Genomic DNA, 72,089 nt, shown 5'->3' on the forward strand with positions numbered 1-72,089 from the left:
TTCAAATAAGCATGAACCACTAATTTGACAGGGAAGTGATACTTATAATGCAGCAAGCTGTTCTAATTGCTGTTGTGGTAGAGTTTTTCTATTTTCCTGTCAAATGCATTTATTGGTCCACTGAAAAATGAAAATAATGTTCCCTGTAACTTAGACTCTTATTGATCAAGGCATTTTAAAAATCATGGGTGTTAACTCCCCTCAAGTTATGACCCGTTGTCCCCTACAGAATAATGGTTGCATCTAATATTAAAATAAAGATGGCGGAGTATAGCGTTGATTCATCTCGTTCTACTCTGGATTACTTGGAGTCAATAAAGATCCTAGAAAGTTAGTATTTATATGCCTGTGTGTTTTTTGTTTGTTTGTTTTTTCACTGTCTTTGACTTTCCCAGTATGTTTGTTGCTGTTGACAACAATTCAGTCCTCTGCCAGGCTTCAGTCAATGTTTTTCTTCACTACCTACCCAACTCCTCGTCGGGCACTATGTAGCTGGTGTGGTATATTTATCACAGACAGTAGGGCAATTGTCACATTTAGTGCTCCAAGAAAATATTCTCTGTCCATGTGTATTTATATAAATAGATGCACTTTCTTTGGCTTGAATAACGATCACTGGCTTCGTACATACAGGTATACTGGTTTACCTGTTTCTAGTTGAAATATAGCCAATCTTATTAACCAAGACAGTTGGACATTTGCCACATGTCACAACACTCATTTCCAAGTGCCATAGCTTGAAACAAGTAGTCAAATCTGATATTGGCTGGAGCTTTAGTTTATATGGACATGGTAAATGGCAAACTAGATGGTCAGAAAGTAATAAAAATAATCACAGCTTTACTCCACCCACCCCACTATGAAGTAAAAGGCTGTTTATAAGGCCATGTATGATGGTTTCATTTTTCTTATGGAAAACAATTTTAATTAAAAACTTCTATGCTCCTGTACCCAACCGTGGGGGTTCATCACACTAAACAACAGGTGTCACTATTACTAAGATAAATGTACTTTTTTTTCATTAAAATTACTGAATGCTTATACATATGTACTAAAACGTTAGTTAACATTTAATATCAGGCAATGCATTGGTTCATTACCCTGGCTACGTGTTAAAATGGTTATGAATTCATTTTGGATAAGTACGTACGTAACCGACCAATCTTGGACTTTATTTCAATATGTTGGTCAGGGTTCTGACCCTGTGTATTTTTCGGTGGGTACCGTTTAATTTCATTACCCTGGCTACGTGTTAAAATGGGTCTGAAGTCACTCTGGATAAGTACGTACGTAACCGACCAATCTTGGACTTTAATTCAATGTGTTGGTCAGGGTTCTGACCCTGTGTATTTTTCGGTGGGTACCGTTTAATTTCACTACCCTGGCTACGTGTTAAAATGGTTATGAATTCATTTTGGATAAGTACGTACATAACCGACCAATCTTGGACTTTATTTCAATATGTTGGTCAGGGTTCAGACCCTGTGTATTTTTCGGTGGGTACCGTTTAATTTCATTACCCTGGCTACGTGTTAAAATGGTTATGAATTCATTTTGGATAAGTACGTACATAACCGACCAATCTTGGACTTTATTTCAATATGTTGGTCAGGGTTCAGACCCTGTGTATTTTTCGGTGGGTACCGTTTAATTTCATTACCCTGGCTACGTGTTAAAATGGGTCTGAAGTCACTCTGGATAAGTACGTACGTAACCGACCAATCTTGGACTTTATTTCAATATGTTGGTCAGGGTTCTGACCCTGTGTATTTTTCGGTGGGTACCGTTTAATTTCATTACCCTGGCTACGTGTTAAAATGGTTATGAATTCACTCTGGATAAGTACGTACATAACCGACCAATCTTGGACTTTATTTCAATATGTTGGTCAGGGTTCTGACCCTGTGTATTTTTCGGTGGGTACCGTTTAATTTCATTACCCTGGCTACGTGTTAAAATGGTTATGAATTCACTCTGGATAAGTACGTACATAACCGACCAATCTTGGACTTTATTTCAATATGTTGGTCAGGGTTCTGACCCTGTGTATTTTTCGGTGGGTACTGTTTAATTTCATTACCCTGGCTACGTGTTAAAATGGTTATGAATTCACTCTGGATAAGTACGTACATAACCGACCAATCTTGGACTTTATTTCAATATGTTGGTCAGGGTTCAGACCCTGTGTATTTTTCGGTGGGTACCGTTTAATTTCATTACCCTGGCTACGTGTTAAAATGGTTATGAATTCATTTTGGATAAGTTACGTACATAACCGACCAATCTTGGACTTTATTTCAATATGTTGGTCAGGGTTCTGACCCTGTGTATTTTTCGGTGGGTACCGTTTAATTTCATTACCCTGGCTACGTGTTAAAATGGTTATGAATTCATTTTGGATAAGTTACGTACATAACCGACCAATCTTGGACTTTATTTTGCATGCAGGTAAGGTACACCTACAGACATAACTGTGGACATTCAGTTCTTTTTATTTAGATCATGGCAATTTTTTGGTCAGAGCGCCCTCTAGTTTTGTGGAGAATCATGTTCATTTGGAATGCTCTGATTGGATGGAAGTTCAAGCCTAGCAAGGTGTGATAGAATTGGCCTGTTATGTTCAGATTCAAATAAGCATGAACCACTAATTTGACAGGGAAGTGATACTTATAATGCAGCAAGCTGTTCTAATTGCTGTTGTGGTAGAGTTTTTCTATTTTCCTGTCAAATGCATTTATTGGTCCACTGAAAAATGAAAATAATGTTCCCTGTAACTTAGACTCTTATTGATCAAGGCATTTTAAAAATCATGGGTGTTAACTCCCCTCAAGTTATGACCCGTTGTCCCCTACAGAATAATGGTTGCATCTAATATTAAAATAAAGATGGCGGAGTATAGCGTTGATTCATCTCGTTCTACTCTGGATTACTTGGAGTCAATAAAGATCCTAGAAAGTTAGTATTTATATGCCTGTGTGTTTTTTGTTTGTTTGTTTTTTCACTGTCTTTGACTTTCCCAGTATGTTTGTTGCTGTTGACAACAATTCAGTCCTCTGCCAGGCTTCAGTCAATGTTTTTCTTCACTACCTACCCAACTCCTCGTCGGGCACTATGTAGCTGGTGTGGTATATTTATCACAGACAGTAGGGCAATTGTCACATTTAGTGCTCCAAGAAAATATTCTCTGTCCATGTGTATTTATATAAATAGATGCACTTTCTTTGGCTTGAATAACGATCACTGGCTTCGTACATACAGGTATACTGGTTTACCTGTTTCTAGTTGAAATATAGCCAATCTTATTAACCAAGACAGTTGGACATTTGCCACATGTCACAACACTCATTTCCAAGTGCCATAGCTTGAAACAAGTAGTCAAATCTGATATTGGCTGGAGCTTTAGTTTATATGGACATGGTAAATGGCAAACTAGATGGTCAGAAAGTAATAAAAATAATCACAGCTTTACTCCACCCACCCCACTATGAAGTAAAAGGCTGTTTATAAGGCCATGTATGATGGTTTCATTTTTCTTATGGAAAACAATTTTAATTAAAAACTTCTATGCTCCTGTACCCAACCGTGGGGGTTCATCACACTAAACAACAGGTGTCACTATTACTAAGATAAATGTACTTTTTTTTCATTAAAATTACTGAATGCTTATACATATGTACTAAAACGTTAGTTAACATTTAATATCAGGCAATGCATTGGTTCATTACCCTGGCTACGTGTTAAAATGGTTATGAATTCATTTTGGATAAGTACGTACGTAACCGACCAATCTTGGACTTTATTTCAATATGTTGGTCAGGGTTCTGACCCTGTGTATTTTTCGGTGGGTACCGTTTAATTTCATTACCCTGGCTACGTGTTAAAATGGGTCTGAAGTCACTCTGGATAAGTACGTACGTAACCGACCAATCTTGGACTTTAATTCAATGTGTTGGTCAGGGTTCTGACCCTGTGTATTTTTCGGTGGGTACCGTTTAATTTCACTACCCTGGCTACGTGTTAAAATGGTTATGAATTCATTTTGGATAAGTACGTACATAACCGACCAATCTTGGACTTTATTTCAATATGTTGGTCAGGGTTCAGACCCTGTGTATTTTTCGGTGGGTACCGTTTAATTTCATTACCCTGGCTACGTGTTAAAATGGTTATGAATTCATTTTGGATAAGTACGTACATAACCGACCAATCTTGGACTTTATTTCAATATGTTGGTCAGGGTTCAGACCCTGTGTATTTTTCGGTGGGTACCGTTTAATTTCATTACCCTGGCTACGTGTTAAAATGGGTCTGAAGTCACTCTGGATAAGTACGTACGTAACCGACCAATCTTGGACTTTATTTCAATATGTTGGTCAGGGTTCTGACCCTGTGTATTTTTCGGTGGGTACCGTTTAATTTCATTACCCTGGCTACGTGTTAAAATGGTTATGAATTCACTCTGGATAAGTACGTACATAACCGACCAATCTTGGACTTTATTTCAATATGTTGGTCAGGGTTCTGACCCTGTGTATTTTTCGGTGGGTACCGTTTAATTTCATTACCCTGGCTACGTGTTAAAATGGTTATGAATTCACTCTGGATAAGTACGTACATAACCGACCAATCTTGGACTTTATTTCAATATGTTGGTCAGGGTTCAGACCCTGTGTATTTTTCGGTGGGTACCGTTTAATTTCATTACCCTGGCTACGTGTTAAAATGGTTATGAATTCATTTTGGATAAGTTACGTACATAACCGACCAATCTTGGACTTTATTTCAATATGTTGGTCAGGGTTCTGACCCTGTGTATTTTTCGGTGGGTACCGTTTAATTTCATTACCCTGGCTACGTGTTAAAATGGTTATGAATTCATTTTGGATAAGTTACGTACATAACCGACCAATCTTGGACTTTATTTTGCATGCAGGTAAGGTACACCTACAGACATAACTGTGGACATTCAGTTCTTTTTATTTAGATCATGGCAATTTTTTGGTCAGAGCGCCCTCTAGTTTTGTGGAGAATCATGTTCATTTGGAATGCTCTGATTGGATGGAAGTTCAAGCCTAGCAAGGTGTGATAGAATTGGCCTGTTATGTTCAGATTCAAATAAGCATGAACCACTAATTTGACAGGGAAGTGATACTTATAATGCAGCAAGCTGTTCTAATTGCTGTTGTGGTAGAGTTTTTCTATTTTCCTGTCAAATGCATTTATTGGTCCACTGAAAAATGAAAATAATGTTCCCTGTAACTTAGACTCTTATTGATCAAGGCATTTTAAAAATCATGGGTGTTAACTCCCCTCAAGTTATGACCCGTTGTCCCCTACAGAATAATGGTTGCATCTAATATTAAAATAAAGATGGCGGAGTATAGCGTTGATTCATCTCGTTCTACTCTGGATTACTTGGAGTCAATAAAGATCCTAGAAAGTTAGTATTTATATGCCTGTGTGTTTTTTGTTTGTTTGTTTTTTCACTGTCTTTGACTTTCCCAGTATGTTTGTTGCTGTTGACAACAATTCAGTCCTCTGCCAGGCTTCAGTCAATGTTTTTCTTCACTACCTACCCAACTCCTCGTCGGGCACTATGTAGCTGGTGTGGTATATTTATCACAGACAGTAGGGCAATTGTCACATTTAGTGCTCCAAGAAAATATTCTCTGTCCATGTGTATTTATATAAATAGATGCACTTTCTTTGGCTTGAATAACGATCACTGGCTTCGTACATACAGGTATACTGGTTTACCTGTTTCTAGTTGAAATATAGCCAATCTTATTAACCAAGACAGTTGGACATTTGCCACATGTCACAACACTCATTTCCAAGTGCCATAGCTTGAAACAAGTAGTCAAATCTGATATTGGCTGGAGCTTTAGTTTATATGGACATGGTAAATGGCAAACTAGATGGTCAGAAAGTAATAAAAATAATCACAGCTTTACTCCACCCACCCCACTATGAAGTAAAAGGCTGTTTATAAGGCCATGTATGATGGTTTCATTTTTCTTATGGAAAACAATTTTAATTAAAAACTTCTATGCTCCTGTACCCAACCGTGGGGGTTCATCACACTAAACAACAGGTGTCACTATTACTAAGATAAATGTACTTTTTTTTCATTAAAATTACTGAATGCTTATACATATGTACTAAAACGTTAGTTAACATTTAATATCAGGCAATGCATTGGTTCATTACCCTGGCTACGTGTTAAAATGGTTATGAATTCATTTTGGATAAGTACGTACGTAACCGACCAATCTTGGACTTTATTTCAATATGTTGGTCAGGGTTCTGACCCTGTGTATTTTTCGGTGGGTACCGTTTAATTTCATTACCCTGGCTACGTGTTAAAATGGGTCTGAAGTCACTCTGGATAAGTACGTACGTAACCGACCAATCTTGGACTTTAATTCAATGTGTTGGTCAGGGTTCTGACCCTGTGTATTTTTCGGTGGGTACCGTTTAATTTCACTACCCTGGCTACGTGTTAAAATGGTTATGAATTCATTTTGGATAAGTACGTACATAACCGACCAATCTTGGACTTTATTTCAATATGTTGGTCAGGGTTCAGACCCTGTGTATTTTTCGGTGGGTACCGTTTAATTTCATTACCCTGGCTACGTGTTAAAATGGTTATGAATTCATTTTGGATAAGTACGTACATAACCGACCAATCTTGGACTTTATTTCAATATGTTGGTCAGGGTTCAGACCCTGTGTATTTTTCGGTGGGTACCGTTTAATTTCATTACCCTGGCTACGTGTTAAAATGGGTCTGAAGTCACTCTGGATAAGTACGTACGTAACCGACCAATCTTGGACTTTATTTCAATATGTTGGTCAGGGTTCTGACCCTGTGTATTTTTCGGTGGGTACCGTTTAATTTCATTACCCTGGCTACGTGTTAAAATGGTTATGAATTCACTCTGGATAAGTACGTACATAACCGACCAATCTTGGACTTTATTTCAATATGTTGGTCAGGGTTCTGACCCTGTGTATTTTTCGGTGGGTACCGTTTAATTTCATTACCCTGGCTACGTGTTAAAATGGTTATGAATTCACTCTGGATAAGTACGTACATAACCGACCAATCTTGGACTTTATTTCAATATGTTGGTCAGGGTTCAGACCCTGTGTATTTTTCGGTGGGTACCGTTTAATTTCATTACCCTGGCTACGTGTTAAAATGGTTATGAATTCATTTTGGATAAGTTACGTACATAACCGACCAATCTTGGACTTTATTTCAATATGTTGGTCAGGGTTCTGACCCTGTGTATTTTTCGGTGGGTACCGTTTAATTTCATTACCCTGGCTACGTGTTAAAATGGTTATGAATTCATTTTGGATAAGTTACGTACATAACCGACCAATCTTGGACTTTATTTTGCATGCAGGTAAGGTACACCTACAGACATAACTGTGGACATTCAGTTCTTTTTATTTAGATCATGGCAATTTTTTGGTCAGAGCGCCCTCTAGTTTTGTGGAGAATCATGTTCATTTGGAATGCTCTGATTGGATGGAAGTTCAAGCCTAGCAAGGTGTGATAGAATTGGCCTGTTATGTTCAGATTCAAATAAGCATGAACCACTAATTTGACAGGGAAGTGATACTTATAATGCAGCAAGCTGTTCTAATTGCTGTTGTGGTAGAGTTTTTCTATTTTCCTGTCAAATGCATTTATTGGTCCACTGAAAAATGAAAATAATGTTCCCTGTAACTTAGACTCTTATTGATCAAGGCATTTTAAAAATCATGGGTGTTAACTCCCCTCAAGTTATGACCCGTTGTCCCCTACAGAATAATGGTTGCATCTAATATTAAAATAAAGATGGCGGAGTATAGCGTTGATTCATCTCGTTCTACTCTGGATTACTTGGAGTCAATAAAGATCCTAGAAAGTTAGTATTTATATGCCTGTGTGTTTTTTGTTTGTTTGTTTTTTCACTGTCTTTGACTTTCCCAGTATGTTTGTTGCTGTTGACAACAATTCAGTCCTCTGCCAGGCTTCAGTCAATGTTTTTCTTCACTACCTACCCAACTCCTCGTCGGGCACTATGTAGCTGGTGTGGTATATTTATCACAGACAGTAGGGCAATTGTCACATTTAGTGCTCCAAGAAAATATTCTCTGTCCATGTGTATTTATATAAATAGATGCACTTTCTTTGGCTTGAATAACGATCACTGGCTTCGTACATACAGGTATACTGGTTTACCTGTTTCTAGTTGAAATATAGCCAATCTTATTAACCAAGACAGTTGGACATTTGCCACATGTCACAACACTCATTTCCAAGTGCCATAGCTTGAAACAAGTAGTCAAATCTGATATTGGCTGGAGCTTTAGTTTATATGGACATGGTAAATGGCAAACTAGATGGTCAGAAAGTAATAAAAATAATCACAGCTTTACTCCACCCACCCCACTATGAAGTAAAAGGCTGTTTATAAGGCCATGTATGATGGTTTCATTTTTCTTATGGAAAACAATTTTAATTAAAAACTTCTATGCTCCTGTACCCAACCGTGGGGGTTCATCACACTAAACAACAGGTGTCACTATTACTAAGATAAATGTACTTTTTTTTCATTAAAATTACTGAATGCTTATACATATGTACTAAAACGTTAGTTAACATTTAATATCAGGCAATGCATTGGTTCATTACCCTGGCTACGTGTTAAAATGGTTATGAATTCATTTTGGATAAGTACGTACGTAACCGACCAATCTTGGACTTTATTTCAATATGTTGGTCAGGGTTCTGACCCTGTGTATTTTTCGGTGGGTACCGTTTAATTTCATTACCCTGGCTACGTGTTAAAATGGGTCTGAAGTCACTCTGGATAAGTACGTACGTAACCGACCAATCTTGGACTTTAATTCAATGTGTTGGTCAGGGTTCTGACCCTGTGTATTTTTCGGTGGGTACCGTTTAATTTCACTACCCTGGCTACGTGTTAAAATGGTTATGAATTCATTTTGGATAAGTACGTACATAACCGACCAATCTTGGACTTTATTTCAATATGTTGGTCAGGGTTCAGACCCTGTGTATTTTTCGGTGGGTACCGTTTAATTTCATTACCCTGGCTACGTGTTAAAATGGTTATGAATTCATTTTGGATAAGTACGTACATAACCGACCAATCTTGGACTTTATTTCAATATGTTGGTCAGGGTTCAGACCCTGTGTATTTTTCGGTGGGTACCGTTTAATTTCATTACCCTGGCTACGTGTTAAAATGGGTCTGAAGTCACTCTGGATAAGTACGTACGTAACCGACCAATCTTGGACTTTATTTCAATATGTTGGTCAGGGTTCTGACCCTGTGTATTTTTCGGTGGGTACCGTTTAATTTCATTACCCTGGCTACGTGTTAAAATGGTTATGAATTCACTCTGGATAAGTACGTACATAACCGACCAATCTTGGACTTTATTTCAATATGTTGGTCAGGGTTCTGACCCTGTGTATTTTTCGGTGGGTACCGTTTAATTTCATTACCCTGGCTACGTGTTAAAATGGTTATGAATTCACTCTGGATAAGTACGTACATAACCGACCAATCTTGGACTTTATTTCAATATGTTGGTCAGGGTTCAGACCCTGTGTATTTTTCGGTGGGTACCGTTTAATTTCATTACCCTGGCTACGTGTTAAAATGGTTATGAATTCATTTTGGATAAGTTACGTACATAACCGACCAATCTTGGACTTTATTTCAATATGTTGGTCAGGGTTCTGACCCTGTGTATTTTTCGGTGGGTACCGTTTAATTTCATTACCCTGGCTACGTGTTAAAATGGTTATGAATTCATTTTGGATAAGTTACGTACATAACCGACCAATCTTGGACTTTATTTTGCATGCAGGTAAGGTACACCTACAGACATAACTGTGGACATTCAGTTCTTTTTATTTAGATCATGGCAATTTTTTGGTCAGAGCGCCCTCTAGTTTTGTGGAGAATCATGTTCATTTGGAATGCTCTGATTGGATGGAAGTTCAAGCCTAGCAAGGTGTGATAGAATTGGCCTGTTATGTTCAGATTCAAATAAGCATGAACCACTAATTTGACAGGGAAGTGATACTTATAATGCAGCAAGCTGTTCTAATTGCTGTTGTGGTAGAGTTTTTCTATTTTCCTGTCAAATGCATTTATTGGTCCACTGAAAAATGAAAATAATGTTCCCTGTAACTTAGACTCTTATTGATCAAGGCATTTTAAAAATCATGGGTGTTAACTCCCCTCAAGTTATGACCCGTTGTCCCCTACAGAATAATGGTTGCATCTAATATTAAAATAAAGATGGCGGAGTATAGCGTTGATTCATCTCGTTCTACTCTGGATTACTTGGAGTCAATAAAGATCCTAGAAAGTTAGTATTTATATGCCTGTGTGTTTTTTGTTTGTTTGTTTTTTCACTGTCTTTGACTTTCCCAGTATGTTTGTTGCTGTTGACAACAATTCAGTCCTCTGCCAGGCTTCAGTCAATGTTTTTCTTCACTACCTACCCAACTCCTCGTCGGGCACTATGTAGCTGGTGTGGTATATTTATCACAGACAGTAGGGCAATTGTCACATTTAGTGCTCCAAGAAAATATTCTCTGTCCATGTGTATTTATATAAATAGATGCACTTTCTTTGGCTTGAATAACGATCACTGGCTTCGTACATACAGGTATACTGGTTTACCTGTTTCTAGTTGAAATATAGCCAATCTTATTAACCAAGACAGTTGGACATTTGCCACATGTCACAACACTCATTTCCAAGTGCCATAGCTTGAAACAAGTAGTCAAATCTGATATTGGCTGGAGCTTTAGTTTATATGGACATGGTAAATGGCAAACTAGATGGTCAGAAAGTAATAAAAATAATCACAGCTTTACTCCACCCACCCCACTATGAAGTAAAAGGCTGTTTATAAGGCCATGTATGATGGTTTCATTTTTCTTATGGAAAACAATTTTAATTAAAAACTTCTATGCTCCTGTACCCAACCGTGGGGGTTCATCACACTAAACAACAGGTGTCACTATTACTAAGATAAATGTACTTTTTTTTCATTAAAATTACTGAATGCTTATACATATGTACTAAAACGTTAGTTAACATTTAATATCAGGCAATGCATTGGTTCATTACCCTGGCTACGTGTTAAAATGGTTATGAATTCATTTTGGATAAGTACGTACGTAACCGACCAATCTTGGACTTTATTTCAATATGTTGGTCAGGGTTCTGACCCTGTGTATTTTTCGGTGGGTACCGTTTAATTTCATTACCCTGGCTACGTGTTAAAATGGTTATGAATTCACTCTGGATAAGTACGTACATAACCGACCAATCTTGGACTTTATTTCAATATGTTGGTCAGGGTTCAGACCCTGTGTATTTTTCGGTGGGTACCGTTTAATTTCATTACCCTGGCTACGTGTTAAAATGGTTATGAATTCATTTTGGATAAGTTACGTACATAACCGACCAATCTTGGACTTTATTTCAATATGTTGGTCAGGGTTCTGACCCTGTGTATTTTTCGGTGGGTACCGTTTAATTTCATTACCCTGGCTACGTGTTAAAATGGTTATGAATTCATTTTGGATAAGTTACGTACATAACCGACCAATCTTGGACTTTATTTTGCATGCAGGTAAGGTACACCTACAGACATAACTGTGGACATTCAGTTCTTTTTATTTAGATCATGGCAATTTTTTGGTCAGAGCGCCCTCTAGTTTTGTGGAGAATCATGTTCATTTGGAATGCTCTGATTGGATGGAAGTTCAAGCCTAGCAAGGTGTGATAGAATTGGCCTGTTATGTTCAGATTCAAATAAGCATGAACCACTAATTTGACAGGGAAGTGATACTTATAATGCAGCAAGCTGTTCTAATTGCTGTTGTGGTAGAGTTTTTCTATTTTCCTGTCAAATGCATTTATTGGTCCACTGAAAAATGAAAATAATGTTCCCTGTAACTTAGACTCTTATTGATCAAGGCATTTTAAAAATCATGGGTGTTAACTCCCCTCAAGTTATGACCCGTTGTCCCCTACAGAATAATGGTTGCATCTAATATTAAAATAAAGATGGCGGAGTATAGCGTTGATTCATCTCGTTCTACTCTGGATTACTTGGAGTCAATAAAGATCCTAGAAAGTTAGTATTTATATGCCTGTGTGTTTTTTGTTTGTTTGTTTTTTCACTGTCTTTGACTTTCCCAGTATGTTTGTTGCTGTTGACAACAATTCAGTCCTCTGCCAGGCTTCAGTCAATGTTTTTCTTCACTACCTACCCAACTCCTCGTCGGGCACTATGTAGCTGGTGTGGTATATTTATCACAGACAGTAGGGCAATTGTCACATTTAGTGCTCCAAGAAAATATTCTCTGTCCATGTGTATTTATATAAATAGATGCACTTTCTTTGGCTTGAATAACGATCACTGGCTTCGTACATACAGGTATACTGGTTTACCTGTTTCTAGTTGAAATATAGCCAATCTTATTAACCAAGACAGTTGGACATTTGCCACATGTCACAACACTCATTTCCAAGTGCCATAGCTTGAAACAAGTAGTCAAATCTGATATTGGCTGGAGCTTTAGTTTATATGGACATGGTAAATGGCAAACTAGATGGTCAGAAAGTAATAAAAATAATCACAGCTTTACTCCACCCACCCCACTATGAAGTAAAAGGCTGTTTATAAGGCCATGTATGATGGTTTCATTTTTCTTATGGAAAACAATTTTAATTAAAAACTTCTATGCTCCTGTACCCAACCGTGGGGGTTCATCACACTAAACAACAGGTGTCACTATTACTAAGATAAATGTACTTTTTTTTCATTAAAATTACTGAATGCTTATACATATGTACTAAAACGTTAGTTAACATTTAATATCAGGCAATGCATTGGTTCATTACCCTGGCTACGTGTTAAAATGGTTATGAATTCATTTTGGATAAGTACGTACGTAACCGACCAATCTTGGACTTTATTTCAATATGTTGGTCAGGGTTCTGACCCTGTGTATTTTTCGGTGGGTACCGTTTAATTTCATTACCCTGGCTACGTGTTAAAATGGGTCTGAAGTCACTCTGGATAAGTACGTACGTAACCGACCAATCTTGGACTTTAATTCAATGTGTTGGTCAGGGTTCTGACCCTGTGTATTTTTCGGTGGGTACCGTTTAATTTCACTACCCTGGCTACGTGTTAAAATGGTTATGAATTCATTTTGGATAAGTACGTACATAACCGACCAATCTTGGACTTTATTTCAATATGTTGGTCAGGGTTCAGACCCTGTGTATTTTTCGGTGGGTACCGTTTAATTTCATTACCCTGGCTACGTGTTAAAATGGTTATGAATTCATTTTGGATAAGTACGTACATAACCGACCAATCTTGGACTTTATTTCAATATGTTGGTCAGGGTTCAGACCCTGTGTATTTTTCGGTGGGTACCGTTTAATTTCATTACCCTGGCTACGTGTTAAAATGGGTCTGAAGTCACTCTGGATAAGTACGTACGTAACCGACCAATCTTGGACTTTATTTCAATATGTTGGTCAGGGTTCTGACCCTGTGTATTTTTCGGTGGGTACCGTTTAATTTCATTACCCTGGCTACGTGTTAAAATGGTTATGAATTCACTCTGGATAAGTACGTACATAACCGACCAATCTTGGACTTTATTTCAATATGTTGGTCAGGGTTCTGACCCTGTGTATTTTTCGGTGGGTACCGTTTAATTTCATTACCCTGGCTACGTGTTAAAATGGTTATGAATTCACTCTGGATAAGTACGTACATAACCGACCAATCTTGGACTTTATTTCAATATGTTGGTCAGGGTTCAGACCCTGTGTATTTTTCGGTGGGTACCGTTTAATTTCATTACCCTGGCTACGTGTTAAAATGGTTATGAATTCATTTTGGATAAGTTACGTACATAACCGACCAATCTTGGACTTTATTTCAATATGTTGGTCAGGGTTCTGACCCTGTGTATTTTTCGGTGGGTACCGTTTAATTTCATTACCCTGGCTACGTGTTAAAATGGTTATGAATTCATTTTGGATAAGTTACGTACATAACCGACCAATCTTGGACTTTATTTTGCATGCAGGTAAGGTACACCTACAGACATAACTGTGGACATTCAGTTCTTTTTATTTAGATCATGGCAATTTTTTGGTCAGAGCGCCCTCTAGTTTTGTGGAGAATCATGTTCATTTGGAATGCTCTGATTGGATGGAAGTTCAAGCCTAGCAAGGTGTGATAGAATTGGCCTGTTATGTTCAGATTCAAATAAGCATGAACCACTAATTTGACAGGGAAGTGATACTTATAATGCAGCAAGCTGTTCTAATTGCTGTTGTGGTAGAGTTTTTCTATTTTCCTGTCAAATGCATTTATTGGTCCACTGAAAAATGAAAATAATGTTCCCTGTAACTTAGACTCTTATTGATCAAGGCATTTTAAAAATCATGGGTGTTAACTCCCCTCAAGTTATGACCCGTTGTCCCCTACAGAATAATGGTTGCATCTAATATTAAAATAAAGATGGCGGAGTATAGCGTTGATTCATCTCGTTCTACTCTGGATTACTTGGAGTCAATAAAGATCCTAGAAAGTTAGTATTTATATGCCTGTGTGTTTTTTGTTTGTTTGTTTTTTCACTGTCTTTGACTTTCCCAGTATGTTTGTTGCTGTTGACAACAATTCAGTCCTCTGCCAGGCTTCAGTCAATGTTTTTCTTCACTACCTACCCAACTCCTCGTCGGGCACTATGTAGCTGGTGTGGTATATTTATCACAGACAGTAGGGCAATTGTCACATTTAGTGCTCCAAGAAAATATTCTCTGTCCATGTGTATTTATATAAATAGATGCACTTTCTTTGGCTTGAATAACGATCACTGGCTTCGTACATACAGGTATACTGGTTTACCTGTTTCTAGTTGAAATATAGCCAATCTTATTAACCAAGACAGTTGGACATTTGCCACATGTCACAACACTCATTTCCAAGTGCCATAGCTTGAAACAAGTAGTCAAATCTGATATTGGCTGGAGCTTTAGTTTATATGGACATGGTAAATGGCAAACTAGATGGTCAGAAAGTAATAAAAATAATCACAGCTTTACTCCACCCACCCCACTATGAAGTAAAAGGCTGTTTATAAGGCCATGTATGATGGTTTCATTTTTCTTATGGAAAACAATTTTAATTAAAAACTTCTATGCTCCTGTACCCAACCGTGGGGGTTCATCACACTAAACAACAGGTGTCACTATTACTAAGATAAATGTACTTTTTTTTCATTAAAATTACTGAATGCTTATACATATGTACTAAAACGTTAGTTAACATTTAATATCAGGCAATGCATTGGTTCATTACCCTGGCTACGTGTTAAAATGGTTATGAATTCATTTTGGATAAGTACGTACGTAACCGACCAATCTTGGACTTTATTTCAATATGTTGGTCAGGGTTCTGACCCTGTGTATTTTTCGGTGGGTACCGTTTAATTTCATTACCCTGGCTACGTGTTAAAATGGGTCTGAAGTCACTCTGGATAAGTACGTACGTAACCGACCAATCTTGGACTTTAATTCAATGTGTTGGTCAGGGTTCTGACCCTGTGTATTTTTCGGTGGGTACCGTTTAATTTCACTACCCTGGCTACGTGTTAAAATGGTTATGAATTCATTTTGGATAAGTACGTACATAACCGACCAATCTTGGACTTTATTTCAATATGTTGGTCAGGGTTCAGACCCTGTGTATTTTTCGGTGGGTACCGTTTAATTTCATTACCCTGGCTACGTGTTAAAATGGTTATGAATTCATTTTGGATAAGTACGTACATAACCGACCAATCTTGGACTTTATTTCAATATGTTGGTCAGGGTTCAGACCCTGTGTATTTTTCGGTGGGTACCGTTTAATTTCATTACCCTGGCTACGTGTTAAAATGGGTCTGAAGTCACTCTGGATAAGTACGTACGTAACCGACCAATCTTGGACTTTATTTCAATATGTTGGTCAGGGTTCTGACCCTGTGTATTTTTCGGTGGGTACCGTTTAATTTCATTACCCTGGCTACGTGTTAAAATGGTTATGAATTCACTCTGGATAAGTACGTACATAACCGACCAATCTTGGACTTTATTTCAATATGTTGGTCAGGGTTCTGACCCTGTGTATTTTTCGGTGGGTACCGTTTAATTTCATTACCCTGGCTACGTGTTAAAATGGTTATGAATTCACTCTGGATAAGTACGTACATAACCGACCAATCTTGGACTTTATTTCAATATGTTGGTCAGGGTTCAGACCCTGTGTATTTTTCGGTGGGTACCGTTTAATTTCATTACCCTGGCTACGTGTTAAAATGGTTATGAATTCATTTTGGATAAGTTACGTACATAACCGACCAATCTTGGACTTTATTTCAATATGTTGGTCAGGGTTCTGACCCTGTGTATTTTTCGGTGGGTACCGTTTAATTTCATTACCCTGGCTACGTGTTAAAATGGTTATGAATTCATTTTGGATAAGTTACGTACATAACCGACCAATCTTGGACTTTATTTTGCATGCAGGTAAGGTACACCTACAGACATAACTGTGGACATTCAGTTCTTTTTATTTAGATCATGGCAATTTTTTGGTCAGAGCGCCCTCTAGTTTTGTGGAGAATCATGTTCATTTGGAATGCTCTGATTGGATGGAAGTTCAAGCCTAGCAAGGTGTGATAGAATTGGCCTGTTATGTTCAGATTCAAATAAGCATGAACCACTAATTTGACAGGGAAGTGATACTTATAATGCAGCAAGCTGTTCTAATTGCTGTTGTGGTAGAGTTTTTCTATTTTCCTGTCAAATGCATTTATTGGTCCACTGAAAAATGAAAATAATGTTCCCTGTAACTTAGACTCTTATTGATCAAGGCATTTTAAAAATCATGGGTGTTAACTCCCCTCAAGTTATGACCCGTTGTCCCCTACAGAATAATGGTTGCATCTAATATTAAAATAAAGATGGCGGAGTATAGCGTTGATTCATCTCGTTCTACTCTGGATTACTTGGAGTCAATAAAGATCCTAGAAAGTTAGTATTTATATGCCTGTGTGTTTTTTGTTTGTTTGTTTTTTCACTGTCTTTGACTTTCCCAGTATGTTTGTTGCTGTTGACAACAATTCAGTCCTCTGCCAGGCTTCAGTCAATGTTTTTCTTCACTACCTACCCAACTCCTCGTCGGGCACTATGTAGCTGGTGTGGTATATTTATCACAGACAGTAGGGCAATTGTCACATTTAGTGCTCCAAGAAAATATTCTCTGTCCATGTGTATTTATATAAATAGATGCACTTTCTTTGGCTTGAATAACGATCACTGGCTTCGTACATACAGGTATACTGGTTTACCTGTTTCTAGTTGAAATATAGCCAATCTTATTAACCAAGACAGTTGGACATTTGCCACATGTCACAACACTCATTTCCAAGTGCCATAGCTTGAAACAAGTAGTCAAATCTGATATTGGCTGGAGCTTTAGTTTATATGGACATGGTAAATGGCAAACTAGATGGTCAGAAAGTAATAAAAATAATCACAGCTTTACTCCACCCACCCCACTATGAAGTAAAAGGCTGTTTATAAGGCCATGTATGATGGTTTCATTTTTCTTATGGAAAACAATTTTAATTAAAAACTTCTATGCTCCTGTACCCAACCGTGGGGGTTCATCACACTAAACAACAGGTGTCACTATTACTAAGATAAATGTACTTTTTTTTCATTAAAATTACTGAATGCTTATACATATGTACTAAAACGTTAGTTAACATTTAATATCAGGCAATGCATTGGTTCATTACCCTGGCTACGTGTTAAAATGGTTATGAATTCATTTTGGATAAGTACGTACGTAACCGACCAATCTTGGACTTTATTTCAATATGTTGGTCAGGGTTCTGACCCTGTGTATTTTTCGGTGGGTACCGTTTAATTTCATTACCCTGGCTACGTGTTAAAATGGGTCTGAAGTCACTCTGGATAAGTACGTACGTAACCGACCAATCTTGGACTTTAATTCAATGTGTTGGTCAGGGTTCTGACCCTGTGTATTTTTCGGTGGGTACCGTTTAATTTCACTACCCTGGCTACGTGTTAAAATGGTTATGAATTCATTTTGGATAAGTACGTACATAACCGACCAATCTTGGACTTTATTTCAATATGTTGGTCAGGGTTCAGACCCTGTGTATTTTTCGGTGGGTACCGTTTAATTTCATTACCCTGGCTACGTGTTAAAATGGTTATGAATTCATTTTGGATAAGTACGTACATAACCGACCAATCTTGGACTTTATTTCAATATGTTGGTCAGGGTTCAGACCCTGTGTATTTTTCGGTGGGTACCGTTTAATTTCATTACCCTGGCTACGTGTTAAAATGGGTCTGAAGTCACTCTGGATAAGTACGTACGTAACCGACCAATCTTGGACTTTATTTCAATATGTTGGTCAGGGTTCTGACCCTGTGTATTTTTCGGTGGGTACCGTTTAATTTCATTACCCTGGCTACGTGTTAAAATGGTTATGAATTCACTCTGGATAAGTACGTACATAACCGACCAATCTTGGACTTTATTTCAATATGTTGGTCAGGGTTCTGACCCTGTGTATTTTTCGGTGGGTACCGTTTAATTTCATTACCCTGGCTACGTGTTAAAATGGTTATGAATTCACTCTGGATAAGTACGTACATAACCGACCAATCTTGGACTTTATTTCAATATGTTGGTCAGGGTTCAGACCCTGTGTATTTTTCGGTGGGTACCGTTTAATTTCATTACCCTGGCTACGTGTTAAAATGGTTATGAATTCATTTTGGATAAGTTACGTACATAACCGACCAATCTTGGACTTTATTTCAATATGTTGGTCAGGGTTCTGACCCTGTGTATTTTTCGGTGGGTACCGTTTAATTTCATTACCCTGGCTACGTGTTAAAATGGTTATGAATTCATTTTGGATAAGTTACGTACATAACCGACCAATCTTGGACTTTATTTTGCATGCAGGTAAGGTACACCTACAGACATAACTGTGGACATTCAGTTCTTTTTATTTAGATCATGGCAATTTTTTGGTCAGAGCGCCCTCTAGTTTTGTGGAGAATCATGTTCATTTGGAATGCTCTGATTGGATGGAAGTTCAAGCCTAGCAAGGTGTGATAGAATTGGCCTGTTATGTTCAGATTCAAATAAGCATGAACCACTAATTTGACAGGGAAGTGATACTTATAATGCAGCAAGCTGTTCTAATTGCTGTTGTGGTAGAGTTTTTCTATTTTCCTGTCAAATGCATTTATTGGTCCACTGAAAAATGAAAATAATGTTCCCTGTAACTTAGACTCTTATTGATCAAGGCATTTTAAAAATCATGGGTGTTAACTCCCCTCAAGTTATGACCCGTTGTCCCCTACAGAATAATGGTTGCATCTAATATTAAAATAAAGATGGCGGAGTATAGCGTTGATTCATCTCGTTCTACTCTGGATTACTTGGAGTCAATAAAGATCCTAGAAAGTTAGTATTTATATGCCTGTGTGTTTTTTGTTTGTTTGTTTTTTCACTGTCTTTGACTTTCCCAGTATGTTTGTTGCTGTTGACAACAATTCAGTCCTCTGCCAGGCTTCAGTCAATGTTTTTCTTCACTACCTACCCAACTCCTCGTCGGGCACTATGTAGCTGGTGTGGTATATTTATCACAGACAGTAGGGCAATTGTCACATTTAGTGCTCCAAGAAAATATTCTCTGTCCATGTGTATTTATATAAATAGATGCACTTTCTTTGGCTTGAATAACGATCACTGGCTTCGTACATACAGGTATACTGGTTTACCTGTTTCTAGTTGAAATATAGCCAATCTTATTAACCAAGACAGTTGGACATTTGCCACATGTCACAACACTCATTTCCAAGTGCCATAGCTTGAAACAAGTAGTCAAATCTGATATTGGCTGGAGCTTTAGTTTATATGGACATGGTAAATGGCAAACTAGATGGTCAGAAAGTAATAAAAATAATCACAGCTTTACTCCACCCACCCCACTATGAAGTAAAAGGCTGTTTATAAGGCCATGTATGATGGTTTCATTTTTCTTATGGAAAACAATTTTAATTAAAAACTTCTATGCTCCTGTACCCAACCGTGGGGGTTCATCACACTAAACAACAGGTGTCACTATTACTAAGATAAATGTACTTTTTTTTCATTAAAATTACTGAATGCTTATACATATGTACTAAAACGTTAGTTAACATTTAATATCAGGCAATGCATTGGTTCATTACCCTGGCTACGTGTTAAAATGGTTATGAATTCATTTTGGATAAGTACGTACGTAACCGACCAATCTTGGACTTTATTTCAATATGTTGGTCAGGGTTCTGACCCTGTGTATTTTTCGGTGGGTACCGTTTAATTTCATTACCCTGGCTACGTGTTAAAATGGGTCTGAAGTCACTCTGGATAAGTACGTACGTAACCGACCAATCTTGGACTTTAATTCAATGTGTTGGTCAGGGTTCTGACCCTGTGTATTTTTCGGTGGGTACCGTTTAATTTCACTACCCTGGCTACGTGTTAAAATGGTTATGAATTCATTTTGGATAAGTACGTACATAACCGACCAATCTTGGACTTTATTTCAATATGTTGGTCAGGGTTCAGACCCTGTGTATTTTTCGGTGGGTACCGTTTAATTTCATTACCCTGGCTACGTGTTAAAATGGTTATGAATTCATTTTGGATAAGTACGTACATAACCGACCAATCTTGGACTTTATTTCAATATGTTGGTCAGGGTTCAGACCCTGTGTATTTTTCGGTGGGTACCGTTTAATTTCATTACCCTGGCTACGTGTTAAAATGGGTCTGAAGTCACTCTGGATAAGTACGTACGTAACCGACCAATCTTGGACTTTATTTCAATATGTTGGTCAGGGTTCTGACCCTGTGTATTTTTCGGTGGGTACCGTTTAATTTCATTACCCTGGCTACGTGTTAAAATGGTTATGAATTCACTCTGGATAAGTACGTACATAACCGACCAATCTTGGACTTTATTTCAATATGTTGGTCAGGGTTCTGACCCTGTGTATTTTTCGGTGGGTACCGTTTAATTTCATTACCCTGGCTACGTGTTAAAATGGTTATGAATTCACTCTGGATAAGTACGTACATAACCGACCAATCTTGGACTTTATTTCAATATGTTGGTCAGGGTTCAGACCCTGTGTATTTTTCGGTGGGTACCGTTTAATTTCATTACCCTGGCTACGTGTTAAAATGGTTATGAATTCATTTTGGATAAGTTACGTACATAACCGACCAATCTTGGACTTTATTTCAATATGTTGGTCAGGGTTCTGACCCTGTGTATTTTTCGGTGGGTACCGTTTAATTTCATTACCCTGGCTACGTGTTAAAATGGTTATGAATTCATTTTGGATAAGTACGTACATAACCGACCAATCTTGGACTTTATTTCAATATGTTGGTCAGGGTTCAGACCCTGTGTATTTTTCGGTGGGTACCGTTTAATTTCATTACCCTGGCTACGTGTTAAAATGGTTATGAATTCATTTTGGATAAGTACGTACATAACCGACCAATCTTGGACTTTATTTCAATATGTTGGTCAGGGTTCAGACCCTGTGTATTTTTCGGTGGGTACCGTTTAATTTCATTACCCTGGCTACGTGTTAAAATGGGTCTGAAGTCACTCTGGATAAGTACGTACATAACCGACCAATCTTGGACTTTATTTCAATATGTTGGTCAGGGTTCTGACCCTGTGTATTTTTCGGTGGGTACCGTTTAATTTCATTACCCTGGCTACGTGTTAAAATGGTTATGAATTCACTCTGGATAAGTACGTACATAACCGACCAATCTTGGACTTTATTTCAATATGTTGGTCAGGGTTCTGACCCTGTGTATTTTTCGGTGGGTACCGTTTAATTTCATTACCCTGGCTACGTGTTAAAATGGTTATGAATTCACTCTGGATAAGTACGTACATAACCGACCAATCTTGGACTTTATTTCAATATGTTGGTCAGGGTTCTGACCCTGTGTATTTTTCGGTGGGTACCGTTTAATTTCATTACCCTGGCTACGTGTTAAAATGGTTATGAATTCATTTTGGATAAGTACGTACATAACCGACCAATCTTGGACTTTATATTTCAATGTGTTGGTCAGGGTTCTGACCCTGTGTATTTTTCGGTGGGTACCGTTTAATTTCATTACCCTGGCTACGTGTTAAAATGGTTATGAATTCATTTTGGATAAGTACGTACATAACCGACCAATCTTGGACTTTATTTCAATATGTTGGTCAGGGTTCAGACCCTGTGTATTTTTCGGTGGGTACCGTTTAATTTCATTACCCTGGCTACGTGTTAAAATGGTTATGAATTCATTTTGGATAAGTACGTACATAACCGACCAATCTTGGACTTTATTTCAATATGTTGGTCAGGGTTCAGACCCTGTGTATTTTTCGGTGGGTACCGTTTAATTTCATTACCCTGGCTACGTGTTAAAATGGGTCTGAAGTCACTCTGGATAAGTACGTACGTAACCGACCAATCTTGGACTTTATTTCAATATGTTGGTCAGGGTTCTGACCCTGTGTATTTTTCGGTGGGTACCGTTTAATTTCATTACCCTGGCTACGTGTTAAAATGGTTATGAATTCATTTTGGATAAGTACGTACATAACCGACCAATCTTGGACTTTATATTTCAATGTGTTGGTCAGGGTTCTGACCCTGTGTATTTTTCGGTGGGTACTGTTTAATTTCATTACCCTGGCTACGTGTTAAAATGGTTATGAATTCACTCTGGATAAGTACGTACATAACCGACCAATCTTGGACTTTATTTCAATATGTTGGTCAGGGTTCAGACCCTGTGTATTTTTCGGTGGGTACCGTTTAATTTCATTACCCTGGCTACGTGTTAAAATGGTTATGAATTCATTTTGGATAAGTTACGTACATAACCGACCAATCTTGGACTTTATTTCAATATGTTGGTCAGGGTTCTGACCCTGTGTATTTTTCGGTGGGTACCGTTTAATTTCATTACCCTGGCTACGTGTTAAAATGGTTATGAATTCATTTTGGATAAGTTACGTACATAACCGACCAATCTTGGACTTTATTTTGCATGCAGGTAAGGTACACCTACAGACATAACTGTGGACATTCAGTTCTTTTTATTTAGATCATGGCAATTTTTTGGTCAGAGCGCCCTCTAGTTTTGTGGAGAATCATGTTCATTTGGAATGCTCTGATTGGATGGAAGTTCAAGCCTAGCAAGGTGTGATAGAATTGGCCTGTTATGTTCAGATTCAAATAAGCATGAACCACTAATTTGACAGGGAAGTGATACTTATAATGCAGCAAGCTGTTCTAATTGCTGTTGTGGTAGAGTTTTTCTATTTTCCTGTCAAATGCATTTATTGGTCCACTGAAAAATGAAAATAATGTTCCCTGTAACTTAGACTCTTATTGATCAAGGCATTTTAAAAATCATGGGTGTTAACTCCCCTCAAGTTATGACCCGTTGTCCCCTACAGAATAATGGTTGCATCTAATATTAAAATAAAGATGGCGGAGTATAGCGTTGATTCATCTCGTTCTACTCTGGATTACTTGGAGTCAATAAAGATCCTAGAAAGTTAGTATTTATATGCCTGTGTGTTTTTTGTTTGTTTGTTTTTTCACTGTCTTTGACTTTCCCAGTATGTTTGTTGCTGTTGACAACAATTCAGTCCTCTGCCAGGCTTCAGTCAATGTTTTTCTTCACTACCTACCCAACTCCTCGTCGGGCACTATGTAGCTGGTGTGGTATATTTATCACAGACAGTAGGGCAATTGTCACATTTAGTGCTCCAAGAAAATATTCTCTGTCCATGTGTATTTATATAAATAGATGCACTTTCTTTGGCTTGAATAACGATCACTGGCTTCGTACATACAGGTATACTGGTTTACCTGTTTCTAGTTGAAATATAGCCAATCTTATTAACCAAGACAGTTGGACATTTGCCACATGTCACAACACTCATTTCCAAGTGCCATAGCTTGAAACAAGTAGTCAAATCTGATATTGGCTGGAGCTTTAGTTTATATGGACATGGTAAATGGCAAACTAGATGGTCAGAAAGTAATAAAAATAATCACAGCTTTACTCCACCCACCCCACTATGAAGTAAAAGGCTGTTTATAAGGCCATGTATGATGGTTTCATTTTTCTTATGGAAAACAATTTTAATTAAAAACTTCTATGCTCCTGTACCCAACCGTGGGGGTTCATCACACTAAACAACAGGTGTCACTATTACTAAGATAAATGTACTTTTTTTTCATTAAAATTACTGAATGCTTATACATATGTACTAAAACGTTAGTTAACATTTAATATCAGGCAATGCATTGGTTCATTACCCTGGCTACGTGTTAAAATGGTTATGAATTCATTTTGGATAAGTACGTACGTAACCGACCAATCTTGGACTTTATTTCAATATGTTGGTCAGGGTTCTGACCCTGTGTATTTTTCGGTGGGTACCGTTTAATTTCATTACCCTGGCTACGTGTTAAAATGGGTCTGAAGTCACTCTGGATAAGTACGTACGTAACCGACCAATCTTGGACTTTAATTCAATGTGTTGGTCAGGGTTCTGACCCTGTGTATTTTTCGGTGGGTACCGTTTAATTTCACTACCCTGGCTACGTGTTAAAATGGTTATGAATTCATTTTGGATAAGTACGTACATAACCGACCAATCTTGGACTTTATTTCAATATGTTGGTCAGGGTTCAGACCCTGTGTATTTTTCGGTGGGTACCGTTTAATTTCATTACCCTGGCTACGTGTTAAAATGGTTATGAATTCATTTTGGATAAGTACGTACATAACCGACCAATCTTGGACTTTATTTCAATATGTTGGTCAGGGTTCAGACCCTGTGTATTTTTCGGTGGGTACCGTTTAATTTCATTACCCTGGCTACGTGTTAAAATGGGTCTGAAGTCACTCTGGATAAGTACGTACGTAACCGACCAATCTTGGACTTTATTTCAATATGTTGGTCAGGGTTCTGACCCTGTGTATTTTTCGGTGGGTACCGTTTAATTTCATTACCCTGGCTACGTGTTAAAATGGTTATGAATTCACTCTGGATAAGTACGTACATAACCGACCAATCTTGGACTTTATTTCAATATGTTGGTCAGGGTTCTGACCCTGTGTATTTTTCGGTGGGTACCGTTTAATTTCATTACCCTGGCTACGTGTTAAAATGGTTATGAATTCACTCTGGATAAGTACGTACATAACCGACCAATCTTGGACTTTATTTCAATATGTTGGTCAGGGTTCAGACCCTGTGTATTTTTCGGTGGGTACCGTTTAATTTCATTACCCTGGCTACGTGTTAAAATGGTTATGAATTCATTTTGGATAAGTTACGTACATAACCGACCAATCTTGGACTTTATTTCAATATGTTGGTCAGGGTTCTGACCCTGTGTATTTTTCGGTGGGTACCGTTTAATTTCATTACCCTGGCTACGTGTTAAAATGGTTATGAATTCATTTTGGATAAGTACGTACATAACCGACCAATCTTGGACTTTATTTCAATATGTTGGTCAGGGTTCAGACCCTGTGTATTTTTCGGTGGGTACCGTTTAATTTCATTACCCTGGCTACGTGTTAAAATGGTTATGAATTCATTTTGGATAAGTACGTACATAACCGACCAATCTTGGACTTTATTTCAATATGTTGGTCAGGGTTCAGACCCTGTGTATTTTTCGGTGGGTACCGTTTAATTTCATTACCCTGGCTACGTGTTAAAATGGGTCTGAAGTCACTCTGGATAAGTACGTACATAACCGACCAATCTTGGACTTTATTTCAATATGTTGGTCAGGGTTCTGACCCTGTGTATTTTTCGGTGGGTACCGTTTAATTTCATTACCCTGGCTACGTGTTAAAATGGTTATGAATTCACTCTGGATAAGTACGTACATAACCGACCAATCTTGGACTTTATTTCAATATGTTGGTCAGGGTTCTGACCCTGTGTATTTTTCGGTGGGTACCGTTTAATTTCATTACCCTGGCTACGTGTTAAAATGGTTATGAATTCACTCTGGATAAGTACGTACATAACCGACCAATCTTGGACTTTATTTCAATATGTTGGTCAGGGTTCTGACCCTGTGTATTTTTCGGTGGGTACCGTTTAATTTCATTACCCTGGCTACGTGTTAAAATGGTTATGAATTCATTTTGGATAAGTACGTACATAACCGACCAATCTTGGACTTTATATTTCAATGTGTTGGTCAGGGTTCTGACCCTGTGTATTTTTCGGTGGGTACCGTTTAATTTCATTACCCTGGCTACGTGTTAAAATGGTTATGAATTCATTTTGGATAAGTACGTACATAACCGACCAATCTTGGACTTTATTTCAATATGTTGGTCAGGGTTCAGACCCTGTGTATTTTTCGGTGGGTACCGTTTAATTTCATTACCCTGGCTACGTGTTAAAATGGTTATGAATTCATTTTGGATAAGTACGTACATAACCGACCAATCTTGGACTTTATTTCAATATGTTGGTCAGGGTTCAGACCCTGTGTATTTTTCGGTGGGTACCGTTTAATTTCATTACCCTGGCTACGTGTTAAAATGGGTCTGAAGTCACTCTGGATAAGTACGTACGTAACCGACCAATCTTGGACTTTATTTCAATATGTTGGTCAGGGTTCTGACCCTGTGTATTTTTCGGTGGGTACCGTTTAATTTCATTACCCTGGCTACGTGTTAAAATGGTTATGAATTCATTTTGGATAAGTACGTACATAACCGACCAATCTTGGACTTTATATTTCAATGTGTTGGTCAGGGTTCTGACCCTGTGTATTTTTCGGTGGGTACTGTTTAATTTCATTACCCTGGCTACGTGTTAAAATGGTTATGAATTCACTCTGGATAAGTACGTACATAACCGACCAATCTTGGACTTTATTTCAATATGTTGGTCAGGGTTCAGACCCTGTGTATTTTTCGGTGGGTACCGTTTAATTTCATTACCCTGGCTACGTGTTAAAATGGTTATGAATTCATTTTGGATAAGTTACGTACATAACCGACCAATCTTGGACTTTATTTTGCATGCAGGTAAGGTACACCTACAGACATAACTGTGGACATTCAGTTCTTTTTATTTAGATCATGGCAATTTTTTGGTCAGAGCGCCCTCTAGTTTTGTGGAGAATCATGTTCATTTGGAATGCTCTGATTGGATGGAAGTTCAAGCCTAGCAAGGTGTGATAGAATTGGCCTGTTATGTTCAGATTCAAATAAGCATGAACCACTAATTTGACAGGGAAGTGATACTTATAATGCAGCAAGCTGTTCTAATTGCTGTTGTGGTAGAGTTTTTCTATTTTCCTGTCAAATGCATTTATTGGTCCACTGAAAAATGAAAATAATGTTCCCTGTAACTTAGACTCTTATTGATCAAGGCATTTTAAAAATCATGGGTGTTAACTCCCCTCAAGTTATGACCCGTTGTCCCCTACAGAATAATGGTTGCATCTAATATTAAAATAAAGATGGCGGAGTATAGCGTTGATTCATCTCGTTCTACTCTGGATTACTTGGAGTCAATAAAGATCCTAGAAAGTTAGTATTTATATGCCTGTGTGTTTTTTGTTTGTTTGTTTTTTCACTGTCTTTGACTTTCCCAGTATGTTTGTTGCTGTTGACAACAATTCAGTCCTCTGCCAGGCTTCAGTCAATGTTTTTCTTCACTACCTACCCAACTCCTCGTCGGGCACTATGTAGCTGGTGTGGTATATTTATCACAGACAGTAGGGCAATTGTCACATTTAGTGCTCCAAGAAAATATTCTCTGTCCATGTGTATTTATATAAATAGATGCACTTTCTTTGGCTTGAATAACGATCACTGGCTTCGTACATACAGGTATACTGGTTTACCTGTTTCTAGTTGAAATATAGCCAATCTTATTAACCAAGACAGTTGGACATTTGCCACATGTCACAACACTCATTTCCAAGTGCCATAGCTTGAAACAAGTAGTCAAATCTGATATTGGCTGGAGCTTTAGTTTATATGGACATGGTAAATGGCAAACTAGATGGTCAGAAAGTAATAAAAATAATCACAGCTTTACTCCACCCACCCCACTATGAAGTAAAAGGCTGTTTATAAGGCCATGTATGATGGTTTCATTTTTCTTATGGAAAACAATTTTAATTAAAAACTTCTATGCTCCTGTACCCAACCGTGGGGGTTCATCACACTAAACAACAGGTGTCACTATTACTAAGATAAATGTACTTTTTTTTCATTAAAATTACTGAATGCTTATACATATGTACTAAAACGTTAGTTAACATTTAATATCAGGCAATGCATTGGTTCATTACCCTGGCTACGTGTTAAAATGGTTATGAATTCATTTTGGATAAGTACGTACGTAACCGACCAATCTTGGACTTTATTTCAATATGTTGGTCAGGGTTCTGACCCTGTGTATTTTTCGGTGGGTACCGTTTAATTTCATTACCCTGGCTACGTGTTAAAATGGGTCTGAAGTCACTCTGGATAAGTACGTACGTAACCGACCAATCTTGGACTTTAATTCAATGTGTTGGTCAGGGTTCTGACCCTGTGTATTTTTCGGTGGGTACCGTTTAATTTCACTACCCTGGCTACGTGTTAAAATGGTTATGAATTCATTTTGGATAAGTACGTACATAACCGACCAATCTTGGACTTTATTTCAATATGTTGGTCAGGGTTCAGACCCTGTGTATTTTTCGGTGGGTACCGTTTAATTTCATTACCCTGGCTACGTGTTAAAATGGTTATGAATTCATTTTGGATAAGTACGTACATAACCGACCAATCTTGGACTTTATTTCAATATGTTGGTCAGGGTTCAGACCCTGTGTATTTTTCGGTGGGTACCGTTTAATTTCATTACCCTGGCTACGTGTTAAAATGGGTCTGAAGTCACTCTGGATAAGTACGTACGTAACCGACCAATCTTGGACTTTATTTCAATATGTTGGTCAGGGTTCTGACCCTGTGTATTTTTCGGTGGGTACCGTTTAATTTCATTACCCTGGCTACGTGTTAAAATGGTTATGAATTCACTCTGGATAAGTACGTACATAACCGACCAATCTTGGACTTTATTTCAATATGTTGGTCAGGGTTCTGACCCTGTGTATTTTTCGGTGGGTACCGTTTAATTTCATTACCCTGGCTACGTGTTAAAATGGTTATGAATTCACTCTGGATAAGTACGTACATAACCGACCAATCTTGGACTTTATTTCAATATGTTGGTCAGGGTTCAGACCCTGTGTATTTTTCGGTGGGTACCGTTTAATTTCATTACCCTGGCTACGTGTTAAAATGGTTATGAATTCATTTTGGATAAGTTACGTACATAACCGACCAATCTTGGACTTTATTTCAATATGTTGGTCAGGGTTCTGACCCTGTGTATTTTTCGGTGGGTACCGTTTAATTTCATTACCCTGGCTACGTGTTAAAATGGTTATGAATTCATTTTGGATAAGTACGTACATAACCGACCAATCTTGGACTTTATTTCAATATGTTGGTCAGGGTTCAGACCCTGTGTATTTTTCGGTGGGTACCGTTTAATTTCATTACCCTGGCTACGTGTTAAAATGGTTATGAATTCATTTTGGATAAGTTACGTACATAACCGACCAATCTTGGACTTTATTTCAATATGTTGGTCAGGGTTCTGACCCTGTGTATTTTTCGGTGGGTACCGTTTAATTTCATTACCCTGGCTACGTGTTAAAATGGTTATGAATTCATTTTGGATAAGTTACGTACATAACCGACCAATCTTGGACTTTATTTTGCATGCAGGTAAGGTACACCTACAGACATAACTGTGGACATTCAGTTCTTTTTATTTAGATCATGGCAATTTTTTGGTCAGAGCGCCCTCTAGTTTTGTGGAGAATCATGTTCATTTGGAATGCTCTGATTGGATGGAAGTTCAAGCCTAGCAAGGTGTGATAGAATTGGCCTGTTATGTTCAGATTCAAATAAGCATGAACCACTAATTTGACAGGGAAGTGATACTTATAATGCAGCAAGCTGTTCTAATTGCTGTTGTGGTAGAGTTTTTCTATTTTCCTGTCAAATGCATTTATTGGTCCACTGAAAAATGAAAATAATGTTCCCTGTAACTTAGACTCTTATTGATCAAGGCATTTTAAAAATCATGGGTGTTAACTCCCCTCAAGTTATGACCCGTTGTCCCCTACAGAATAATGGTTGCATCTAATATTAAAATAAAGATGGCGGAGTATAGCGTTGATTCATCTCGTTCTACTCTGGATTACTTGGAGTCAATAAAGATCCTAGAAAGTTAGTATTTATATGCCTGTGTGTTTTTTGTTTGTTTGTTTTTTCACTGTCTTTGACTTTCCCAGTATGTTTGTTGCTGTTGACAACAATTCAGTCCTCTGCCAGGCTTCAGTCAATGTTTTTCTTCACTACCTACCCAACTCCTCGTCGGGCACTATGTAGCTGGTGTGGTATATTTATCACAGACAGTAGGGCAATTGTCACATTTAGTGCTCCAAGAAAATATTCTCTGTCCATGTGTATTTATATAAATAGATGCACTTTCTTTGGCTTGAATAACGATCACTGGCTTCGTACATACAGGTATACTGGTTTACCTGTTTCTAGTTGAAATATAGCCAATCTTATTAACCAAGACAGTTGGACATTTGCCACATGTCACAACACTCATTTCCAAGTGCCATAGCTTGAAACAAGTAGTCAAATCTGATATTGGCTGGAGCTTTAGTTTATATGGACATGGTAAATGGCAAACTAGATGGTCAGAAAGTAATAAAAATAATCACAGCTTTACTCCACCCACCCCACTATGAAGTAAAAGGCTGTTTATAAGGCCATGTATGATGGTTTCATTTTTCTTATGGAAAACAATTTTAATTAAAAACTTCTATGCTCCTGTACCCAACCGTGGGGGTTCATCACACTAAACAACAGGTGTCACTATTACTAAGATAAATGTACTTTTTTTTCATTAAAATTACTGAATGCTTATACATATGTACTAAAACGTTAGTTAACATTTAATATCAGGCAATGCATTGGTTCATTACCCTGGCTACGTGTTAAAATGGTTATGAATTCATTTTGGATAAGTACGTACGTAACCGACCAATCTTGGACTTTATTTCAATATGTTGGTCAGGGTTCTGACCCTGTGTATTTTTCGGTGGGTACCGTTTAATTTCATTACCCTGGCTACGTGTTAAAATGGGTCTGAAGTCACTCTGGATAAGTACGTACGTAACCGACCAATCTTGGACTTTAATTCAATGTGTTGGTCAGGGTTCTGACCCTGTGTATTTTTCGGTGGGTACCGTTTAATTTCACTACCCTGGCTACGTGTTAAAATGGTTATGAATTCATTTTGGATAAGTACGTACATAACCGACCAATCTTGGACTTTATTTCAATATGTTGGTCAGGGTTCAGACCCTGTGTATTTTTCGGTGGGTACCGTTTAATTTCATTACCCTGGCTACGTGTTAAAATGGTTATGAATTCATTTTGGATAAGTACGTACATAACCGACCAATCTTGGACTTTATTTCAATATGTTGGTCAGGGTTCAGACCCTGTGTATTTTTCGGTGGGTACCGTTTAATTTCATTACCCTGGCTACGTGTTAAAATGGGTCTGAAGTCACTCTGGATAAGTACGTACGTAACCGACCAATCTTGGACTTTATTTCAATATGTTGGTCAGGGTTCTGACCCTGTGTATTTTTCGGTGGGTACCGTTTAATTTCATTACCCTGGCTACGTGTTAAAATGGTTATGAATTCACTCTGGATAAGTACGTACATAACCGACCAATCTTGGACTTTATTTCAATATGTTGGTCAGGGTTCTGACCCTGTGTATTTTTCGGTGGGTACCGTTTAATTTCATTACCCTGGCTACGTGTTAAAATGGTTATGAATTCACTCTGGATAAGTACGTACATAACCGACCAATCTTGGACTTTATTTCAATATGTTGGTCAGGGTTCAGACCCTGTGTATTTTTCGGTGGGTACCGTTTAATTTCATTACCCTGGCTACGTGTTAAAATGGTTATGAATTCATTTTGGATAAGTTACGTACATAACCGACCAATCTTGGACTTTATTTCAATATGTTGGTCAGGGTTCTGACCCTGTGTATTTTTCGGTGGGTACCGTTTAATTTCATTACCCTGGCTACGTGTTAAAATGGTTATGAATTCATTTTGGATAAGTTACGTACATAACCGACCAATCTTGGACTTTATTTTGCATGCAGGTAAGGTACACCTACAGACATAACTGTGGACATTCAGTTCTTTTTATTTAGATCATGGCAATTTTTTGGTCAGAGCGCCCTCTAGTTTTGTGGAGAATCATGTTCATTTGGAATGCTCTGATTGGATGGAAGTTCAAGCCTAGCAAGGTGTGATAGAATTGGCCTGTTATGTTCAGATTCAAATAAGCATGAACCACTAATTTGACAGGGAAGTGATACTTATAATGCAGCAAGCTGTTCTAATTGCTGTTGTGGTAGAGTTTTTCTATTTTCCTGTCAAATGCATTTATTGGTCCACTGAAAAATGAAAATAATGTTCCCTGTAACTTAGACTCTTATTGATCAAGGCATTTTAAAAATCATGGGTGTTAACTCCCCTCAAGTTATGACCCGTTGTCCCCTACAGAATAATGGTTGCATCTAATATTAAAATAAAGATGGCGGAGTATAGCGTTGATTCATCTCGTTCTACTCTGGATTACTTGGAGTCAATAAAGATCCTAGAAAGTTAGTATTTATATGCCTGTGTGTTTTTTGTTTGTTTGTTTTTTCACTGTCTTTGACTTTCCCAGTATGTTTGTTGCTGTTGACAACAATTCAGTCCTCTGCCAGGCTTCAGTCAATGTTTTTCTTCACTACCTACCCAACTCCTCGTCGGGCACTATGTAGCTGGTGTGGTATATTTATCACAGACAGTAGGGCAATTGTCACATTTAGTGCTCCAAGAAAATATTCTCTGTCCATGTGTATTTATATAAATAGATGCACTTTCTTTGGCTTGAATAACGATCACTGGCTTCGTACATACAGGTATACTGGTTTACCTGTTTCTAGTTGAAATATAGCCAATCTTATTAACCAAGACAGTTGGACATTTGCCACATGTCACAACACTCATTTCCAAGTGCCATAGCTTGAAACAAGTAGTCAAATCTGATATTGGCTGGAGCTTTAGTTTATATGGACATGGTAAATGGCAAACTAGATGGTCAGAAAGTAATAAAAATAATCACAGCTTTACTCCACCCACCCCACTATGAAGTAAAAGGCTGTTTATAAGGCCATGTATGATGGTTTCATTTTTCTTATGGAAAACAATTTTAATTAAAAACTTCTATGCTCCTGTACCCAACCGTGGGGGTTCATCACACTAAACAACAGGTGTCACTATTACTAAGATAAATGTACTTTTTTTTCATTAAAATTACTGAATGCTTATACATATGTACTAAAACGTTAGTTAACATTTAATATCAGGCAATGCATTGGTTCATTACCCTGGCTACGTGTTAAAATGGTTATGAATTCATTTTGGATAAGTACGTACGTAACCGACCAATCTTGGACTTTATTTCAATATGTTGGTCAGGGTTCTGACCCTGTGTATTTTTCGGTGGGTACCGTTTAATTTCATTACCCTGGCTACGTGTTAAAATGGGTCTGAAGTCACTCTGGATAAGTACGTACGTAACCGACCAATCTTGGACTTTAATTCAATGTGTTGGTCAGGGTTCTGACCCTGTGTATTTTTCGGTGGGTACCGTTTAATTTCACTACCCTGGCTACGTGTTAAAATGGTTATGAATTCATTTTGGATAAGTACGTACATAACCGACCAATCTTGGACTTTATTTCAATATGTTGGTCAGGGTTCAGACCCTGTGTATTTTTCGGTGGGTACCGTTTAATTTCATTACCCTGGCTACGTGTTAAAATGGTTATGAATTCATTTTGGATAAGTACGTACATAACCGACCAATCTTGGACTTTATTTCAATATGTTGGTCAGGGTTCAGACCCTGTGTATTTTTCGGTGGGTACCGTTTAATTTCATTACCCTGGCTACGTGTTAAAATGGGTCTGAAGTCACTCTGGATAAGTACGTACGTAACCGACCAATCTTGGACTTTATTTCAATATGTTGGTCAGGGTTCTGACCCTGTGTATTTTTCGGTGGGTACCGTTTAATTTCATTACCCTGGCTACGTGTTAAAATGGTTATGAATTCATTTTGGATAAGTTACGTACATAACCGACCAATCTTGGACTTTATTTTGCATGCAGGTAAGGTACACCTACAGACATAACTGTGGACATTCAGTTCTTTTTATTTAGATCATGGCAATTTTTTGGTCAGAGCGCCCTCTAGTTTTGTGGAGAATCATGTTCATTTGGAATGCTCTGATTGGATGGAAGTTCAAGCCTAGCAAGGTGTGATAGAATTGGCCTGTTATGTTCAGATTCAAATAAGCATGAACCACTAATTTGACAGGGAAGTGATACTTATAATGCAGCAAGCTGTTCTAATTGCTGTTGTGGTAGAGTTTTTCTATTTTCCTGTCAAATGCATTTATTGGTCCACTGAAAAATGAAAATAATGTTCCCTGTAACTTAGACTCTTATTGATCAAGGCATTTTAAAAATCATGGGTGTTAACTCCCCTCAAGTTATGACCCGTTGTCCCCTACAGAATAATGGTTGCATCTAATATTAAAATAAAGATGGCGGAGTATAGCGTTGATTCATCTCGTTCTACTCTGGATTACTTGGAGTCAATAAAGATCCTAGAAAGTTAGTATTTATATGCCTGTGTGTTTTTTGTTTGTTTGTTTTTTCACTGTCTTTGACTTTCCCAGTATGTTTGTTGCTGTTGACAACAATTCAGTCCTCTGCCAGGCTTCAGTCAATGTTTTTCTTCACTACCTACCCAACTCCTCGTCGGGCACTATGTAGCTGGTGTGGTATATTTATCACAGACAGTAGGGCAATTGTCACATTTAGTGCTCCAAGAAAATATTCTCTGTCCATGTGTATTTATATAAATAGATGCAGTTTCTTTGGCTTGAATAACGATCACTGGCTTCGTACATACAGGTATACTGGTTTACCTGTTTCTAGTTGAAATATAGCCAATCTTATTAACCAAGACAGTTGGACATTTGCCACATGTCACAACACTCATTTCCAAGTGCCATAGCTTGAAACAAGTAGTCAAATCTGATATTGGCTGGAGCTTTAGTTTATATGGACATGGTAAATGGCAAACTAGATGGTCAGAAAGTAATAAAAATAATCACAGCTTTACTCCACCCACCCCACTATGAAGTAAAAGGCTGTTTATAAGGCCATGTATGATGGTTTCATTTTTCTTATGGAAAACAATTTTAATTAAAAACTTCTATGCTCCTGTACCCAACCGTGGGGGTTCATCACACTAAACAACAGGTGTCACTATTACTAAGATAAATGTACTTTTTTTTCATTAAAATTACTGAATGCTTATACATATGTACTAAAACGTTAGTTAACATTTAATATCAGGCAATGCATTGGTTCATTACCCTGGCTACGTGTTAAAATGGTTATGAATTCATTTTGGATAAGTACGTACGTAACCGACCAATCTTGGACTTTATTTCAATATGTTGGTCAGGGTTCTGACCCTGTGTATTTTTCGGTGGGTACCGTTTAATTTCATTACCCTGGCTACGTGTTAAAATGGGTCTGAAGTCACTCTGGATAAGTACGTACGTAACCGACCAATCTTGGACTTTAATTCAATGTGTTGGTCAGGGTTCTGACCCTGTGTATTTTTCGGTGGGTACCGTTTAATTTCACTACCCTGGCTACGTGTTAAAATGGTTATGAATTCATTTTGGATAAGTACGTACATAACCGACCAATCTTGGACTTTATTTCAATATGTTGGTCAGGGTTCAGACCCTGTGTATTTTTCGGTGGGTACCGTTTAATTTCATTACCCTGGCTACGTGTTAAAATGGGTCTGAAGTCACTCTGGATAAGTACGTACGTAACCGACCAATCTTGGACTTTATTTCAATATGTTGGTCAGGGTTCTGACCCTGTGTATTTTTCGGTGGGTACCGTTTAATTTCATTACCCTGGCTACGTGTTAAAATGGTTATGAATTCACTCTGGATAAGTACGTACATAACCGACCAATCTTGGACTTTATTTCAATATGTTGGTCAGGGTTCAGACCCTGTGTATTTTTCGGTGGGTACCGTTTAATTTCATTACCCTGGCTACGTGTTAAAATGGTTATGAATTCATTTTGGATGAGTACGTACATAACCGACCAATCTTGGACTTTATTTTGCATGCAGGTAAGGTACACCTACAGACATAACTGTGGACATTATGCTTATACATATGTACTAAAACGTTAGTTAACATTTAATATCAGGCAATGCATTGGTTCATTACCCTGGCTACGTGTTAAAATGGTTATGAATTCATTTTGGATAAGTACGTACGTAACCGACCAATCTTGGACTTTATTTCAATATGTTGGTCAGGGTTCTGACCCTGTGTATTTTTCGGTGGGTACCGTTTAATTTCATTACCCTGGCTACGTGTTAAAATGGGTCTGAAGTCACTCTGGATAAGTACGTACGTAACCGACCAATCTTGGACTTTAATTCAATGTGTTGGTCAGGGTTCTGACCCTGTGTATTTTTCGGTGGGTACCGTTTAATTTCACTACCCTGGCTACGTGTTAAAATGGTTATGAATTCATTTTGGATAAGTACGTACATAACCGACCAATCTTGGACTTTATTTCAATATGTTGGTCAGGGTTCAGACCCTGTGTATTTTTCGGTGGGTACCGTTTAATTTCATTACCCTGGCTACGTGTTAAAATGGTTATGAATTCATTTTGGATAAGTACGTACATAACCGACCAATCTTGGACTTTATTTCAATATGTTGGTCAGGGTTCAGACCCTGTGTATTTTTCGGTGGGTACCGTTTAATTTCATTACCCTGGCTACGTGTTAAAATGGGTCTGAAGTCACTCTGGATAAGTACGTACATAACCGACCAATCTTGGACTTTATTTCAATATGTTGGTCAGGGTTCTGACCCTGTGTATTTTTCGGTGGGTACCGTTTAATTTCATTACCCTGGCTACGTGTTAAAATGGTTATGAATTCACTCTGGATAAGTACGTACATAACCGACCAATCTTGGACTTTATTTCAATATGTTGGTCAGGGTTCTGACCCTGTGTATTTTTCGGTGGGTACCGTTTAATTTCATTACCCTGGCTACGTGTTAAAATGGTTATGAATTCACTCTGGATAAGTACGTACATAACCGACCAATCTTGGACTTTATTTCAATATGTTGGTCAGGGTTCTGACCCTGTGTATTTTTCGGTGGGTACCGTTTAATTTCATTACCCTGGCTACGTGTTAAAATGGTTATGAATTCATTTTGGATAAGTACGTACATAACCGACCAATCTTGGACTTTATATTTCAATGTGTTGGTCAGGGTTCTGACCCTGTGTATTTTTCGGTGGGTACCGTTTAATTTCATTACCCTGGCTACGTGTTAAAATGGTTATGAATTCATTTTGGATAAGTACGTACATAACCGACCAATCTTGGACTTTATTTCAATATGTTGGTCAGGGTTCTGACCCTGTGTATTTTTCGGTGGGTACCGTTTAATTTCATTACCCTGGCTACGTGTTAAAATGGTTATGAATTCATTTTGGATAAGTACGTACATAACCGACCAATCTTGGACTTTATTTCAATGTGTTGGTCAGGGTTCTGACCCTGTGTATTTTTCGGTGGGTACCGTTTAATTTCATTACCCTGGCTACGTGTTAAAATGGTTATGAATTCACTCTGGATAAGTACGTACATAACCGACCAATCTTGGACTTTATTTCAATATGTTGGTCAGGGTTCAGACCCTGTGTATTTTTCGGTGGGTACCGTTTAATTTCATTACCCTGGCTACGTGTTAAAATGGTTATGAATTCATTTTGGATAAGTTACGTACATAACCGACCAATCTTGGACTTTATTTTGCATGCAGGTAAGGTACACCTACAGACATAACTGTGGACATTCAGTTCTTTTTATTTAGATCATGGCAATTTTTTGGTCAGAGCGCCCTCTAGTTTTGTGGAGAATCATGTTCATTTGGAATGCTCTGATTGGATGGAAGTTCAAGCCTAGCAAGGTGTGATAGAATTGGCCTGTTATGTTCAGATTCAAATAAGCATGAACCACTAATTTGACAGGGAAGTGATACTTATAATGCAGCAAGCTGTTCTAATTGCTGTTGTGGTAGAGTTTTTCTATTTTCCTGTCAAATGCATTTATTGGTCCACTGAAAAATGAAAATAATGTTCCCTGTAACTTAGACTCTTATTGATCAAGGCATTTTAAAAATCATGGGTGTTAACTCCCCTCAAGTTATGACCCGTTGTCCCCTACAGAATAATGGTTGCATCTAATATTAAAATAAAGATGGCGGAGTATAGCGTTGATTCATCTCGTTCTACTCTGGATTACTTGGAGTCAATAAAGATCCTAGAAAGTTAGTATTTATATGCCTGTGTGTTTTTTGTTTGTTTGTTTTTTCACTGTCTTTGACTTTCCCAGTATGTTTGTTGCTGTTGACAACAATTCAGTCCTCTGCCAGGCTTCAGTCAATGTTTTTCTTCACTACCTACCCAACTCCTCGTCGGGCACTATGTAGCTGGTGTGGTATATTTATCACAGACAGTAGGGCAATTGTCACATTTAGTGCTCCAAGAAAATATTCTCTGTCCATGTGTATTTATATAAATAGATGCACTTTCTTTGGCTTGAATAACGATCACTGGCTTCGTACATACAGGTATACTGGTTTACCTGTTTCTAGTTGAAATATAGCCAATCTTATTAACCAAGACAGTTGGACATTTGCCACATGTCACAACACTCATTTCCAAGTGCCATAGCTTGAAACAAGTAGTCAAATCTGATATTGGCTGGAGCTTTAGTTTATATGGACATGGTAAATGGCAAACTAGATGGTCAGAAAGTAATAAAAATAATCACAGCTTTACTCCACCCACCCCACTATGAAGTAAAAGGCTGTTTATAAGGCCATGTATGATGGTTTCATTTTTCTTATGGAAAACAATTTTAATTAAAAACTTCTATGCTCCTGTACCCAACCGTGGGGGTTCATCACACTAAACAACAGGTGTCACTATTACTAAGATAAATGTACTTTTTTTTCATTAAAATTACTGAATGCTTATACATATGTACTAAAACGTTAGTTAACATTTAATATCAGGCAATGCATTGGTTCATTACCCTGGCTACGTGTTAAAATGGTTATGAATTCATTTTGGATAAGTACGTACGTAACCGACCAATCTTGGACTTTATTTCAATATGTTGGTCAGGGTTCTGACCCTGTGTATTTTTCGGTGGGTACCGTTTAATTTCATTACCCTGGCTACGTGTTAAAATGGGTCTGAAGTCACTCTGGATAAGTACGTACGTAACCGACCAATCTTGGACTTTAATTCAATGTGTTGGTCAGGGTTCTGACCCTGTGTATTTTTCGGTGGGTACCGTTTAATTTCACTACCCTGGCTACGTGTTAAAATGGTTATGAATTCATTTTGGATAAGTACGTACATAACCGACCAATCTTGGACTTTATTTCAATATGTTGGTCAGGGTTCAGACCCTGTGTATTTTTCGGTGGGTACCGTTTAATTTCATTACCCTGGCTACGTGTTAAAATGGTTATGAATTCATTTTGGATAAGTACGTACATAACCGACCAATCTTGGACTTTATTTCAATATGTTGGTCAGGGTTCAGACCCTGTGTATTTTTCGGTGGGTACCGTTTAATTTCATTACCCTGGCTACGTGTTAAAATGGGTCTGAAGTCACTCTGGATAAGTACGTACGTAACCGACCAATCTTGGACTTTATTTCAATATGTTGGTCAGGGTTCTGACCCTGTGTATTTTTCGGTGGGTACCGTTTAATTTCATTACCCTGGCTACGTGTTAAAATGGTTATGAATTCACTCTGGATAAGTACGTACATAACCGACCAATCTTGGACTTTATTTCAATATGTTGGTCAGGGTTCTGACCCTGTGTATTTTTCGGTGGGTACCGTTTAATTTCATTACCCTGGCTACGTGTTAAAATGGTTATGAATTCACTCTGGATAAGTACGTACATAACCGACCAATCTTGGACTTTATTTCAATATGTTGGTCAGGGTTCAGACCCTGTGTATTTTTCGGTGGGTACCGTTTAATTTCATTACCCTGGCTACGTGTTAAAATGGTTATGAATTCATTTTGGATAAGTTACGTACATAACCGACCAATCTTGGACTTTATTTCAATATGTTGGTCAGGGTTCTGACCCTGTGTATTTTTCGGTGGGTACCGTTTAATTTCATTACCCTGGCTACGTGTTAAAATGGTTATGAATTCATTTTGGATAAGTTACGTACATAACCGACCAATCTTGGACTTTATTTTGCATGCAGGTAAGGTACACCTACAGACATAACTGTGGACATTCAGTTCTTTTTATTTAGATCATGGCAATTTTTTGGTCAGAGCGCCCTCTAGTTTTGTGGAGAATCATGTTCATTTGGAATGCTCTGATTGGATGGAAGTTCAAGCCTAGCAAGGTGTGATAGAATTGGCCTGTTATGTTCAGATTCAAATAAGCATGAACCACTAATTTGACAGGGAAGTGATACTTATAATGCAGCAAGCTGTTCTAATTGCTGTTGTGGTAGAGTTTTTCTATTTTCCTGTCAAATGCATTTATTGGTCCACTGAAAAATGAAAATAATGTTCCCTGTAACTTAGACTCTTATTGATCAAGGCATTTTAAAAATCATGGGTGTTAACTCCCCTCAAGTTATGACCCGTTGTCCCCTACAGAATAATGGTTGCATCTAATATTAAAATAAAGATGGCGGAGTATAGCGTTGATTCATCTCGTTCTACTCTGGATTACTTGGAGTCAATAAAGATCCTAGAAAGTTAGTATTTATATGCCTGTGTGTTTTTTGTTTGTTTGTTTTTTCACTGTCTTTGACTTTCCCAGTATGTTTGTTGCTGTTGACAACAATTCAGTCCTCTGCCAGGCTTCAGTCAATGTTTTTCTTCACTACCTACCCAACTCCTCGTCGGGCACTATGTAGCTGGTGTGGTATATTTATCACAGACAGTAGGGCAATTGTCACATTTAGTGCTCCAAGAAAATATTCTCTGTCCATGTGTATTTATATAAATAGATGCACTTTCTTTGGCTTGAATAACGATCACTGGCTTCGTACATACAGGTATACTGGTTTACCTGTTTCTAGTTGAAATATAGCCAATCTTATTAACCAAGACAGTTGGACATTTGCCACATGTCACAACACTCATTTCCAAGTGCCATAGCTTGAAACAAGTAGTCAAATCTGATATTGGCTGGAGCTTTAGTTTATATGGACATGGTAAATGGCAAACTAGATGGTCAGAAAGTAATAAAAATAATCACAGCTTTACTCCACCCACCCCACTATGAAGTAAAAGGCTGTTTATAAGGCCATGTATGATGGTTTCATTTTTCTTATGGAAAACAATTTTAATTAAAAACTTCTATGCTCCTGTACCCAACCGTGGGGGTTCATCACACTAAACAACAGGTGTCACTATTACTAAGATAAATGTACTTTTTTTTCATTAAAATTACTGAATGCTTATACATATGTACTAAAACGTTAGTTAACATTTAATATCAGGCAATGCATTGGTTCATTACCCTGGCTACGTGTTAAAATGGTTATGAATTCATTTTGGATAAGTACGTACGTAACCGACCAATCTTGGACTTTATTTCAATATGTTGGTCAGGGTTCTGACCCTGTGTATTTTTCGGTGGGTACCGTTTAATTTCATTACCCTGGCTACGTGTTAAAATGGGTCTGAAGTCACTCTGGATAAGTACGTACGTAACCGACCAATCTTGGACTTTAATTCAATGTGTTGGTCAGGGTTCTGACCCTGTGTATTTTTCGGTGGGTACCGTTTAATTTCACTACCCTGGCTACGTGTTAAAATGGTTATGAATTCATTTTGGATAAGTACGTACATAACCGACCAATCTTGGACTTTATTTCAATATGTTGGTCAGGGTTCAGACCCTGTGTATTTTTCGGTGGGTACCGTTTAATTTCATTACCCTGGCTACGTGTTAAAATGGTTATGAATTCATTTTGGATAAGTACGTACATAACCGACCAATCTTGGACTTTATTTCAATATGTTGGTCAGGGTTCAGACCCTGTGTATTTTTCGGTGGGTACCGTTTAATTTCATTACCCTGGCTACGTGTTAAAATGGGTCTGAAGTCACTCTGGATAAGTACGTACGTAACCGACCAATCTTGGACTTTATTTCAATATGTTGGTCAGGGTTCTGACCCTGTGTATTTTTCGGTGGGTACCGTTTAATTTCATTACCCTGGCTACGTGTTAAAATGGTTATGAATTCACTCTGGATAAGTACGTACATAACCGACCAATCTTGGACTTTATTTCAATATGTTGGTCAGGGTTCTGACCCTGTGTATTTTTCGGTGGGTACCGTTTAATTTCATTACCCTGGCTACGTGTTAAAATGGTTATGAATTCACTCTGGATAAGTACGTACATAACCGACCAATCTTGGACTTTATTTCAATATGTTGGTCAGGGTTCAGACCCTGTGTATTTTTCGGTGGGTACCGTTTAATTTCATTACCCTGGCTACGTGTTAAAATGGTTATGAATTCATTTTGGATAAGTTACGTACATAACCGACCAATCTTGGACTTTATTTCAATATGTTGGTCAGGGTTCAGACCCTGTGTATTTTTCGGTGGGTACCGTTTAATTTCATTACCCTGGCTACGTGTTAAAATGGGTCTGAAGTCACTCTGGATAAGTACGTACGTAACCGACCAATCTTGGACTTTATTTCAATATGTTGGTCAGGGTTCTGACCCTGTGTATTTTTCGGTGGGTACCGTTTAATTTCATTACCCTGGCTACGTGTTAAAATGGTTATGAATTCATTTTGGATAAGTACGTACATAACCGACCAATCTTGGACTTTATATTTCAATGTGTTGGTCAGGGTTCTGACCCTGTGTATTTTTCGGTGGGTACTGTTTAATTTCATTACCCTGGCTACGTGTTAAAATGGTTATGAATTCACTCTGGATAAGTACGTACATAACCGACCAATCTTGGACTTTATTTCAATATGTTGGTCAGGGTTCAGACCCTGTGTATTTTTCGGTGGGTACCGTTTAATTTCATTACCCTGGCTACGTGTTAAAATGGTTATGAATTCATTTTGGATAAGTTACGTACATAACCGACCAATCTTGGACTTTATTTTGCATGCAGGTAAGGTACACCTACAGACATAACTGTGGACATTCAGTTCTTTTTATTTAGATCATGGCAATTTTTTGGTCAGAGCGCCCTCTAGTTTTGTGGAGAATCATGTTCATTTGGAATGCTCTGATTGGATGGAAGTTCAAGCCTAGCAAGGTGTGATAGAATTGGCCTGTTATGTTCAGATTCAAATAAGCATGAACCACTAATTTGACAGGGAAGTGATACTTATAATGCAGCAAGCTGTTCTAATTGCTGTTGTGGTAGAGTTTTTCTATTTTCCTGTCAAATGCATTTATTGGTCCACTGAAAAATGAAAATAATGTTCCCTGTAACTTAGACTCTTATTGATCAAGGCATTTTAAAAATCATGGGTGTTAACTCCCCTCAAGTTATGACCCGTTGTCCCCTACAGAATAATGGTTGCATCTAATATTAAAATAAAGATGGCGGAGTATAGCGTTGATTCATCTCGTTCTACTCTGGATTACTTGGAGTCAATAAAGATCCTAGAAAGTTAGTATTTATATGCCTGTGTGTTTTTTGTTTGTTTGTTTTTTCACTGTCTTTGACTTTCCCAGTATGTTTGTTGCTGTTGACAACAATTCAGTCCTCTGCCAGGCTTCAGTCAATGTTTTTCTTCACTACCTACCCAACTCCTCGTCGGGCACTATGTAGCTGGTGTGGTATATTTATCACAGACAGTAGGGCAATTGTCACATTTAGTGCTCCAAGAAAATATTCTCTGTCCATGTGTATTTATATAAATAGATGCACTTTCTTTGGCTTGAATAACGATCACTGGCTTCGTACATACAGGTATACTGGTTTACCTGTTTCTAGTTGAAATATAGCCAATCTTATTAACCAAGACAGTTGGACATTTGCCACATGTCACAACACTCATTTCCAAGTGCCATAGCTTGAAACAAGTAGTCAAATCTGATATTGGCTGGAGCTTTAGTTTATATGGACATGGTAAATGGCAAACTAGATGGTCAGAAAGTAATAAAAATAATCACAGCTTTACTCCACCCACCCCACTATGAAGTAAAAGGCTGTTTATAAGGCCATGTATGATGGTTTCATTTTTCTTATGGAAAACAATTTTAATTAAAAACTTCTATGCTCCTGTACCCAACCGTGGGGGTTCATCACACTAAACAACAGGTGTCACTATTACTAAGATAAATGTACTTTTTTTTCATTAAAATTACTGAATGCTTATACATATGTACTAAAACGTTAGTTAACATTTAATATCAGGCAATGCATTGGTTCATTACCCTGGCTACGTGTTAAAATGGTTATGAATTCATTTTGGATAAGTACGTACGTAACCGACCAATCTTGGACTTTATTTCAATATGTTGGTCAGGGTTCTGACCCTGTGTATTTTTCGGTGGGTACCGTTTAATTTCATTACCCTGGCTACGTGTTAAAATGGGTCTGAAGTCACTCTGGATAAGTACGTACGTAACCGACCAATCTTGGACTTTAATTCAATGTGTTGGTCAGGGTTCTGACCCTGTGTATTTTTCGGTGGGTACCGTTTAATTTCACTACCCTGGCTACGTGTTAAAATGGTTATGAATTCATTTTGGATAAGTACGTACATAACCGACCAATCTTGGACTTTATTTCAATATGTTGGTCAGGGTTCAGACCCTGTGTATTTTTCGGTGGGTACCGTTTAATTTCATTACCCTGGCTACGTGTTAAAATGGTTATGAATTCATTTTGGATAAGTACGTACATAACCGACCAATCTTGGACTTTATTTCAATATGTTGGTCAGGGTTCAGACCCTGTGTATTTTTCGGTGGGTACCGTTTAATTTCATTACCCTGGCTACGTGTTAAAATGGGTCTGAAGTCACTCTGGATAAGTACGTACGTAACCGACCAATCTTGGACTTTATTTCAATATGTTGGTCAGGGTTCTGACCCTGTGTATTTTTCGGTGGGTACCGTTTAATTTCATTACCCTGGCTACGTGTTAAAATGGTTATGAATTCACTCTGGATAAGTACGTACATAACCGACCAATCTTGGACTTTATTTCAATATGTTGGTCAGGGTTCTGACCCTGTGTATTTTTCGGTGGGTACCGTTTAATTTCATTACCCTGGCTACGTGTTAAAATGGTTATGAATTCACTCTGGATAAGTACGTACATAACCGACCAATCTTGGACTTTATTTCAATATGTTGGTCAGGGTTCAGACCCTGTGTATTTTTCGGTGGGTACCGTTTAATTTCATTACCCTGGCTACGTGTTAAAATGGTTATGAATTCATTTTGGATAAGTTACGTACATAACCGACCAATCTTGGACTTTATTTCAATATGTTGGTCAGGGTTCTGACCCTGTGTATTTTTCGGTGGGTACCGTTTAATTTCATTACCCTGGCTACGTGTTAAAATGGTTATGAATTCATTTTGGATAAGTTACGTACATAACCGACCAATCTTGGACTTTATTTTGCATGCAGGTAAGGTACACCTACAGACATAACTGTGGACATTCAGTTCTTTTTATTTAGATCATGGCAATTTTTTGGTCAGAGCGCCCTCTAGTTTTGTGGAGAATCATGTTCATTTGGAATGCTCTGATTGGATGGAAGTTCAAGCCTAGCAAGGTGTGATAGAATTGGCCTGTTATGTTCAGATTCAAATAAGCATGAACCACTAATTTGACAGGGAAGTGATACTTATAATGCAGCAAGCTGTTCTAATTGCTGTTGTGGTAGAGTTTTTCTATTTTCCTGTCAAATGCATTTATTGGTCCACTGAAAAATGAAAATAATGTTCCCTGTAACTTAGACTCTTATTGATCAAGGCATTTTAAAAATCATGGGTGTTAACTCCCCTCAAGTTATGACCCGTTGTCCCCTACAGAATAATGGTTGCATCTAATATTAAAATAAAGATGGCGGAGTATAGCGTTGATTCATCTCGTTCTACTCTGGATTACTTGGAGTCAATAAAGATCCTAGAAAGTTAGTATTTATATGCCTGTGTGTTTTTTGTTTGTTTGTTTTTTCACTGTCTTTGACTTTCCCAGTATGTTTGTTGCTGTTGACAACAATTCAGTCCTCTGCCAGGCTTCAGTCAATGTTTTTCTTCACTACCTACCCAACTCCTCGTCGGGCACTATGTAGCTGGTGTGGTATATTTATCACAGACAGTAGGGCAATTGTCACATTTAGTGCTCCAAGAAAATATTCTCTGTCCATGTGTATTTATATAAATAGATGCACTTTCTTTGGCTTGAATAACGATCACTGGCTTCGTACATACAGGTATACTGGTTTACCTGTTTCTAGTTGAAATATAGCCAATCTTATTAACCAAGACAGTTGGACATTTGCCACATGTCACAACACTCATTTCCAAGTGCCATAGCTTGAAACAAGTAGTCAAATCTGATATTGGCTGGAGCTTTAGTTTATATGGACATGGTAAATGGCAAACTAGATGGTCAGAAAGTAATAAAAATAATCACAGCTTTACTCCACCCACCCCACTATGAAGTAAAAGGCTGTTTATAAGGCCATGTATGATGGTTTCATTTTTCTTATGGAAAACAATTTTAATTAAAAACTTCTATGCTCCTGTACCCAACCGTGGGGGTTCATCACACTAAACAACAGGTGTCACTATTACTAAGATAAATGTACTTTTTTTTCATTAAAATTACTGAATGCTTATACATATGTACTAAAACGTTAGTTAACATTTAATATCAGGCAATGCATTGGTTCATTACCCTGGCTACGTGTTAAAATGGTTATGAATTCATTTTGGATAAGTACGTACGTAACCGACCAATCTTGGACTTTATTTCAATATGTTGGTCAGGGTTCTGACCCTGTGTATTTTTCGGTGGGTACCGTTTAATTTCATTACCCTGGCTACGTGTTAAAATGGGTCTGAAGTCACTCTGGATAAGTACGTACGTAACCGACCAATCTTGGACTTTAATTCAATGTGTTGGTCAGGGTTCTGACCCTGTGTATTTTTCGGTGGGTACCGTTTAATTTCACTACCCTGGCTACGTGTTAAAATGGTTATGAATTCATTTTGGATAAGTACGTACATAACCGACCAATCTTGGACTTTATTTCAATATGTTGGTCAGGGTTCAGACCCTGTGTATTTTTCGGTGGGTACCGTTTAATTTCATTACCCTGGCTACGTGTTAAAATGGTTATGAATTCATTTTGGATAAGTACGTACATAACCGACCAATCTTGGACTTTATTTCAATATGTTGGTCAGGGTTCAGACCCTGTGTATTTTTCGGTGGGTACCGTTTAATTTCATTACCCTGGCTACGTGTTAAAATGGGTCTGAAGTCACTCTGGATAAGTACGTACGTAACCGACCAATCTTGGACTTTATTTCAATATGTTGGTCAGGGTTCTGACCCTGTGTATTTTTCGGTGGGTACCGTTTAATTTCATTACCCTGGCTACGTGTTAAAATGGTTATGAATTCACTCTGGATAAGTACGTACATAACCGACCAATCTTGGACTTTATTTCAATATGTTGGTCAGGGTTCTGACCCTGTGTATTTTTCGGTGGGTACCGTTTAATTTCATTACCCTGGCTACGTGTTAAAATGGTTATGAATTCACTCTGGATAAGTACGTACATAACCGACCAATCTTGGACTTTATTTCAATATGTTGGTCAGGGTTCAGACCCTGTGTATTTTTCGGTGGGTACCGTTTAATTTCATTACCCTGGCTACGTGTTAAAATGGTTATGAATTCATTTTGGATAAGTTACGTACATAACCGACCAATCTTGGACTTTATTTCAATATGTTGGTCAGGGTTCAGACCCTGTGTATTTTTCGGTGGGTACCGTTTAATTTCATTACCCTGGCTACGTGTTAAAATGGGTCTGAAGTCACTCTGGATAAGTACGTACGTAACCGACCAATCTTGGACTTTATTTCAATATGTTGGTCAGGGTTCTGACCCTGTGTATTTTTCGGTGGGTACCGTTTAATTTCATTACCCTGGCTACGTGTTAAAATGGTTATGAATTCATTTTGGATAAGTACGTACATAACCGACCAATCTTGGACTTTATATTTCAATGTGTTGGTCAGGGTTCTGACCCTGTGTATTTTTCGGTGGGTACTGTTTAATTTCATTACCCTGGCTACGTGTTAAAATGGTTATGAATTCACTCTGGATAAGTACGTACATAACCGACCAATCTTGGACTTTATTTCAATATGTTGGTCAGGGTTCAGACCCTGTGTATTTTTCGGTGGGTACCGTTTAATTTCATTACCCTGGCTACGTGTTAAAATGGTTATGAATTCATTTTGGATAAGTTACGTACATAACCGACCAATCTTGGACTTTATTTTGCATGCAGGTAAGGTACACCTACAGACATAACTGTGGACATTCAGTTCTTTTTATTTAGATCATGGCAATTTTTTGGTCAGAGCGCCCTCTAGTTTTGTGGAGAATCATGTTCATTTGGAATGCTCTGATTGGATGGAAGTTCAAGCCTAGCAAGGTGTGATAGAATTGGCCTGTTATGTTCAGATTCAAATAAGCATGAACCACTAATTTGACAGGGAAGTGATACTTATAATGCAGCAAGCTGTTCTAATTGCTGTTGTGGTAGAGTTTTTCTATTTTCCTGTCAAATGCATTTATTGGTCCACTGAAAAATGAAAATAATGTTCCCTGTAACTTAGACTCTTATTGATCAAGGCATTTTAAAAATCATGGGTGTTAACTCCCCTCAAGTTATGACCCGTTGTCCCCTACAGAATAATGGTTGCATCTAATATTAAAATAAAGATGGCGGAGTATAGCGTTGATTCATCTCGTTCTACTCTGGATTACTTGGAGTCAATAAAGATCCTAGAAAGTTAGTATTTATATGCCTGTGTGTTTTTTGTTTGTTTGTTTTTTCACTGTCTTTGACTTTCCCAGTATGTTTGTTGCTGTTGACAACAATTCAGTCCTCTGCCAGGCTTCAGTCAATGTTTTTCTTCACTACCTACCCAACTCCTCGTCGGGCACTATGTAGCTGGTGTGGTATATTTATCACAGACAGTAGGGCAATTGTCACATTTAGTGCTCCAAGAAAATATTCTCTGTCCATGTGTATTTATATAAATAGATGCACTTTCTTTGGCTTGAATAACGATCACTGGCTTCGTACATACAGGTATACTGGTTTACCTGTTTCTAGTTGAAATATAGCCAATCTTATTAACCAAGACAGTTGGACATTTGCCACATGTCACAACACTCATTTCCAAGTGCCATAGCTTGAAACAAGTAGTCAAATCTGATATTGGCTGGAGCTTTAGTTTATATGGACATGGTAAATGGCAAACTAGATGGTCAGAAAGTAATAAAAATAATCACAGCTTTACTCCACCCACCCCACTATGAAGTAAAAGGCTGTTTATAAGGCCATGTATGATGGTTTCATTTTTCTTATGGAAAACAATTTTAATTAAAAACTTCTATGCTCCTGTACCCAACCGTGGGGGTTCATCACACTAAACAACAGGTGTCACTATTACTAAGATAAATGTACTTTTTTTTCATTAAAATTACTGAATGCTTATACATATGTACTAAAACGTTAGTTAACATTTAATATCAGGCAATGCATTGGTTCATTACCCTGGCTACGTGTTAAAATGGTTATGAATTCATTTTGGATAAGTACGTACGTAACCGACCAATCTTGGACTTTATTTCAATATGTTGGTCAGGGTTCTGACCCTGTGTATTTTTCGGTGGGTACCGTTTAATTTCATTACCCTGGCTACGTGTTAAAATGGGTCTGAAGTCACTCTGGATAAGTACGTACGTAACCGACCAATCTTGGACTTTAATTCAATGTGTTGGTCAGGGTTCTGACCCTGTGTATTTTTCGGTGGGTACCGTTTAATTTCACTACCCTGGCTACGTGTTAAAATGGTTATGAATTCATTTTGGATAAGTACGTACATAACCGACCAATCTTGGACTTTATTTCAATATGTTGGTCAGGGTTCAGACCCTGTGTATTTTTCGGTGGGTACCGTTTAATTTCATTACCCTGGCTACGTGTTAAAATGGTTATGAATTCATTTTGGATAAGTACGTACATAACCGACCAATCTTGGACTTTATTTCAATATGTTGGTCAGGGTTCAGACCCTGTGTATTTTTCGGTGGGTACCGTTTAATTTCATTACCCTGGCTACGTGTTAAAATGGGTCTGAAGTCACTCTGGATAAGTACGTACGTAACCGACCAATCTTGGACTTTATTTCAATATGTTGGTCAGGGTTCTGACCCTGTGTATTTTTCGGTGGGTACCGTTTAATTTCATTACCCTGGCTACGTGTTAAAATGGTTATGAATTCACTCTGGATAAGTACGTACATAACCGACCAATCTTGGACTTTATTTCAATATGTTGGTCAGGGTTCTGACCCTGTGTATTTTTCGGTGGGTACCGTTTAATTTCATTACCCTGGCTACGTGTTAAAATGGTTATGAATTCACTCTGGATAAGTACGTACATAACCGACCAATCTTGGACTTTATTTCAATATGTTGGTCAGGGTTCAGACCCTGTGTATTTTTCGGTGGGTACCGTTTAATTTCATTACCCTGGCTACGTGTTAAAATGGTTATGAATTCATTTTGGATAAGTTACGTACATAACCGACCAATCTTGGACTTTATTTCAATATGTTGGTCAGGGTTCTGACCCTGTGTATTTTTCGGTGGGTACCGTTTAATTTCATTACCCTGGCTACGTGTTAAAATGGTTATGAATTCATTTTGGATAAGTTACGTACATAACCGACCAATCTTGGACTTTATTTTGCATGCAGGTAAGGTACACCTACAGACATAACTGTGGACATTCAGTTCTTTTTATTTAGATCATGGCAATTTTTTGGTCAGAGCGCCCTCTAGTTTTGTGGAGAATCATGTTCATTTGGAATGCTCTGATTGGATGGAAGTTCAAGCCTAGCAAGGTGTGATAGAATTGGCCTGTTATGTTCAGATTCAAATAAGCATGAACCACTAATTTGACAGGGAAGTGATACTTATAATGCAGCAAGCTGTTCTAATTGCTGTTGTGGTAGAGTTTTTCTATTTTCCTGTCAAATGCATTTATTGGTCCACTGAAAAATGAAAATAATGTTCCCTGTAACTTAGACTCTTATTGATCAAGGCATTTTAAAAATCATGGGTGTTAACTCCCCTCAAGTTATGACCCGTTGTCCCCTACAGAATAATGGTTGCATCTAATATTAAAATAAAGATGGCGGAGTATAGCGTTGATTCATCTCGTTCTACTCTGGATTACTTGGAGTCAATAAAGATCCTAGAAAGTTAGTATTTATATGCCTGTGTGTTTTTTGTTTGTTTGTTTTTTCACTGTCTTTGACTTTCCCAGTATGTTTGTTGCTGTTGACAACAATTCAGTCCTCTGCCAGGCTTCAGTCAATGTTTTTCTTCACTACCTACCCAACTCCTCGTCGGGCACTATGTAGCTGGTGTGGTATATTTATCACAGACAGTAGGGCAATTGTCACATTTAGTGCTCCAAGAAAATATTCTCTGTCCATGTGTATTTATATAAATAGATGCACTTTCTTTGGCTTGAATAACGATCACTGGCTTCGTACATACAGGTATACTGGTTTACCTGTTTCTAGTTGAAATATAGCCAATCTTATTAACCAAGACAGTTGGACATTTGCCACATGTCACAACACTCATTTCCAAGTGCCATAGCTTGAAACAAGTAGTCAAATCTGATATTGGCTGGAGCTTTAGTTTATATGGACATGGTAAATGGCAAACTAGATGGTCAGAAAGTAATAAAAATAATCACAGCTTTACTCCACCCACCCCACTATGAAGTAAAAGGCTGTTTATAAGGCCATGTATGATGGTTTCATTTTTCTTATGGAAAACAATTTTAATTAAAAACTTCTATGCTCCTGTACCCAACCGTGGGGGTTCATCACACTAAACAACAGGTGTCACTATTACTAAGATAAATGTACTTTTTTTTCATTAAAATTACTGAATGCTTATACATATGTACTAAAACGTTAGTTAACATTTAATATCAGGCAATGCATTGGTTCATTACCCTGGCTACGTGTTAAAATGGTTATGAATTCATTTTGGATAAGTACGTACGTAACCGACCAATCTTGGACTTTATTTCAATATGTTGGTCAGGGTTCTGACCCTGTGTATTTTTCGGTGGGTACCGTTTAATTTCATTACCCTGGCTACGTGTTAAAATGGGTCTGAAGTCACTCTGGATAAGTACGTACGTAACCGACCAATCTTGGACTTTAATTCAATGTGTTGGTCAGGGTTCTGACCCTGTGTATTTTTCGGTGGGTACCGTTTAATTTCACTACCCTGGCTACGTGTTAAAATGGTTATGAATTCATTTTGGATAAGTACGTACATAACCGACCAATCTTGGACTTTATTTCAATATGTTGGTCAGGGTTCAGACCCTGTGTATTTTTCGGTGGGTACCGTTTAATTTCATTACCCTGGCTACGTGTTAAAATGGTTATGAATTCATTTTGGATAAGTACGTACATAACCGACCAATCTTGGACTTTATTTCAATATGTTGGTCAGGGTTCAGACCCTGTGTATTTTTCGGTGGGTACCGTTTAATTTCATTACCCTGGCTACGTGTTAAAATGGGTCTGAAGTCACTCTGGATAAGTACGTACGTAACCGACCAATCTTGGACTTTATTTCAATATGTTGGTCAGGGTTCTGACCCTGTGTATTTTTCGGTGGGTACCGTTTAATTTCATTACCCTGGCTACGTGTTAAAATGGTTATGAATTCATTTTGGATAAGTACGTACATAACCGACCAATCTTGGACTTTATATTTCAATGTGTTGGTCAGGGTTCTGACCCTGTGTATTTTTCGGTGGGTACTGTTTAATTTCATTACCCTGGCTACGTGTTAAAATGGGTCTGAAGTCACTCTGGATAAGTACGTACGTAACCGACCAATCTTGGACTTTAATTCAATGTGTTGGTCAGGGTTCTGACCCTGTGTATTTTTCGGTGGGTACCGTTTAATTTCACTACCCTGGCTACGTGTTAAAATGGTTATGAATTCATTTTGGATAAGTACGTACATAACCGACCAATCTTGGACTTTATTTCAATATGTTGGTCAGGGTTCAGACCCTGTGTATTTTTCGGTGGGTACCGTTTAATTTCATTACCCTGGCTACGTGTTAAAATGGTTATGAATTCATTTTGGATAAGTACGTACATAACCGACCAATCTTGGACTTTATTTCAATATGTTGGTCAGGGTTCAGACCCTGTGTATTTTTCGGTGGGTACCGTTTAATTTCATTACCCTGGCTACGTGTTAAAATGGGTCTGAAGTCACTCTGGATAAGTACGTACGTAACCGACCAATCTTGGACTTTATTTCAATATGTTGGTCAGGGTTCTGACCCTGTGTATTTTTCGGTGGGTACCGTTTAATTTCATTACCCTGGCTACGTGTTAAAATGGTTATGAATTCACTCTGGATAAGTACGTACATAACCGACCAATCTTGGACTTTATTTCAATATGTTGGTCAGGGTTCTGACCCTGTGTATTTTTCGGTGGGTACCGTTTAATTTCATTACCCTGGCTACGTGTTAAAATGGTTATGAATTCACTCTGGATAAGTACGTACATAACCGACCAATCTTGGACTTTATTTCAATATGTTGGTCAGGGTTCAGACCCTGTGTATTTTTCGGTGGGTACCGTTTAATTTCATTACCCTGGCTACGTGTTAAAATGGTTATGAATTCATTTTGGATAAGTTACGTACATAACCGACCAATCTTGGACTTTATTTCAATATGTTGGTCAGGGTTCTGACCCTGTGTATTTTTCGGTGGGTACCGTTTAATTTCATTACCCTGGCTACGTGTTAAAATGGTTATGAATTCATTTTGGATAAGTTACGTACATAACCGACCAATCTTGGACTTTATTTTGCATGCAGGTAAGGTACACCTACAGACATAACTGTGGACATTCAGTTCTTTTTATTTAGATCATGGCAATTTTTTGGTCAGAGCGCCCTCTAGTTTTGTGGAGAATCATGTTCATTTGGAATGCTCTGATTGGATGGAAGTTCAAGCCTAGCAAGGTGTGATAGAATTGGCCTGTTATGTTCAGATTCAAATAAGCATGAACCACTAATTTGACAGGGAAGTGATACTTATAATGCAGCAAGCTGTTCTAATTGCTGTTGTGGTAGAGTTTTTCTATTTTCCTGTCAAATGCATTTATTGGTCCACTGAAAAATGAAAATAATGTTCCCTGTAACTTAGACTCTTATTGATCAAGGCATTTTAAAAATCATGGGTGTTAACTCCCCTCAAGTTATGACCCGTTGTCCCCTACAGAATAATGGTTGCATCTAATATTAAAATAAAGATGGCGGAGTATAGCGTTGATTCATCTCGTTCTACTCTGGATTACTTGGAGTCAATAAAGATCCTAGAAAGTTAGTATTTATATGCCTGTGTGTTTTTTGTTTGTTTGTTTTTTCACTGTCTTTGACTTTCCCAGTATGTTTGTTGCTGTTGACAACAATTCAGTCCTCTGCCAGGCTTCAGTCAATGTTTTTCTTCACTACCTACCCAACTCCTCGTCGGGCACTATGTAGCTGGTGTGGTATATTTATCACAGACAGTAGGGCAATTGTCACATTTAGTGCTCCAAGAAAATATTCTCTGTCCATGTGTATTTATATAAATAGATGCACTTTCTTTGGCTTGAATAACGATCACTGGCTTCGTACATACAGGTATACTGGTTTACCTGTTTCTAGTTGAAATATAGCCAATCTTATTAACCAAGACAGTTGGACATTTGCCACATGTCACAACACTCATTTCCAAGTGCCATAGCTTGAAACAAGTAGTCAAATCTGATATTGGCTGGAGCTTTAGTTTATATGGACATGGTAAATGGCAAACTAGATGGTCAGAAAGTAATAAAAATAATCACAGCTTTACTCCACCCACCCCACTATGAAGTAAAAGGCTGTTTATAAGGCCATGTATGATGGTTTCATTTTTCTTATGGAAAACAATTTTAATTAAAAACTTCTATGCTCCTGTACCCAACCGTGGGGGTTCATCACACTAAACAACAGGTGTCACTATTACTAAGATAAATGTACTTTTTTTTCATTAAAATTACTGAATGCTTATACATATGTACTAAAACGTTAGTTAACATTTAATATCAGGCAATGCATTGGTTCATTACCCTGGCTACGTGTTAAAATGGTTATGAATTCATTTTGGATAAGTACGTACGTAACCGACCAATCTTGGACTTTATTTCAATATGTTGGTCAGGGTTCTGACCCTGTGTATTTTTCGGTGGGTACCGTTTAATTTCATTACCCTGGCTACGTGTTAAAATGGGTCTGAAGTCACTCTGGATAAGTACGTACGTAACCGACCAATCTTGGACTTTAATTCAATGTGTTGGTCAGGGTTCTGACCCTGTGTATTTTTCGGTGGGTACCGTTTAATTTCACTACCCTGGCTACGTGTTAAAATGGTTATGAATTCATTTTGGATAAGTACGTACATAACCGACCAATCTTGGACTTTATTTCAATATGTTGGTCAGGGTTCAGACCCTGTGTATTTTTCGGTGGGTACCGTTTAATTTCATTACCCTGGCTACGTGTTAAAATGGTTATGAATTCATTTTGGATAAGTACGTACATAACCGACCAATCTTGGACTTTATTTCAATATGTTGGTCAGGGTTCAGACCCTGTGTATTTTTCGGTGGGTACCGTTTAATTTCATTACCCTGGCTACGTGTTAAAATGGGTCTGAAGTCACTCTGGATAAGTACGTACGTAACCGACCAATCTTGGACTTTATTTCAATATGTTGGTCAGGGTTCTGACCCTGTGTATTTTTCGGTGGGTACCGTTTAATTTCATTACCCTGGCTACGTGTTAAAATGGTTATGAATTCACTCTGGATAAGTACGTACATAACCGACCAATCTTGGACTTTATTTCAATATGTTGGTCAGGGTTCTGACCCTGTGTATTTTTCGGTGGGTACCGTTTAATTTCATTACCCTGGCTACGTGTTAAAATGGTTATGAATTCACTCTGGATAAGTACGTACATAACCGACCAATCTTGGACTTTATTTCAATATGTTGGTCAGGGTTCAGACCCTGTGTATTTTTCGGTGGGTACCGTTTAATTTCATTACCCTGGCTACGTGTTAAAATGGTTATGAATTCATTTTGGATAAGTTACGTACATAACCGACCAATCTTGGACTTTATTTCAATATGTTGGTCAGGGTTCTGACCCTGTGTATTTTTCGGTGGGTACCGTTTAATTTCATTACCCTGGCTACGTGTTAAAATGGTTATGAATTCATTTTGGATAAGTTACGTACATAACCGACCAATCTTGGACTTTATTTTGCATGCAGGTAAGGTACACCTACAGACATAACTGTGGACATTCAGTTCTTTTTATTTAGATCATGGCAATTTTTTGGTCAGAGCGCCCTCTAGTTTTGTGGAGAATCATGTTCATTTGGAATGCTCTGATTGGATGGAAGTTCAAGCCTAGCAAGGTGTGATAGAATTGGCCTGTTATGTTCAGATTCAAATAAGCATGAACCACTAATTTGACAGGGAAGTGATACTTATAATGCAGCAAGCTGTTCTAATTGCTGTTGTGGTAGAGTTTTTCTATTTTCCTGTCAAATGCATTTATTGGTCCACTGAAAAATGAAAATAATGTTCCCTGTAACTTAGACTCTTATTGATCAAGGCATTTTAAAAATCATGGGTGTTAACTCCCCTCAAGTTATGACCCGTTGTCCCCTACAGAATAATGGTTGCATCTAATATTAAAATAAAGATGGCGGAGTATAGCGTTGATTCATCTCGTTCTACTCTGGATTACTTGGAGTCAATAAAGATCCTAGAAAGTTAGTATTTATATGCCTGTGTGTTTTTTGTTTGTTTGTTTTTTCACTGTCTTTGACTTTCCCAGTATGTTTGTTGCTGTTGACAACAATTCAGTCCTCTGCCAGGCTTCAGTCAATGTTTTTCTTCACTACCTACCCAACTCCTCGTCGGGCACTATGTAGCTGGTGTGGTATATTTATCACAGACAGTAGGGCAATTGTCACATTTAGTGCTCCAAGAAAATATTCTCTGTCCATGTGTATTTATATAAATAGATGCACTTTCTTTGGCTTGAATAACGATCACTGGCTTCGTACATACAGGTATACTGGTTTACCTGTTTCTAGTTGAAATATAGCCAATCTTATTAACCAAGACAGTTGGACATTTGCCACATGTCACAACACTCATTTCCAAGTGCCATAGCTTGAAACAAGTAGTCAAATCTGATATTGGCTGGAGCTTTAGTTTATATGGACATGGTAAATGGCAAACTAGATGGTCAGAAAGTAATAAAAATAATCACAGCTTTACTCCACCCACCCCACTATGAAGTAAAAGGCTGTTTATAAGGCCATGTATGATGGTTTCATTTTTCTTATGGAAAACAATTTTAATTAAAAACTTCTATGCTCCTGTACCCAACCGTGGGGGTTCATCACACTAAACAACAGGTGTCACTATTACTAAGATAAATGTACTTTTTTTTCATTAAAATTACTGAATGCTTATACATATGTACTAAAACGTTAGTTAACATTTAATATCAGGCAATGCATTGGTTCATTACCCTGGCTACGTGTTAAAATGGTTATGAATTCATTTTGGATAAGTACGTACGTAACCGACCAATCTTGGACTTTATTTCAATATGTTGGTCAGGGTTCTGACCCTGTGTATTTTTCGGTGGGTACCGTTTAATTTCATTACCCTGGCTACGTGTTAAAATGGGTCTGAAGTCACTCTGGATAAGTACGTACGTAACCGACCAATCTTGGACTTTAATTCAATGTGTTGGTCAGGGTTCTGACCCTGTGTATTTTTCGGTGGGTACCGTTTAATTTCACTACCCTGGCTACGTGTTAAAATGGTTATGAATTCATTTTGGATAAGTACGTACATAACCGACCAATCTTGGACTTTATTTCAATATGTTGGTCAGGGTTCAGACCCTGTGTATTTTTCGGTGGGTACCGTTTAATTTCATTACCCTGGCTACGTGTTAAAATGGTTATGAATTCATTTTGGATAAGTACGTACATAACCGACCAATCTTGGACTTTATTTCAATATGTTGGTCAGGGTTCAGACCCTGTGTATTTTTCGGTGGGTACCGTTTAATTTCATTACCCTGGCTACGTGTTAAAATGGGTCTGAAGTCACTCTGGATAAGTACGTACGTAACCGACCAATCTTGGACTTTATTTCAATATGTTGGTCAGGGTTCTGACCCTGTGTATTTTTCGGTGGGTACCGTTTAATTTCATTACCCTGGCTACGTGTTAAAATGGTTATGAATTCATTTTGGATAAGTACGTACATAACCGACCAATCTTGGACTTTATATTTCAATGTGTTGGTCAGGGTTCTGACCCTGTGTATTTTTCGGTGGGTACTGTTTAATTTCATTACCCTGGCTACGTGTTAAAATGGTTATGAATTCACTCTGGATAAGTACGTACATAACCGACCAATCTTGGACTTTATTTCAATATGTTGGTCAGGGTTCAGACCCTGTGTATTTTTCGGTGGGTACCGTTTAATTTCATTACCCTGGCTACGTGTTAAAATGGTTATGAATTCATTTTGGATAAGTTACGTACATAACCGACCAATCTTGGACTTTATTTTGCATGCAGGTAAGGTACACCTACAGACATAACTGTGGACATTCAGTTCTTTTTATTTAGATCATGGCAATTTTTTGGTCAGAGCGCCCTCTAGTTTTGTGGAGAATCATGTTCATTTGGAATGCTCTGATTGGATGGAAGTTCAAGCCTAGCAAGGTGTGATAGAATTGGCCTGTTATGTTCAGATTCAAATAAGCATGAACCACTAATTTGACAGGGAAGTGATACTTATAATGCAGCAAGCTGTTCTAATTGCTGTTGTGGTAGAGTTTTTCTATTTTCCTGTCAAATGCATTTATTGGTCCACTGAAAAATGAAAATAATGTTCCCTGTAACTTAGACTCTTATTGATCAAGGCATTTTAAAAATCATGGGTGTTAACTCCCCTCAAGTTATGACCCGTTGTCCCCTACAGAATAATGGTTGCATCTAATATTAAAATAAAGATGGCGGAGTATAGCGTTGATTCATCTCGTTCTACTCTGGATTACTTGGAGTCAATAAAGATCCTAGAAAGTTAGTATTTATATGCCTGTGTGTTTTTTGTTTGTTTGTTTTTTCACTGTCTTTGACTTTCCCAGTATGTTTGTTGCTGTTGACAACAATTCAGTCCTCTGCCAGGCTTCAGTCAATGTTTTTCTTCACTACCTACCCAACTCCTCGTCGGGCACTATGTAGCTGGTGTGGTATATTTATCACAGACAGTAGGGCAATTGTCACATTTAGTGCTCCAAGAAAATATTCTCTGTCCATGTGTATTTATATAAATAGATGCACTTTCTTTGGCTTGAATAACGATCACTGGCTTCGTACATACAGGTATACTGGTTTACCTGTTTCTAGTTGAAATATAGCCAATCTTATTAACCAAGACAGTTGGACATTTGCCACATGTCACAACACTCATTTCCAAGTGCCATAGCTTGAAACAAGTAGTCAAATCTGATATTGGCTGGAGCTTTAGTTTATATGGACATGGTAAATGGCAAACTAGATGGTCAGAAAGTAATAAAAATAATCACAGCTTTACTCCACCCACCCCACTATGAAGTAAAAGGCTGTTTATAAGGCCATGTATGATGGTTTCATTTTTCTTATGGAAAACAATTTTAATTAAAAACTTCTATGCTCCTGTACCCAACCGTGGGGGTTCATCACACTAAACAACAGGTGTCACTATTACTAAGATAAATGTACTTTTTTTTCATTAAAATTACTGAATGCTTATACATATGTACTAAAACGTTAGTTAACATTTAATATCAGGCAATGCATTGGTTCATTACCCTGGCTACGTGTTAAAATGGTTATGAATTCATTTTGGATAAGTACGTACGTAACCGACCAATCTTGGACTTTATTTCAATATGTTGGTCAGGGTTCTGACCCTGTGTATTTTTCGGTGGGTACCGTTTAATTTCATTACCCTGGCTACGTGTTAAAATGGGTCTGAAGTCACTCTGGATAAGTACGTACGTAACCGACCAATCTTGGACTTTAATTCAATGTGTTGGTCAGGGTTCTGACCCTGTGTATTTTTCGGTGGGTACCGTTTAATTTCACTACCCTGGCTACGTGTTAAAATGGTTATGAATTCATTTTGGATAAGTACGTACATAACCGACCAATCTTGGACTTTATTTCAATATGTTGGTCAGGGTTCAGACCCTGTGTATTTTTCGGTGGGTACCGTTTAATTTCATTACCCTGGCTACGTGTTAAAATGGTTATGAATTCATTTTGGATAAGTACGTACATAACCGACCAATCTTGGACTTTATTTCAATATGTTGGTCAGGGTTCAGACCCTGTGTATTTTTCGGTGGGTACCGTTTAATTTCATTACCCTGGCTACGTGTTAAAATGGGTCTGAAGTCACTCTGGATAAGTACGTACGTAACCGACCAATCTTGGACTTTATTTCAATATGTTGGTCAGGGTTCTGACCCTGTGTATTTTTCGGTGGGTACCGTTTAATTTCATTACCCTGGCTACGTGTTAAAATGGTTATGAATTCACTCTGGATAAGTACGTACATAACCGACCAATCTTGGACTTTATTTCAATATGTTGGTCAGGGTTCTGACCCTGTGTATTTTTCGGTGGGTACCGTTTAATTTCATTACCCTGGCTACGTGTTAAAATGGTTATGAATTCACTCTGGATAAGTACGTACATAACCGACCAATCTTGGACTTTATTTCAATATGTTGGTCAGGGTTCAGACCCTGTGTATTTTTCGGTGGGTACCGTTTAATTTCATTACCCTGGCTACGTGTTAAAATGGTTATGAATTCATTTTGGATAAGTTACGTACATAACCGACCAATCTTGGACTTTATTTCAATATGTTGGTCAGGGTTCTGACCCTGTGTATTTTTCGGTGGGTACCGTTTAATTTCATTACCCTGGCTACGTGTTAAAATGGTTATGAATTCATTTTGGATAAGTTACGTACATAACCGACCAATCTTGGACTTTATTTTGCATGCAGGTAAGGTACACCTACAGACATAACTGTGGACATTCAGTTCTTTTTATTTAGATCATGGCAATTTTTTGGTCAGAGCGCCCTCTAGTTTTGTGGAGAATCATGTTCATTTGGAATGCTCTGATTGGATGGAAGTTCAAGCCTAGCAAGGTGTGATAGAATTGGCCTGTTATGTTCAGATTCAAATAAGCATGAACCACTAATTTGACAGGGAAGTGATACTTATAATGCAGCAAGCTGTTCTAATTGCTGTTGTGGTAGAGTTTTTCTATTTTCCTGTCAAATGCATTTATTGGTCCACTGAAAAATGAAAATAATGTTCCCTGTAACTTAGACTCTTATTGATCAAGGCATTTTAAAAATCATGGGTGTTAACTCCCCTCAAGTTATGACCCGTTGTCCCCTACAGAATAATGGTTGCATCTAATATTAAAATAAAGATGGCGGAGTATAGCGTTGATTCATCTCGTTCTACTCTGGATTACTTGGAGTCAATAAAGATCCTAGAAAGTTAGTATTTATATGCCTGTGTGTTTTTTGTTTGTTTGTTTTTTCACTGTCTTTGACTTTCCCAGTATGTTTGTTGCTGTTGACAACAATTCAGTCCTCTGCCAGGCTTCAGTCAATGTTTTTCTTCACTACCTACCCAACTCCTCGTCGGGCACTATGTAGCTGGTGTGGTATATTTATCACAGACAGTAGGGCAATTGTCACATTTAGTGCTCCAAGAAAATATTCTCTGTCCATGTGTATTTATATAAATAGATGCACTTTCTTTGGCTTGAATAACGATCACTGGCTTCGTACATACAGGTATACTGGTTTACCTGTTTCTAGTTGAAATATAGCCAATCTTATTAACCAAGACAGTTGGACATTTGCCACATGTCACAACACTCATTTCCAAGTGCCATAGCTTGAAACAAGTAGTCAAATCTGATATTGGCTGGAGCTTTAGTTTATATGGACATGGTAAATGGCAAACTAGATGGTCAGAAAGTAATAAAAATAATCACAGCTTTACTCCACCCACCCCACTATGAAGTAAAAGGCTGTTTATAAGGCCATGTATGATGGTTTCATTTTTCTTATGGAAAACAATTTTAATTAAAAACTTCTATGCTCCTGTACCCAACCGTGGGGGTTCATCACACTAAACAACAGGTGTCACTATTACTAAGATAAATGTACTTTTTTTTCATTAAAATTACTGAATGCTTATACATATGTACTAAAACGTTAGTTAACATTTAATATCAGGCAATGCATTGGTTCATTACCCTGGCTACGTGTTAAAATGGTTATGAATTCATTTTGGATAAGTACGTACGTAACCGACCAATCTTGGACTTTATTTCAATATGTTGGTCAGGGTTCTGACCCTGTGTATTTTTCGGTGGGTACCGTTTAATTTCATTACCCTGGCTACGTGTTAAAATGGGTCTGAAGTCACTCTGGATAAGTACGTACGTAACCGACCAATCTTGGACTTTAATTCAATGTGTTGGTCAGGGTTCTGACCCTGTGTATTTTTCGGTGGGTACCGTTTAATTTCACTACCCTGGCTACGTGTTAAAATGGTTATGAATTCATTTTGGATAAGTACGTACATAACCGACCAATCTTGGACTTTATTTCAATATGTTGGTCAGGGTTCAGACCCTGTGTATTTTTCGGTGGGTACCGTTTAATTTCATTACCCTGGCTACGTGTTAAAATGGTTATGAATTCATTTTGGATAAGTACGTACATAACCGACCAATCTTGGACTTTATTTCAATATGTTGGTCAGGGTTCAGACCCTGTGTATTTTTCGGTGGGTACCGTTTAATTTCATTACCCTGGCTACGTGTTAAAATGGGTCTGAAGTCACTCTGGATAAGTACGTACGTAACCGACCAATCTTGGACTTTATTTCAATATGTTGGTCAGGGTTCTGACCCTGTGTATTTTTCGGTGGGTACCGTTTAATTTCATTACCCTGGCTACGTGTTAAAATGGTTATGAATTCACTCTGGATAAGTACGTACATAACCGACCAATCTTGGACTTTATTTCAATATGTTGGTCAGGGTTCTGACCCTGTGTATTTTTCGGTGGGTACCGTTTAATTTCATTACCCTGGCTACGTGTTAAAATGGTTATGAATTCACTCTGGATAAGTACGTACATAACCGACCAATCTTGGACTTTATTTCAATATGTTGGTCAGGGTTCAGACCCTGTGTATTTTTCGGTGGGTACCGTTTAATTTCATTACCCTGGCTACGTGTTAAAATGGTTATGAATTCATTTTGGATAAGTTACGTACATAACCGACCAATCTTGGACTTTATTTCAATATGTTGGTCAGGGTTCTGACCCTGTGTATTTTTCGGTGGGTACCGTTTAATTTCATTACCCTGGCTACGTGTTAAAATGGGTCTGAAGTCACTCTGGATAAGTACGTACGTAACCGACCAATCTTGGACTTTATTTCAATATGTTGGTCAGGGTTCTGACCCTGTGTATTTTTCGGTGGGTACCGTTTAATTTCATTACCCTGGCTACGTGTTAAAATGGTTATGAATTCACTCTGGATAAGTACGTACATAACCGACCAATCTTGGACTTTATTTCAATATGTTGGTCAGGGTTCTGACCCTGTGTATTTTTCGGTGGGTACCGTTTAATTTCATTACCCTGGCTACGTGTTAAAATGGTTATGAATTCACTCTGGATAAGTACGTACATAACCGACCAATCTTGGACTTTATTTCAATATGTTGGTCAGGGTTCAGACCCTGTGTATTTTTCGGTGGGTACCGTTTAATTTCATTACCCTGGCTACGTGTTAAAATGGTTATGAATTCATTTTGGATAAGTTACGTACATAACCGACCAATCTTGGACTTTATTTCAATATGTTGGTCAGGGTTCTGACCCTGTGTATTTTTCGGTGGGTACCGTTTAATTTCATTACCCTGGCTACGTGTTAAAATGGTTATGAATTCATTTTGGATAAGTACGTACATAACCGACCAATCTTGGACTTTATTTCAATATGTTGGTCAGGGTTCTGACCCTGTGTATTTTTCGGTGGGTACCGTTTAATTTCATTACCCTGGCTACGTGTTAAAATGGTTATGAATTCATTTTGGATAAGTACGTACATAACCGACCAATCTTGGACTTTATTTCAATGTGTTGGTCAGGGTTCTGACCCTGTGTATTTTTCGGTGGGTACCGTTTAATTTCATTACCCTGGCTACGTGTTAAAATGGTTATGAATTCATTTTGGATAAGTACGTACATAACCGACCAATCTTGGACTTTATTTCAATGTGTTGGTCAGGGTTCTGACCCTGTGTATTTTTCGGTGGGTACCGTTTAATTTCATTACCCTGGCTACGTGTTAAAATGGGTCTGAAGTCACTCTGGATAAGTACGTACGTAACCGACCAATCTTGGACTTTAATTCAATGTGTTGGTCAGGGTTCTGACCCTGTGTATTTTTCGGTGGGTACCGTTTAATTTCACTACCCTGGCTACGTGTTAAAATGGTTATGAATTCATTTTGGATAAGTACGTACATAACCGACCAATCTTAGACTTTATTTCAATGTGTTGGTCAGGGTTTTGACCCTGTGTATTTTTCGGTGGGTACCGTTTAATTTCATTACCCTGGCTACGTGTTAAAATGGGTCTGAAGTCACTCTGGATAAGTACGTACATAACCGACCAATCTTGGACTTTAATTCAATGTGTTGGTCAGGGTTCTGACCCTGTGTATTTTTCGGTGGGTACCGTTTAATTTCATTACCCTGGCTACGTGTTAAAATGGGTCTGAAGTCACTCTGGATAAGTACGTACATAACCGACCAATCTTGGACTTTATTTCAATATGTTGGTCAGGGTTCTGACCCTGTGTATTTTTCGGTGGGTACCGTTTAATTTCATTACCCTGGCTACGTGTTAAAATGGGTCTGAAGTCACTCTGGATAAGTACGTACATAACCGACCAATCTTGGACTTTAATTCAATGTGTTGGTCAGGGTTCTGACCCTGTGTATTTTTCGGTGGGTACCGTTTAATTTCATTACCCTGGCTACGTGTTAAAATGGTTATGAATTCATTTTGGATAAGTACGTACATAACCGACCAATCTTAGACTTTATTTCAATGTGTTGGTCAGGGTTTTGACCCTGTGTATTTTTCGGTGGGTACCGTTTAATTTCATTACCCTGGCTACGTGTTAAAATGGGTCTGAAGTCACTCTGGATAAGTACGTACGTAACCAACCAATCTTGGACTTTAATTCAATGTGTTGGTCAGGGTTCTGACCCTGTGTATTTTTCGGTGGGTACCGTTTAATTTCATTACCCTGGCTACGTGTTAAAATGGGTCTGAAGTCACTCTGGATAAGTACGTACATAACCGACCAATCTTGGACTTTAATTCAATGTGTTGGTCAGGGTTCTGACCCTGTGTATTTTTCGGTGGGTACCGTTTAATTTCATTACCCTGGCTACGTGTTAAAATGGGTCTGAAGTCACTCTGGATAAGTACGTACATAACCGACCAATCTTGGACTTTAATTCAATGTGTTGGTCAGGGTTCTGACTCTGTGTATTTTTCGGTGGGTACCGTTTAATTTCATTACCCTGGCTACGTGTTAAAATGGGTCTGAAGTCACTCTGGATAAGTACGTACATAACCGACCAATCTTGGACTTTAATTCAATGTGTTGGTCAGGGTTCTGACCCTGTGTATTTTTCGGTGGGTACTGTTTAATTTCATTACCCTGGCTACGTGTTAAAATGGTTATGAATTCACTCTGGATAAGTACGTACATAACCGACCAATCTTGGACTTTATTTCAATATGTTGGTCAGGGTTCAGACCCTGTGTATTTTTCGGTGGGTACCGTTTAATTTCATTACCCTGGCTACGTGTTAAAATGGTTATGAATTCATTTTGGATAAGTTACGTACATAACCGACCAATCTTGGACTTTATTTTGCATGCAGGTAAGGTACACCTACAGACATAACTGTGGACATTCAGTTCTTTTTATTTAGATCATGGCAATTTTTTGGTCAGAGCGCCCTCTAGTTTTGTGGAGAATCATGTTCATTTGGAATGCTCTGATTGGATGGAAGTTCAAGCCTAGCAAGGTGTGATAGAATTGGCCTGTTATGTTCAGATTCAAATAAGCATGAACCACTAATTTGACAGGGAAGTGATACTTATAATGCAGCAAGCTGTTCTAATTGCTGTTGTGGTAGAGTTTTTCTATTTTCCTGTCAAATGCATTTATTGGTCCACTGAAAAATGAAAATAATGTTCCCTGTAACTTAGACTCTTATTGATCAAGGCATTTTAAAAATCATGGGTGTTAACTCCCCTCAAGTTATGACCCGTTGTCCCCTACAGAATAATGGTTGCATCTAATATTAAAATAAAGATGGCGGAGTATAGCGTTGATTCATCTCGTTCTACTCTGGATTACTTGGAGTCAATAAAGATCCTAGAAAGTTAGTATTTATATGCCTGTGTGTTTTTTGTTTGTTTGTTTTTTCACTGTCTTTGACTTTCCCAGTATGTTTGTTGCTGTTGACAACAATTCAGTCCTCTGCCAGGCTTCAGTCAATGTTTTTCTTCACTACCTACCCAACTCCTCGTCGGGCACTATGTAGCTGGTGTGGTATATTTATCACAGACAGTAGGGCAATTGTCACATTTAGTGCTCCAAGAAAATATTCTCTGTCCATGTGTATTTATATAAATAGATGCACTTTCTTTGGCTTGAATAACGATCACTGGCTTCGTACATACAGGTATACTGGTTTACCTGTTTCTAGTTGAAATATAGCCAATCTTATTAACCAAGACAGTTGGACATTTGCCACATGTCACAACACTCATTTCCAAGTGCCATAGCTTGAAACAAGTAGTCAAATCTGATATTGGCTGGAGCTTTAGTTTATATGGACATGGTAAATGGCAAACTAGATGGTCAGAAAGTAATAAAAATAATCACAGCTTTACTCCACCCACCCCACTATGAAGTAAAAGGCTGTTTATAAGGCCATGTATGATGGTTTCATTTTTCTTATGGAAAACAATTTTAATTAAAAACTTCTATGCTCCTGTACCCAACCGTGGGGGTTCATCACACTAAACAACAGGTGTCACTATTACTAAGATAAATGTACTTTTTTTTCATTAAAATTACTGAATGCTTATACATATGTACTAAAACGTTAGTTAACATTTAATATCAGGCAATGCATTGGTTCATTACCCTGGCTACGTGTTAAAATGGTTATGAATTCATTTTGGATAAGTACGTACGTAACCGACCAATCTTGGACTTTATTTCAATATGTTGGTCAGGGTTCTGACCCTGTGTATTTTTCGGTGGGTACCGTTTAATTTCATTACCCTGGCTACGTGTTAAAATGGGTCTGAAGTCACTCTGGATAAGTACGTACGTAACCGACCAATCTTGGACTTTAATTCAATGTGTTGGTCAGGGTTCTGACCCTGTGTATTTTTCGGTGGGTACCGTTTAATTTCACTACCCTGGCTACGTGTTAAAATGGTTATGAATTCATTTTGGATAAGTACGTACATAACCGACCAATCTTGGACTTTATTTCAATATGTTGGTCAGGGTTCAGACCCTGTGTATTTTTCGGTGGGTACCGTTTAATTTCATTACCCTGGCTACGTGTTAAAATGGTTATGAATTCATTTTGGATAAGTACGTACATAACCGACCAATCTTGGACTTTATTTCAATATGTTGGTCAGGGTTCAGACCCTGTGTATTTTTCGGTGGGTACCGTTTAATTTCATTACCCTGGCTACGTGTTAAAATGGGTCTGAAGTCACTCTGGATAAGTACGTACGTAACCGACCAATCTTGGACTTTATTTCAATATGTTGGTCAGGGTTCTGACCCTGTGTATTTTTCGGTGGGTACCGTTTAATTTCATTACCCTGGCTACGTGTTAAAATGGTTATGAATTCATTTTGGATAAGTACGTACATAACCGACCAATCTTGGACTTTATATTTCAATGTGTTGGTCAGGGTTCTGACCCTGTGTATTTTTCGGTGGGTACTGTTTAATTTCATTACCCTGGCTACGTGTTAAAATGGTTATGAATTCACTCTGGATAAGTACGTACATAACCGACCAATCTTGGACTTTATTTCAATATGTTGGTCAGGGTTCAGACCCTGTGTATTTTTCGGTGGGTACCGTTTAATTTCATTACCCTGGCTACGTGTTAAAATGGTTATGAATTCATTTTGGATAAGTTACGTACATAACCGACCAATCTTGGACTTTATTTTGCATGCAGGTAAGGTACACCTACAGACATAACTGTGGACATTCAGTTCTTTTTATTTAGATCATGGCAATTTTTTGGTCAGAGCGCCCTCTAGTTTTGTGGAGAATCATGTTCATTTGGAATGCTCTGATTGGATGGAAGTTCAAGCCTAGCAAGGTGTGATAGAATTGGCCTGTTATGTTCAGATTCAAATAAGCATGAACCACTAATTTGACAGGGAAGTGATACTTATAATGCAGCAAGCTGTTCTAATTGCTGTTGTGGTAGAGTTTTTCTATTTTCCTGTCAAATGCATTTATTGGTCCACTGAAAAATGAAAATAATGTTCCCTGTAACTTAGACTCTTATTGATCAAGGCATTTTAAAAATCATGGGTGTTAACTCCCCTCAAGTTATGACCCGTTGTCCCCTACAGAATAATGGTTGCATCTAATATTAAAATAAAGATGGCGGAGTATAGCGTTGATTCATCTCGTTCTACTCTGGATTACTTGGAGTCAATAAAGATCCTAGAAAGTTAGTATTTATATGCCTGTGTGTTTTTTGTTTGTTTGTTTTTTCACTGTCTTTGACTTTCCCAGTATGTTTGTTGCTGTTGACAACAATTCAGTCCTCTGCCAGGCTTCAGTCAATGTTTTTCTTCACTACCTACCCAACTCCTCGTCGGGCACTATGTAGCTGGTGTGGTATATTTATCACAGACAGTAGGGCAATTGTCACATTTAGTGCTCCAAGAAAATATTCTCTGTCCATGTGTATTTATATAAATAGATGCACTTTCTTTGGCTTGAATAACGATCACTGGCTTCGTACATACAGGTATACTGGTTTACCTGTTTCTAGTTGAAATATAGCCAATCTTATTAACCAAGACAGTTGGACATTTGCCACATGTCACAACACTCATTTCCAAGTGCCATAGCTTGAAACAAGTAGTCAAATCTGATATTGGCTGGAGCTTTAGTTTATATGGACATGGTAAATGGCAAACTAGATGGTCAGAAAGTAATAAAAATAATCACAGCTTTACTCCACCCACCCCACTATGAAGTAAAAGGCTGTTTATAAGGCCATGTATGATGGTTTCATTTTTCTTATGGAAAACAATTTTAATTAAAAACTTCTATGCTCCTGTACCCAACCGTGGGGGTTCATCACACTAAACAACAGGTGTCACTATTACTAAGATAAATGTACTTTTTTTTCATTAAAATTACTGAATGCTTATACATATGTACTAAAACGTTAGTTAACATTTAATATCAGGCAATGCATTGGTTCATTACCCTGGCTACGTGTTAAAATGGTTATGAATTCATTTTGGATAAGTACGTACGTAACCGACCAATCTTGGACTTTATTTCAATATGTTGGTCAGGGTTCTGACCCTGTGTATTTTTCGGTGGGTACCGTTTAATTTCATTACCCTGGCTACGTGTTAAAATGGGTCTGAAGTCACTCTGGATAAGTACGTACGTAACCGACCAATCTTGGACTTTAATTCAATGTGTTGGTCAGGGTTCTGACCCTGTGTATTTTTCGGTGGGTACCGTTTAATTTCACTACCCTGGCTACGTGTTAAAATGGTTATGAATTCATTTTGGATAAGTACGTACATAACCGACCAATCTTGGACTTTATTTCAATATGTTGGTCAGGGTTCAGACCCTGTGTATTTTTCGGTGGGTACCGTTTAATTTCATTACCCTGGCTACGTGTTAAAATGGTTATGAATTCATTTTGGATAAGTACGTACATAACCGACCAATCTTGGACTTTATTTCAATATGTTGGTCAGGGTTCAGACCCTGTGTATTTTTCGGTGGGTACCGTTTAATTTCATTACCCTGGCTACGTGTTAAAATGGGTCTGAAGTCACTCTGGATAAGTACGTACGTAACCGACCAATCTTGGACTTTATTTCAATATGTTGGTCAGGGTTCTGACCCTGTGTATTTTTCGGTGGGTACCGTTTAATTTCATTACCCTGGCTACGTGTTAAAATGGTTATGAATTCACTCTGGATAAGTACGTACATAACCGACCAATCTTGGACTTTATTTCAATATGTTGGTCAGGGTTCTGACCCTGTGTATTTTTCGGTGGGTACCGTTTAATTTCATTACCCTGGCTACGTGTTAAAATGGTTATGAATTCACTCTGGATAAGTACGTACATAACCGACCAATCTTGGACTTTATTTCAATATGTTGGTCAGGGTTCAGACCCTGTGTATTTTTCGGTGGGTACCGTTTAATTTCATTACCCTGGCTACGTGTTAAAATGGTTATGAATTCATTTTGGATAAGTTACGTACATAACCGACCAATCTTGGACTTTATTTCAATATGTTGGTCAGGGTTCTGACCCTGTGTATTTTTCGGTGGGTACCGTTTAATTTCATTACCCTGGCTACGTGTTAAAATGGTTATGAATTCATTTTGGATAAGTTACGTACATAACCGACCAATCTTGGACTTTATTTTGCATGCAGGTAAGGTACACCTACAGACATAACTGTGGAC

The sequence above is a fragment of the Saccoglossus kowalevskii genome, unplaced genomic scaffold (assembly GCF_978046115.1).
Source record: "Saccoglossus kowalevskii unplaced genomic scaffold, keSacKowa6.1 SCAFFOLD_100, whole genome shotgun sequence".
NCBI classification, from domain to species: Eukaryota; Metazoa; Hemichordata; class Enteropneusta; family Harrimaniidae; genus Saccoglossus; species Saccoglossus kowalevskii.